Below are 72,089 nucleotides of genomic sequence, written 5' to 3' on the forward strand. Positions count from 1 at the left end.
CCTGTTTCAACCCAACTTTCAAAGAGAACAATTCACTTAGTTCACCATCCACACGCAGTGCTGCCTTCACACCATCGTACATGCTCTTCACAGCATTCAACAACTTCCCATCTACTCCACATATTCTTAACACTTTCCACAATCCTTGTCTATCCACCGTGTCATATGCTTTCTCCAAATCCATGAAAGCCGCATACAACTTCTTTCCCTTCTCTAGAAACTTTTCCATTAAAGATCTAAGAATGAATATCTGATCTACACAACCTCTTCCCTTCTTAAAGCCTCCCTGTTCTTCTCCAACTAATTTCTCTGTTCTTTCTCTAACTCTGTCAGTAAGTATCCTACCATACACTTTTCCTATTACACTAAGAAGACAAATGCCCCTATGATTACCACACACTTCTTTTTCCCCTTTTCCTTTGAACAAGGGAATAATTATACCTGACTTCCAATTCTCCGGGACTCTAACTTCCTCCCAGGCCAATCAGCACATCTTCTACATCCATTCTACTACTATCTCTTCCCCATGCTTAAGCATTTCACCACACACTCCATTAATTCCCGGGGCTTTCCCCGATTTAACTTGCTTCGTTGCTTCCACAACTTCTATCCTACTGATTTCTTCCTGTCTTCTCCCCTCACTCCTTCTCGCAGCCATTCCCCAGCCACTTATACTCGCATTACTTCCATCCCCTACGTTCAACAATTCCTTAAAGTGTTCTCTCCATCTGCTCACTTTTTCTCCCTTCTCCACTAGTAATCTACCATTTTTATCTTTCACTCCCCTGCTAACTTCACTTCCACCCTGTCTTACTCTTTTCACCTCTTTCCAGAACATTTTCTTACAGTCCCTCCACTTTACACTCAAATTCCTTCCAAATTCCTCATCCACTCTCTTCTTTCTGTCTCTTACTAATCTTTTCACCTCTCTCTTTCTTTCTACATATAACTCTCTATTCCGCTTCTCAACTTCTTCCACGCCCCTATTTCTCATCCATTCATTGTATGCTTTCTTCTTTTGTGCCACAGCCTGTTTCACCTCTTCAGTCCACCACGCTGTTCCTTGCACCCCCCTCCGTCTTCTCTTCCTTCCACATACCACATCACATGCTGTACATATTTCTTCTGTAAATATCCTATTCACACCTTCCACGTCTCCCATCTGCTCCAATTCATATTTGCCCAATCGTTCCTCCACTTCTCTCTTATACTCTGCCTTTTTCTCATCCTCTTGTAACCTTTCCACTCTCCTTGCAACTACTCCTTCCTCTCGTCTTTCCCTTCTGCTATTCCTCCATCTTACTTGAATTCTAATTCTGGCCACCACCAAGTAGTGGTCAGAAAGTCTACTCCCCCAACCTCTATAAACTCTTGCATCCATTACACATCTTCTCATCCTTTCATCCACACACACATAATCAATCATTGCCTTCCTTTCATTCAGTTCACCACCCACCCTTCTCATCACTCACCATGTATACCTGTGGATCATTTTATGCCTGAAGAGGGTATTGGCTATCACCAACCCCCTCCCAGCACAAATGTCCACTAACGCACTCCCATTCTCATCTATCTCAGCAGACACACCCCACTCACCAACTATTCCATCCACCTTCACATTCCCAACTTTACCATTCATATCACCAATCAAAAACACTCTCTCATTCCTTCCAAACTTTTCCATGCACACTTCTACATTTGTCCAAAACTCTTCTCTCACTCTTCTAGCACGATCTTCCGTTGGCGCATACACACACACAATCGCCCACATTTGTATTCCAACTTTCAACTTTACCCACACAGTCCTTGACCCAACTGATCCATACTGTCTCATTCTTCTCTTCCATCTTTTACTCACAACTATACATACTCCTTCCTTTGCCCTCTCATTCTCACCTACTCCTGCACATATACCCCATCCATACTCCCATTCTCTCACACTTTGTCCTCTCCATTTTGTTTGTTATTCCACATACATCCACTTTCGCACTCTCAAGCACCTGGACAATCTTTCTCTCTTTCACCTCATCATTCGCTCCCCTAACATTCCACGTTGCGATAACCATGTCTTTTGTGCGGTCCTTGGTCGTCATCGTTTGGTCAGTCCTTCTCCGAGGCTTATTGTTTGTTTTTTTAGTTAGCTGTTTCCGGGGAGGGGCACTAACCCTCCGCCAACCCTTTCAGTCAGCTTTTACGACAAGCAGGGATACTGGGGGAGTATTCTTGAAAAAAAATCCTACCCCCAGGGGTACGCCCTGATTATCCAAAGTTAAGCACAAATTAGGTATGTTATGATTAGTGAAGACTACAGCAGGACACTTACGGACGGAAAACTTAAATCCCCACTGCAAGGTCCATTGGTGGACGGAGTCAAGGGCTGCTTGAATCCGCCCAGCTGAAAATTGTGCATTACGGGAAGAGTCCCATATTGCACAATAGTCAGCGTAGACCGAGTATTTAAGATTCCTCGAGATGGAGGCTGATGACAGCATATCATTGATCATAATACTAAATAAAGTAGGACTAATCACACTTCCCTGCAGCACCCCGTTTTCCTGGATAAATATATCCGATGTTACGTTACTGGGCAATTTAACAGAGAAAGTCCTGTCCCTTAACCCTTTAACCGCGGGCATTGTTTTGCCCCGACTGTCCTCTCCCGCGGGGGTTTCGACCAAAATTTAAACAAACTTTAAACCTTTATAACTCTGCACAGAATAAATCTAGAGCGAAAAATAAGGTACCATTAGAAAGTACTAACCTTCGGCTTTGCAATGATATAGGTTTCATGATTTCGTTGACTATCACTGGATGGGCAGTGCCATTAGAAGTGAGCGATCTAAAATCACTATTTTTCGCTCCCACACCATTACCTTCGCTCATACACCATTACCAAATGCCAACCTCATTCTGATAATAATACTATAAACATATATGAACACTGCACATACGATAAACACCCACTCTGTGTTCACTGAGGCAGGTAAAAGGCACTGTAATTACCCACACTTCACTGCCACATCAGCGGTGTTGTAATCACTATTTTTCGCTCACACACCATTACCAAATGCCAACCTCATTCTGATAATAATACTATAAACATATATGAACACTGCACATATGATAAACACCCACTCTGTGTTCACTGAGGCAGGTAAAAGGCACTGTAATTGCCCGCACTTCACTGCCATATCAGCGGTGTTGTAATCACTATTTTTCGTTCACACACCATTACCAATTGCCAACCTCATTCTGATAATAATACTATAAACATATATGAACACTGCACATACGATAAACACCCACTCTGTGCTCACTGAGGCAGGTAAAAGGCACTGTAATTGCCTGCACTTCACTGCCACATCAGCAGTGTTGTCACTCACACAGCTGGACAGATACTGATGCGTGTTTGTTCGGGGTGGGGTGGGGGGCCCAGGGGGTGGGAGGTGGGGCCCCAGGGGGGGGAGGAGGGAGGGGGGGCCCCAGGGGGGGGAGGAGGGAGGTGGGGGTCGGCTGGAGTGAAAGAACTTAATAGCTACTCTCCCTTGAAACAATTGGCGCACGGAAAAAACGCGGGGTATTCAAAATATTCACAAACATTCGAGAATGACACCCGCGGTTTGGTCCAGTTTTTGCAATGTCATTCTGGAATGACACCCGCGGTTAAAGGGTTAAGAAATTTGAAATAAAAATCGGCAAATTTCCTCTTAAACCATAAGCATAGAGCTTCATTAGTATACCGTGTCGCCATGTCATGTCATAGGCTTTATGTATGTCCAAGAACACCCCTATCATGAATTCTTTATTGGCAAATGCCTCTGCAATACAATGCTCCAAATTCATTAAATGATCTAGTGAACTTCTGTATTTATGAAAGCCACATTGTTGATCATTTAACAAATTCTTCGACTCTAAAACAAAAAGAAGCCTATTGTTTACCATTCGTTCCATGACCTTACATAGACAAGAATTCAACACAATAGGACGAAATGAAGTGGGATTCATAAGATGACCAGACTCTTTGAGTATCAGTATGACGTGCGCGTAAGTGCCATGAGTTTGGGAACGTTCGAGATGCCCAAATCTCATTGTACAATGCTAACATATTAATCAGGTTGTCCTGATTAAGATGCTGGATTATACCGTACGTGATGGTGTCTGGTCCAGGGCTGGTGTCTTTACAGGATTTAAGGGCAAGGAGCAGTTCATCTAGCGTAAACTCTTGGTTGTACGGGGAGTCTACGTCTTCTGTGGCAAAGTCAATAATCTGTAGCTGAGCCATGCGTTTATGATGTTGGAAACGTGGGTCATAATTGGCTGAGCTACTTACATGAGAAAAACTCCTGGCGAGGATGTTAGCAACATCCACGGGCTCGTCATAAATGTTATTATTTACTTGCAAGGTGGTGGCTGGGAAATATGGGCCTTTATTATTTAATATTCCTATGGTGGACCAGACTTTACGCAATGGTGTTGTACGAGTCACCGTGGACAAAAAGGACCGCCAGGAGTCACGTTTGGCCCTTCTTATTATTCTCCTTGCCTCAGCCCGTGCCTGTTTGTATGCAATAAAATTTTCCTCAGTGGGCTGACTATCAAAAATCCTGTATCTCCTATTGCGTTTTTTTAATGCTTGTCAGCAATCCTGCGTCCACCAATGTGCTCTATGCTTCGCATGAAGTGTAGAAGTCTTGGGAATAGCAGCCTCAGCTGCGTGTAATATGGAAGTAGTTATATTTTCGACCTTAACATTTATGGTCTCCCCAGATATATCTAAATTGGCGATCCTTGAGATGGATCCCCAATCTCCTTTCTTATAGTTAAATTTTGGAGGTGGAGGGTCCGAAATGATGTCGCATGAATAAGAAAGACAGATGGGTAAATGGTCACTTCCCAAGGAGTCATCGTAAGGGTCCCATGAGAAATCTTGATGTATACCAGGGGAGGCCAAAGATAAGTCAATGGCCGAAAAGTTACCAGTATGATCATCTACACGAGTCGCTCTACCATCGTTCAGAAGACAGAAGTTGGACTGTAGTATTAGGTCTGCTACTTGCTCTGCACGACCATCAATCCTCAAACTACCCCACTGATAGTGATGGGTGTTAAAATCGCCCAGCACTAACTTATTCCCAGGCAGACGTTCAAATAGTGAATATAAAGCATCACCATCAATGGGGCCATGTGGAGGACAGTACAGAGAGCAAATAGACAGATACGTGTTATTAAATTTTACTCCGCACGCGACCACTTCCAGAGTAGAATTTAGAATCACTTCTATTTGTGGGTGTGATTTGTGTGTGTAAATGGCTACTCCGTGACCTTCATATCTTCTATATGAGTGGTAGTGTTTTAACTGTGGAGGATCAGGATGATCCTCCAGGCGCGTCTCCTGTAAACAATGTCTGGCTTGTGTATTGAGAGCAAGTGTGCTATATCTTGTAACTTATTCCCAATACCTCTACAATTCCACTGTAATACAGTGAAAGCGACGGTTTAAGATTTACATTGGGGGCCAGTGTGTTTAGGCTTTTTTTCCCGCCAGCCAGAAGGCGAGCGACTACCAGTGGACCTATCCCGGTGCTTGCTTACGGAAACCTCCATATTTTCATCAATTACGAGGTTCCCAGATTCCACCGAGGAAGAGCTACCCTTCCTCTCCCTCGCTGGGCCAGGAGCAGGAAGAACATGAAGTCGTGACTAAGTAAGGGTGGTCATATTACTCTTAGAAGAGTTGTCAGGCTTCGTTTTAGGCTTGACTGACTGAGAAGCAGCAGCAGCCTGAGAGTAAGTTGTAACAGGGGTATCAGGTTGAGAGGTGGATTGGACAGGAGGCTGAGATGGAGAGGTAGAATGTGTGGCAAGAGGAACCGATTCAAGTTCAGTCTGGGTCGCAGCAGAGCACATCACGGGACGGTACATCACCGCCGAAGCATAGGATCTATTTGGCGTAGGAGTTGCATGCAACTCCTTCACCTTTTTCCTTGCTTCATAGTAGCAGACACCCTTAGTCGCGTTCACTGTGCAGACCTCCTTCCACTTGGGACAATCCCTAGAGGAAGTGGAGTGAGCACAGTGAAAGCAACAGATAGTCTCTGATGTGCATTGCTCAGCATCGTGACCCTGTGTTGCACATTTGCCACACACTGACTGTGAAGGCCGACAATTCTTAGCAACGTGATCATATAATTGACACTTCATGCAACGGAGTGGGTTGGGGATATATGGTCTTACATTAACAATTTTGTAACCAACTTTGACGTGTGCCGGGAGTGAAACCTTGCCGAAAGTCAAAACAATAGTGGCCGTCTTCATCCTCATGCCTTCGGAAAATCTAGTTATAAACCGGGCATCAATGACATCTTGCTGAGCAAGTTCCTCTATGATGTCTTCCTCACTCATCACCATGAGATCCCTGCAAGTGATAACACCCTTGCAGGAATTCATGGATGCTGGGATCTCGGCCTCGACATCATAGCAGTGGAACTTGCACAGCTTTAACAAGTCCTTAACTTGGGAGGAATTACACGTCTTGACAAGGAGGTCTCCATTCACAAGTTTTTTCACTTGTTCCACCTCCCCAGCACAGCCATCAATAACCTTCTTGATCATGAAGGGATTGAGACTGCCCAAGGGAGTGGAACCTAGAGCATGAACAATTACAAACTCCGCATTTTTTACATTAATGCCCAGAGGCAAACGAGTCTGGGGCCGTTCTGTCTGCGGGCTGTCAGTCCGTTGATCGGTCGGGGGTCGGTCAGGACCACCTCCCCCCCTGGAGGGGGAGACAGAAGGGTGTCCTCCATAATACCACTCCCCCCTAATGGGGGAAGTGGGAAGAAGGAGAGAAAACGACCAAGGAACTATCACCCTGGGACCTAACACCTAAGTCTGAGGTTGCCCTCTCAAACCACTCCAGGGAGGCCCGACCGTGTCCGTTCACGCCCCAGAGAGATCAGTGGGGGGGACCCTCCGTGGGCGATAAACTCAGTAAATAGGAACAGACACCTACTGTTCCAAACTAATAGGGAGGGGAGGAAAGTTAGAAACTAACTAGCCTAACGTCACCAGAAGGGTGGAAAAAAAAGAGCTAATGCCGATGAGGCAGCCCTGAAAACTAGAGAGGAGCGCAACGAAAAACACGTCTACACTCCTCACGACCATGGATCAAAGTCTCCCCGATTTTTTTTTTTTTCCTGGCCTATCAACCATTGGGGCCGAAACCCCTGGTTATTGAGGCCGGATATATATATGTATATACATATAAACATATATACATATATATACAAACATATATATATAAATATATATAAACATATATATAGATATATATATATATATATATATATATATATATATATACATACACACACACACACACACACACACACACACACACACACACACACACACACTTCCATGCATACATACAGACACACTTTCATGCAAACGTACATATTTATATATAATAATTTTAATTTTATTTATTTTTTGTATTTTTATTTTTTAAAATTTTCCCTTGGTTTTATATTTTTTATACCTTATATTATAAAGAAAAACTAATCTAAAGACCCTAAAACTAATCACCTAACAGAAAAATCGCTAACCTATACTAAATCCTACAGAGACAAATAGCTTGACCTACACTAATGGTAAAAATACCTCGACTAACAGAACACAATCGACTGCAGATATGTAATGCCTTTCTACATGACATACCTGCACTCATCACCTGGTGACTGTCAGTCGAGGCACAACCTAATATAGGGGACATGAATATATGAAAGGGAACCAGACGAGTCAGGAACATTTCCATATACGTCAGCTGTCGGCCCTAATTAGAATAACTTAAGCAAGATGGTATACGGTATTTACATAATTTGTACAAAAAGTGAAGAACCTCGCCCAACAGACCACCATCGACTCCAAGTGCCCAATACCTTTCTATATTGAACACTTACACTCTTCAGCTGGTGACTGTCAGTCGAGGAACGGGGTTTAATGTAGGGGACATCAATATTAGAAATAGATCAGTGGGAAGGAGGAACTATTTCAAATATGTCAACTGTCAAACATAATTAATAGTACAATATATACATAATTACAGTCGATAAAAAACAAAAGCATAGAGTAAAAAAGTCACATCACTCTGATCAGTCCGGTCTCTCTCAGGAAAGCCATCAATTTATCAATCATAACAATGTCCCCATCATCCAAGATAGTGGAAAGGGTGCAGGGGACGTCTACTGCGCCGCAGTAATTTATAAGTGAATCACGTTCATGAATAAATCGCCGACAACGCAGGATGATATGACTGATAGATTACACCGCATTACAGAGGTCACAGTGAGGTGGGAAGCGTCTTTCCATACATGATTTCATGTGAGTTAAAAGGGTGGTATTGAGCCGTAACCGCGCCAATACTTTCTCTTCCAGGCGACTAGGTACGGCTTACAAGTTGGAATATTTAGTCTGGTTCACTGACCTTGCCATAGATGATTTATTGATTTCTTTCCAAGAGAGAGACTCGACCGTAGATCACGAGGAACGTCCCAAGTCTCCTCGAGCTCTACAGCCGACTTTGCAAGTAAGTCAGCCTGCTCATTGCCGTGGATACAATAATGACCAGGCACCCAGATAAGCCTGAATGACTTGTTGCATGAATGCAACTTATTAACGATGCGGCCCTGGATCTCGTGAGAGTACGTAGTACAAGATGCAATTGCCTGAAGGGCTGATTTTGAATCTGAAAATATGACAAATGAGTCATGCCTAGAATTGAGAGCATAGTCTATGGCTTTGTCAATAGCAAAAAGTTCGGAGGTAAACGCAGATGTATGAGTCGGCAACCGATACCTGAGGGCACATTCAGTCGACCACACACTTGTACCCACAGATTCACTCGACTTGGAGCTGTCGGGGTACAAGATGTGGGACCCCAAGCGACGAATGATGATGTTACGAAACAAGTGGTGGACCTCCGCCTCCTTCGTCTTGCCCTTTGGTGCTGGGAGCCATAAAACATCAACAGTAAAGCCAGGTGGCTCCCAAGGCGCTATATTTTTTAACACCAACTTGTCACAGTCAGCGGGGTCCACACCAAACTCCTGAGTCAGTAAGTGGCCGACGCACCCCCCGCAGAAGGGGGTGGTATTGACGCAGGGGGGTACAGGCCACATTGCCGATATTACTTTTCCTAAACGTCCTTACGCCGTAGGACAAGGCCAGGTGGTCACGGCGAATATGGAGGGGAGGCACATTCGCCTCCACTTCCATACAAGCCACACGGTTACACCGGACGGCTCCAAGACACATTCACAAACATTTATTCTGTAACACATCCAATCCTTTCAGCGTGGCATCGGATGTCGAGTCATACACCTGTGCGCCATAGTCTAGCTTCGATCGAATAAGGGACTTATACACCATTAATAAAGATTTTCTTTCGGCACCCCAGGTAGGTACTTCAGGACATTTAACGGTTTATCACAATGAGCAAGCAAAGTATTAACGTGAAGTTTAAAATTCATTCTGTGATCAAAATGTATTCCTAAAAATTTTACAGAATTTTGAAAAGGTCTATCTATCTATCTATTGCCAGATGCCTCAATACCGTTTGGAGTGGCCACAAACAAATCGCCTCCAAGTCGCCCTGTCCCCCGTCATTTAACTGACTTGCTCCCAACTCACACCCCCCTCTCTCATATACCTCTCCACCCCATCTCTCCATCTCATCCTCGGCCTCCCCCTCCCTCTTCCCCCCTCCACCTCACTCACATACACTCTCTTCGTCAGTCTTTCACCCTCCATCCTCTCCACATGGCCAAACCACCTCAGTGTGTTTCTCATAACGCTTCCTATCACATCCACATCAACACCACAACGCTCCTTTATATCCGCATTCGTCAGCCTGTCACTCCATGTGACTCCACAGGCTCCTCTTAAATAACTCATTTCCACTGCTCTCACTCTTGACTTGTGTCCTTCCAACAACGTCCAAGCTTCACTTCCGTACTTTAGAGTTGGTATCACAATACTGTCATGTAGTAACTTTATCACTTCCATGCTCACTTCCCTGTTTCTTATCACTGCTTTCAAAGAACCAGCAACCTTTCTTCCCTGCTGTACCCTTTCAAGCACTTCACCCTCCAAACCTCCATCCTTACTCATCACACTACCCAAGTACTTAAACGTACTCACATTTTCCAATTCCTCACCATCCAACCTCGCTGTACATTCACCGACTTCACCTCACTCAAAGACCATCACATTACTCTTCCTTACATTCACCTTTAGATTCCGTTTCTTACACACTCTCCCAAACTCATCGACCAAGCCTTGCAGCTCCCCTTCGTCTTCACTCAACAACACAGTATCATCTGCAAACAACAGTACAGGGATTTTCCAAACACTATCCTCTCTCACCAGGGCCACTCCAACATCCACTACCCTACCTTGTACCTCTTTTATTACCCCATCCATGTACAGATTGAACAACCATGGAGACATGATGCATGCTTGTTTCACCCCACTTTAGAGAGAAAAATTCACTTAGTTCACCATCCACACGCACTGCAGCCTTCGCACCATCGTACATACTCTTCACAGCATTCAACAACTTCCCATCTACTCCACATATTCTTAACACTTTCCACAATCCTTGTCCACCCACCCTGTCATATGCTTTCTCCAAATCCATGAAAGCCGCATACAACTTCTTCCCCTTCTCTAGAAACTTTTCCACTAAAGACCTAAGAATGAATATCTGATCTACACAACCTCTTCCCTTCTTAAAGCCTCCCTGTTCTTCTCCAACTAATTTCTCTGTTCTTTCTCTAACTCTGTCAATAAGTATCCTACCATACACTTTTCCTATTATACTAAGAAGACAAATGCCCCTATGATTACCACACACTTCTTTTTCCCCTTTTCCTTTGAACAAGGGAATAATTATACCTGACTTCCAATCCTCCGGGACCCTACCTTCCTCTCAGGCCAATCAGCACATCTTCTACATCCATTCTACTACTATCTTTCCCCCATGCTTCAGCATTTCACCACACACTCCATTAATTCCTGGGGATTTCCCCGATTTAACTTTCTTCTTTGCTTCCAAAACTTCTATCCTACTGATTTCTTCCTGTCTTCTCACCTCCCTCCTTCTCCCAGCCATTTCAAAGCCACTTATACTCGCATTACTTCCATCCCCTACGTTCAACAATTCCTTAAAGTGTTCTCTCCATCTGCTCACTTTTTCTCCCTTCTCCACTAGTAATCTACCATTTTTATCTTTCACTCTCCTGCTAACTTCACTTCCACCCTGTCTTACTCTTTTCACCTATTTTCCAGAACATTTTCTTACAGTCCCTCCACTTCACACTCAAATTCCTTCCAAATTCCTCATCCACTCTCCTCTTTCTGTCTCTTACTAATCTTTTCACCTCTCTCTTTCTTTCTACATATAACTCTCTCTTCCGCTTCTCATCTTCTTCCACGTCCCTATTTCTCATCCATTCATTGTATGCTTTCTTCTTTTGTGCCACAGCCTGTTTCACCTCTTCAGTCCACCACGCTGTTCCTTGCACCCCCCTCCGTCTTCTCTTTCTTCCACACAACACATCACATGCTGCACATATTTCTTCTGTAAATATCCTATTCACACCTTCCACGTCTCCCATCTGCTCCAATTCATATTTGCCCAATCGTTCCTCCACTTCTCTCTTATACTCTGCCTTTTTCTCATCCTCTTGTAACCTTTCCACTCTCCTTGCAACTACTCCTTCCTCTCGTCTTTCCCTTCTGCTATTCCTCCATCTTACTTGAATTCTAATTCTGGCCACCACCAAGTAGTGGTCAGAAAGTCTACTCCCTCAACCTCTATAAACTCTTGCATCCATTACACATCTTCGCATCCTTTCATCCACACACACATAATCAATCATTGCCTTCCTTTCATTCAGTTCACCACCCACCCTTCTCATCACTCGCCATGTATACCTGTGGATCATTTTATGCCTGAAGAGGGTATTGGCTATCACCAATCCCCTCCCAGCACAAATGTCCACTAACGCACTCCCATTCTCATCTATCTCAGCAGACACACCCCACTCACCAACTATTCCATCCACCTTCACATTCCCAACTTTACCATTCATATCACCAATCAAAGACACTCTCTCATTCATTCCAAACTTTTCCATGCACACTTCTACATTTGTCCAGAACTCTTCTCTCACTCTTCTAGCACGATCTTCCGTTGGCGCATACACACACACAGTCGCCCACATTTGTATTCCAACTTTCAACTTTACCCACACAGTCCTTGACCCAACTGTTCCATACTGTCTCATGCTCCTCTTCCATCTTTTACTCTCAACTATACATACTCCTTCCTTTGCCCTCTCATTCTCACCTACTCCTGCACATATACCCCATCCATACTCCCATTCTCTTACACTTTCTCCTCTCCATTTTGTTTGTTATTCCACATACATCCACTTTCGCACCCTCAAGCACCTGGACAATCTTTCTCTCTTTCACCTCATCATTCGCTCCCCTTACATTCCACGTTCCGATAACCATGTCCTTTGTCCGGTCGTTGGTCGTCATCGTTTGGTCAGTCCTTGTCCGAGGCTTATTGTTTGTTTTTTTAGTTAGTTTTTTTCCGGGGAAGGGCACTAACCCTCCGCCAACCCTTTTAGTCAGCTTTTACGACAAGCAGGGATACTGGGGGAGTATTCTTGAAAAAAAAAACCTACCCCCAGGGGTACCACCTGATTATCCAAAGTTAAGCACAAATTAGGTATGTTACGATTAGTGAAGACTACAGCAGGACACTTACGGACGGAAAACTTAAATCCCCACTGCAAGGCCCATTGGTGGACGGAGTCAAGGGCTGCTTGAATCCGCCCAACTGAAAATTGTGCATTATGGGAAGAGTCCCATATTGCACAATCGTCAGAGTAGAGCGAGTATTTAAGATTCCTCGAGATGGAGGCTGATGACAGAATATCATTGATCATAACACTAAATAAAGTAGGACTAAGCACACTTCCCTGCAGCACCCCGTTTTCCTGGATAAATATATCCGATGTTACGTTACGGGGCAAATTAACAGAAAAAGTCCTGTCCCTTTAGAAATTTGAAATAAAAATCGGCAAATTTCCTCTTAAACCATAAGCATAGTGCTTCATTAGTATACCGTGTCGCCATGGCATGTCATAGGCTTTATGTATGTCCAAGAACACCCCTATCGTGAATTCTTTATTGGCAAATGCCTCTGCAATACAATGCTCCAAATTCATTAAATGATCTAGTGAACTTCTGTATTTATGAAAGCCACATTGTGGCTTTCATAAATACAGAAGTTCTTCTTCTTCGACTCTAAAACAAAAAGAAGCCTATTGTTTACCATTCGTTCCATGACCTTACATAGACTAGAAGTCAACACAATAGGACGAAATGAAGTGGGATTCATAAGACGACCAGACTCTTTGAGTATCGGTATGACGTGCGCGTAAGTGCCATGAGTTTGGGAACGTTCGAGATGCCCAAATCTCATTGTACAATGCTAACATCTTAATCAGGTTGTCCTGATTAAGATGCTGGATCATACCGTATGTGATGGTGTCTGGTCCAGGGCTGGTGTCTTTACAGGATTTAAGGGCAAGGAGCAGTTCATCTAGTGTAAACTCTTGGTTGTACGGGGAGTCTACGTCTTCTGTGGCAAAGTCAATAATCTGTAGCTGAGCCATGCATTTATGATGCTGGAAACGTGGGTCATAATTGGCTGAGCTACTTACATGAGAAAAACTCCTGGCGAGGATGTTAGCAACATCCACGGGCTCGTCATAAATGTTATTATTTACTTGCAAGGTGGTGGCTGGGAAATATGGGCCTTTATTATTTAATATTCTTATGGTGGACCAGACTTTACGCAATGGTGTTGTACGAGTCACCGTGGACACAAAGGACCGCCAGGAGTCACGTTTGGCCCTTCTTATTATTCTCCTTGCCTCAGCCCGTGCCTGTTTGTATGCAATAAAATTTTCCTCAGTGGGCTGACTATCAATAATCCTGTATCTCCTATTGCGTTTTCTTAATGCTTGTCGGCAATCCTGCGTCCACCAAAGTGCTCTATGCTTCGCATGAAGTGTAGAAGTCTTGGGAATAGCAGCCTCAGCTGCGTGTAATATGGAAGTAGTTATATTTTCGACCTTAACATTTATGGTCTCCCCAGATATATCTAAATTGGCGATCCTTGAGATGGATCCCCAATCTGCTTTCTTATAGGTAAATTTTGGAGGTGGAGGGTCCGAAATGATGTCGCGTGTATAAGAAAGACAGATGGGTAAATGATCACTTCCCAAGGAGTCATCGTAAGGGTCCCATGAGAAATCTTGATGTATACCAGGGGAGGCTAAAGATAAGTCAATGGCCGAAAAGTTACCAGTATGATCATCTACACGAGTCGCTCTACCATCGTTCAGAAGACAGAAGTTGGACTGTAGTATTAGGTTGGCTACTTGCTCCCCACGACCATCAATCCTCAAGCTACCCCACTGATAGTGATGGGCGTTAAAATCGCCCAGCACTAACTTATTTCCAGGCAGACGTTCAAATAGTGAATATAAAGCATCACCATCAATGGGGCCATGTGGAGGACAGTACAGAGAGCAAATAGACAGATACGTGTTATTAAATTTTACTCTGCACGCGACCTCTTCCAGAGTAGAATTTAGAATCACTTCCGTTTGTGCGTGTAATTTGTGTGTGTAAATGGCTACTCTGTGACCTTCATATCTTCTATACGAGTGGTAGTGTTTTAACTGTGGAGGATCAGGATGATCCTCCAGGCGCGTCTCCTGTAAACAAACAATGTCTGGCTTGTGTATTGAGAGCAAGTGTGCTATATCTTGTAACTTATTCCCAATACCTCTACAATTCCACTGTAATACAGTGAAAGCGACGGTTTAAGATTTACATTGGGGGCCAGTGTGTTTAGGCTATTTTTGCCACCAGCCAGAAGGCGAGCGACTACCGGTGGACCTATCCCGGTGCTTGCTTACGGAAACCTCCATATTTTCATCAATTACGAGGTTCCCAGATTCCTCCGAGGAAGAGCTACCCTTCCTCTCCCTCGCTGGGCCAGGAGCAGGAAGAACATAAAGTCGTGACTTAGTAAGGGTGGTCATATTACTCTTAGAAGAGTTGTCAGGCTTCGTTTTAGGCTTGACTGACTGAGAAGTAGCAGCAGCCTGAGAGTAAGTTGTAACAGGGGTATCAGGTTGAGAGGTGGATTGGACATGAGGCTGAGATGGAGAGGTAGAATGTGTGGCAAGAGGAACCGATTCAAGGTCAGTCTGTGTCGCAGCAGAGCACATCACGGGACGGTACATCACCGCCGAAGCATAGGATCTATTCGGCGTTGGAGTTGCATGCAACTCCTTCACCTTTTTCCTTGCTTCATAGTAGCAGACACCCTCAGTCGCGTTCACTGTGCAGACCTCCTTCTCCTCCTTCCACTTGGGACAATCCCTAGAGGAAGTGGAGTGAGCACCCTTACAGTGAAAGCAACAGATAATCTCTGATGTGCATTGCTCAGCATCGTGACCCTGTGTTGCACATTTGCCACACACTGACTGTGAAGGCCGACAATTCTTAGCAACGTGTCCATATAATTGACACTTCATGCAACGGAGTGGGTTGGGGATATATGGTCTTACATAAACAATTTTGTAACCAACTTTGACATGTGCCGGGACTGAAACCTTGCCGAAAGTCAAAACAATAGTGGCCGTGTTCATCCTTATGCCTTCGGATAATCTAGTTATAAACCGGGCATCAAAGACATCTTGCTGAGCAAATTCCTCTATGATGTCTTCCTCACTCATCACCATGAGATCCCTGCAAGTGATAACACCCTTGCAGGAATTCATGGATGTTAGGATCTCGGCCTCGACATCATAGCAGTGGAAATTGCACAGCTTTAACAAGTCCTTAACTTGGGAGGAATTACAGTACACGTCTTGACAAGGAGGTCTCCATTCACAAGTTTTTTCACTTGTTCCACCTCCGCAGCACAGCCATCAATAACCTTCTCGATCATGAAGGGATTGAGACTGCTCAAGGGAGTGGAACCTAGGGCATGAACAATTACAAACTCCGCATTTTTTACATTAATGTCCAGAGGCAAACGAGTCTGGGGCCGTTCTGTCTGGTGCCTGTCAGTCCGTTGATCGGTCGGGGGTCGGTCAGGACCACCTCCCCCCCTGAGGGGGGGAGGCAGTAGGGGTGTCCTCCATAATACCACTCCCCCCTAATGGGGGAAGTGGGAAGAAGGAGAGAAAACGACCAAGGGACTATCACCCTGGGACCTAACACCTAAGTCTGAGGTTGCCCTCTCAAACCACTCCAGGGAAGCCCGACCGTGTCCGTTCACGCCCCAGAGAGATCAGTGGGGGGGACCCTCCGTGGGCGATAAGCAAACGTAAACTCAGTAAATAGGAACAGACACCTAATGTTCCAAACTAATAGGGAGGGGAGGAAAGTTAGAAACTAACTAGCCTAACGTCACCAGAAGGGTGAAAAAAAAGAGCTAATGCCGGTGAGGCAGCCCTGAAAACTAGAGAAGAGCGCAACGAAAAACACGTCTACACTCCTCACGACCATGCATCAAAGTCTCCCCGATTTTTTTTTTTTTTTCCTGGCCTATCAACCATTGGGGCCGAAACCCCTGGTTATTGAGGCCGGATATATATATGTATATACATTTAAACATATATACATATATATACAAACATATATATATATATATATATATATATACATACACACACACACACACACACACACACACACACACACACACACACACTTCCATGCATACATACAGACACGCTTTCATGCAAACGTACATATATATATAACAATTTTAATTTTATTTATTTTTTGTATTTTTATTTTTTAAAATTTTTCCTTGGTTTTACATTTTTTATACCTTATATTATAAAGAAAAATTAATCTAAAGACCCTAAAACTAATCACCTAACAGCCAAATCGCTAACCTATACTAAATCCTACAGAGACAAATAGCTATACCTACACTAATGGTAAAAATACCTCGACTAACAGAACACAATCGACTGCAGATATGTAATGCCTTTCTACATGACATACCTGCACTCAACACCTTTTGACTGTCAGTCGAGGCACAACCTAATATAGGGGACATGAATATATGAAAGGGAACCAGACGAGTCAGGAACATTTCCATATACGTCAGCTGTCGACCCTAATTAGAATAACTTAAGCAAGATGGTATACTGTATTTACATAATTTGTACAAAAAGTGAAGAACCTCGCCCAACAGACCACCATCGACTCCGAGTGCCCAATACCTTTCTATACTGAACACTTACACTCATCAGCTGGTGACTGTCAGTCGAGGAACGGGGTTTAATGTAGGGGACATCAATATTAGAAATATGTCAGTGGGAAGGAGGAACTATTTCAAATATGTCAACTGTCAAACATAATTAATAGTACAATATATACATAATTACAGTCGATAAAAAACAAAAGCATAGAGTAAAAAAGTCACATCACTCTGATCAGTCCAGTCTCTCTCAGGAAAGCCATCAATTTATCAATCATAACAATGTCCCCATCATCCAGGATAGTGGAAAGGGTGCAGGGGACGTCTACTGCACCGCAGTAATTTATAAGTGAAGCACGTTCATGAATAAATCGCCGACAACGCAGGATGATATGACCGATAGATAACACCGCATTACAGATGTCACAGTGCGGTGGGAAGCGTCTTTCCATACATGATTTCATGTGTTAAAACGGTGGCATTGAGCCGTAACCGCGCCAATACTTTCTCTTCCAGGCGACTAGGTGCGGCTTACAAGTTGGAATATTTAGTCTGGTCCACTGACCTTGCCATAGAAGATTTATTGATTTCTTTCCGAGAGAGAGACTCGACCGTAGATCACGAGGAACGTCCCAAGTCTCCTCGAGCTATACAGCCGACTTTGCAAGTAAGTCAGCCTGCTCATTGCCGTGGATACAATAATGACCAGGCACCCAGATAAGCGTGAATGACTTGTTGCATGAATGCAACTTATTAACGATGCGGCCCTGGAACTCGTGAGAGTACGTAGTACAAGATGCAATTGCCTGAAGGGCTGATTTTGTATCTGAAAATATGACAAATGAGTCATGCCTAGAATTGAGAGCATAGTCTATGGCTTTGTCAATAGCAAAAAGTTCGGAGGTAAACGCAGATGTATGAGTCGGCAACCGATACCTGAGGTCACATTCAGTCGACCACACACTTGTACCCACACAATCACTCGACTTGGAGCTGTCAGGGTACAAGTGGTGGGACCCCAAGTGACGAATGATGATGTTACGAAACAAGTGGTGGACCTCCGCCTCCTTCGCCTTGGCCTTTGGTGCTGGGAGCCATAAAACATCAACAGTAAAGCCAGGTGGCTCCCAAGGCACTATAGTTTTTAACACCAACTTGTCACAGTCAGCGGGGTCCACACCAAGCTCCTGAGTCAGTAAGTGGAGGCAAACGGCAAGTGGCCGACGCACCCTCCGCAGAAAGGGGTGGTATTGACGCAGGGGGGTACAGGCCACATTGCCGATATTACTTTTCCTAAACGTCCTTACGCCGTAGGACAAGGCCAGGTGGTCATGGCGAATACGGAGGGGAGGCACATTCGCCTCCACTTCCATACAAGCCACACGGTTACACCGGACGGCTCCAAGACACATTCGCAAACATTTATTCTGTAACACATCCAATCCTTTCAGCGTGGCATCGGATGTCGAGTCATACACCTGTGCGCCATAGTCTAGCTTCGATCGAATAAGGGACTTATACACCAATAATAAAGATTTTCTGTCGGCACCCCAGGTAGTACCTGCTAGGTACTTCAGAACATTTAACGGTTTATCACAATGAGAAAGCAAAGTATTAACGTGAAGTTTAAAATTCATTCTGTGATCAAAATGTATTCCTAAAAATTTTACAGAATTTTGAAAAGGTCTATCTATCTATCTATTGCCAGATGCCTCAATCCCGTTTGGGGTGGCCACAAACAAATCGCCTCCAAGTCGCCCTGTCCCCCGTCATTTAACTGACTTGCTCCCAACTCACACCCCCCTCTCTCATATACCTCTCCACCCCATCCCTCCATCTCATCCTCGGCCTCCCCCTCCCTCTTCCCCCCTCCACCTCACTCAGATACACTCTCTTCGTCAGTCTTTCACCTTCCATCCTCTCCACATGGCCAAACCACCTCAGTGTGTTCCTCATAACGCTTCCTATCACATCCACATCAACACCACAATCCTCCTTTATATCCTCATTCGGCAGCCTGTCTCTCCATATGACTCCACAGGCTCCTCTTAAATAACTCATTTCCACTGCTCTCACTCTTGACTTGTGACCTACCAACAACGTCCAAGCTTCACTTCCGTACGTTAGAGTTGGTATCACAATACTGTCATGTAGCAACTTTTTCACTTCCATGCTCACTTCCCTGTTTCTTATCACTGCTTTCAAAGAACCAGCAACCTTTCTTCCCTGCTGTACCCTTTCAAGCACTTCACCCTCCAAACCTCCATCCTTACTCATCACACTACCCAAGTACTTAAACGTACTCACATTTTCCAATTCCTCACCATCCAACCTCGCAGTACATTCACGGACTTCACCTCTCTCAAAGACCATCACTTTACTCTTCCTTACATTTACCTTTAGGTTCCGTTTCTTACACACTCTTCCAAACTCATCCACCAAGCCTTGCAGCTCCCCTTCGTCTTCACTCAACAACACAGTATCATCTGCAAACAACAGTACAGGGAGTTTCCAAACACTATCCTCTCTCACCAGGGCCACTCCAACATCCACTACCCTACCTTGTACCTCTTTTATTACCCCATCCATGTGCAGATTGAACAACCATGGAGACATGACGCATCCCTGTTTCAACTCAACTTTCAAAGAGAAAAATTCACTTAGTTCACCATCCACACGCACTGCAGCCTTCGCACCATCGTACATGCTCTTCACAGCATTCAACAACTTCCCATCTACTCCACATATTCTTAACACTTTCCACAATCCTTGTCTATCCACCCTGTCCTATGCTTTCTCCAAATCCATGAAAGCCGCATACAACTTCTTCCCCTTCTCTAGAAACTTTTCCACTAAAGATCTAAGAATGAATATCTGATCTACACATCCTCTTCCCTTCTTAAAGCCTCCCTGTTCTTCTCCAACTAATTTCTCTGTTCTTTCTCTAACTCTGTCAATAAGTATCCCACCATACACTTTTCCTATTATACTAAGAAGACAAATGCCCCTATGATTACCACACACTTCTTTTTCCCCTTTTCCTTTGAACAAGGGAATACTTATACCTGACTTCTAATCCTCCGGGACTCTACCTTCCTCCCAGGCCAATCTGCACATCTTCTACATCCATTCTACTACTATCTTTCCCCCATGCTTCAGCATTTCACCACACACTCCATTAATTCCTGGGGATTTCCCCGATTTAACTTTCTTCGTTGCTTCCACAACTTCTATCCTACTGATTTCTTCCTGTCTTCTCCCCTCCCTCCTTCTCCCAGCCATTCCCCAGCCACTTATACTCGCATTACTTCCATCCCCTACGTTCAACAATTCCTTAAAGTGCTCTCTCCATCTGCTCACTTTTTCTCCTTTCTCCACTAGTAACCTACCATTTTTATCTTTCACTCCCCTGCTAACTTCACTTCCACCCTGTCTTACTCTTTTCACCTCTTTCCAGAACATTTTCTTACAGTCCCTCCACTTTACACTCAAATTCCTTCCAAATTCCTCATCCACTCTCTTCTTTCTGTGTCTTACTAATCTTTTCACCTCTCTCTTTCTTTCTACATATAACTCTTCCGCTTCTCAACTTCTTCCACGCCCCTATTTTTCATCCATTCATTGTATGCTTTCTTCTTTTGTGCCACAGCCTGTTTCACCTCTTCAGTCCACCAAGCTGTTCCTTGCACCCCCCTCCGTCTTCTCTTCCTTCCACACACCACATCACATGCTGCACATATTTCTTCTGTAAATATCCTACTCACACCTTCCACGTCTCCCATCTGCTCCAATTCATATTTGCCCAATCGTTCCTCCACTTCTCTCTTATACTCTGCCTTTTTCTCATCCTCTTGTAACCTTTCCACTCTCCTTGCAACTACTCCTTCCTCTCGTCTTTCCCTTCTGCTATTCCTCCATCTTACTTGAATTCAAATTCTTGCCACCACCAAGTAGTGGTCAGAAAGTCTACTCCCTCAACCTCTATAAACTCTTGCATCCATTACACATCTTCGCATCCTTTCATCCACAAACACATAATCAATCATTGCCTTCCATTCATTCAGTTCACCACCCACCCTGCTCATCACTCGCCATGTATACCTGTGGATCATTTCATGCCTGAAGAGGGTATTGGCTATCACCAATCCCCTCCCAGCACAAATATCCACTAACACACTCCCATTCTCATCTATCTCAGCAGACACACCCCACTCACCAACTATTCCATCCACCTTCACATTCCCAACTTTACCATTCATATCACCAGTCAAAAACACTCTCTCATTCCTTCCAAACTTTTCCATGCACACTTAACAATTGTCCAGAACTCTTCTCTCACTCTTCTCGCATGTTCTTCCGTTGGTGCATACACACACACAATCGCCCACATTTGTATTCCATCTTTCAACTTTACCCACACAATCCTTGACCCAACTGATCCATACTGTCTCATGCTTCTCTTCCATCTTTTACTGACAACTATACATACTCCTTCCTTTGCCCTCTCATTCTCACCTACTCCTGCACATATACCCCATCCATACTCCCATTCTCTCACACATTCTCCTCTCCATTTTGTTTGTTATTCCACATACATCCACTTTCGCACCCTCAAGCACCTGGACAATCTTTCTCTCTTTCACCTCATCATTCGCTCCTCTTACATTCCACGTTCCGATAACCATGTCCTTTGTCCAGTCCTTGGTCGTCATCGTTTGGTCCGTCCTTGTCCGAGGCTTATCGTTTGTTTTTTTAGTTAGTTGTTTTCCGGGGAGGGGCACTAACCCTCCGCCAACCCTTTTAGTCGGCTTTTTCGACAAGCAGGGATACTGGGGGAGTATTCTTGAAAAAAAACCCTACCCCCAGGGGTACCGCCTGATTATCAGAAGTTAAGCACAAATTAGGTATGTTACGATTAGTGAAGACTACAGCGGGACACTTACGGACGGAAAACTTAAATCCTCACTGCAAGGCCCATTGGTGGACGGAGTCAAGGGCTGCTTGAATTCGCCCAGCTGAAAATTGTGCATTATGGGAAGAGTCCCATACTGCACAATCGTCAGCGTAGACCGAGTATTTAAGATTCCTCGAGATGGAGGCTGATGACAGAATATCATTGATCATAACACTAAATAAAGTAGGACTAAGCACACTTCCCTGCAGCACCCCGTTTTCCTGGATAAATATATCCGATGTTACGTTACGGGGCAATTTAACAGAGAAAGTCCTGTCCCTTAAGAAATTTGAAATAAAAATAGGCAAATTTCCTATTAAAAAATAAGCATAGAGCTTCATTAGTATACCGTGTCGCCATGTCATGTCATAGGCTTTATGTATGTCCAAGAACACCCCTATCATGAATTCTTTATTGGCAAATGCCTCTGCAATACAATGCTCCAAATTCATTAAATGATCCAGTGAACTTCTGCATTTATGGAAGCCACAGTGTTGATCATTTAACAAATTCTTCGACTCTAAAACAAAAAGAAGCCTATTGTTTACCATTCGTTCCATGACCTTACATAGACAAGAATGCAACACAATAGGAAGAAATGAAGTGGGATTCATAAGACGACCAGCCTCTTTGAGTATCGGTATGACGTGCGCGTAAGTGCCATGAGTTTCGGAACGTTCGAGATGCCCAAATCTCATTGTACAATGCTAACATCTTAATCAGGTTGTCCTGATTAAGATGCTGGATCATACCGTATGTGATGGTGTCTGGTCCGGGGCTGGTGTCTTTATAGGATTTAAGGGCAAGGAGCAGTTCATCTAGTGTAAACTCTTGGTTGTACGGGGAGTCTACGTCTTCTGTGGCAAAGTCAATAATCTGTAGCTGAGCCATGCGTTTATGATGTTGGAAACGTGGGTCATAATTGGCTGAGCTACTTACATGAGAAAAACTCCTGGCGAGGATGTTAGCAACATCCACGGGCTCGTCATAAATGTTATTATTTACTTGCAAGGTGGTGGCTGGGAAATATGGGCCTTTATTATTTAATATTCTTATGGTGGACCAGACTTTACGTAATGGTGTTGTACGAGTCACCGTGGACACAAAGGACCGCGAGGAGTCACGTTTGGCCCTTCTTATTATTCTCCTTGCCTCAGCCCGTCCCTGTTTGTATGCAATGAAATTTTTCTCAGAGGGCTGACTATCAAAAATCCTGTATCTCCTATTGCGTTTTCTTAGTGCTTTTCGGCAATCCGGCGTCTACCAATGTGCTCTATGCTTCGCATGAAGTGTAGAAGTCTTGGGAATAGCAGCCTCAGTTGCGTGTAATATGGAAGTAGTTATATTATCGACCTTAATATCTATGGTCTCCCCAGATATATCTAAATTGGCGATCCTTGAGAAGGATCCCCAATCTTCTTTCTTATAGTTAAATTTTGGAGGTGGAGGGTCCGAAATGTTGTCGCGTGTATAAGAAAGACAGATGGGTAAATGATCACTTCCCAAGGAGTCATCGTAAGGGTCCCATGAGAAATCTTGATGTATACCAGGGGAGGCCAAAGATAAGTCAATGGCCGAAAAGTTACCAGTATGATCATCTACACGAGTCGCTCTACCATCGTTCAGGAGACAGAAGTTGGACTGTAGTATTAGGTCGGCTACTTGCTCCCCACGACCATCAATCCTCAAGCTACCCCACTGATAGTGATGGGCGTTAAAATCGCCCAGCACTAACTTATTCGCAGGCAGACGTTCAAATAGTGAATATAAAGCATCACCATCAATAGGGCCATGTGGAGGACAGTACAGAGAGCAAATAGACAGATACATGTTATTACATTTTTCTCTGCACGCGACCACTTCCAGAGTAGAATTTAGAATCACTTCCGTTTGTGGGTGTCATTTGTCTGTGTAAATGGCTACTCCGTGACCTTCATATCTTCTATACGAGTGGTAGTGTTTTAACTGTGGAGGATCAGGATGATCCTCCAGGCACGTCTCCTATAAACAAACAACATCTGGCTTGAGTATTGAAAGCAAGTTTGCTATATCTTGTAACTTATTCCCAATACCTCTACAATTCCACTGTAATACAGTGAAAGCGATGGTTTAAGATTTACATTGGGGGCCACTGTGTTTAGGGTTTTTTTGCCGCCTGCCAGAAGGCGAGCGACTACCGGTGGACCTTTCCCGGTGCTTGCTTACGGAAACCTCCATATTTTCATCAATTACGAGGTTCCCAAATTCCACCGAGGAAGAGCTACCCTTCCTCTCCCTCGCTGGGACAGGAGCAGGAAGAACATGAAGTCGTGACTTAGTAAGGGTGGTCATATTACTCTCAGAAGAGTTGTCAGGCTTCGTTTTAGGCTTGACTGACTGAGAAGCAGCAGCAGCCTGAGAGTAAGTTATAACAGGGGTATCAGGTTGAGAGGTGGATTGGACAGGAGGCTGAGATGGAGAGGTAGAATGTGTGGCAAGAGGAACCGGTTCAGGGTCAGTCTGTGTCGCAGCAGAGCACATCACGGGACGGTACATCACCGCCGAAGCATAGGATCTATTCGGCGTAGGAGTTGCATGCAACTCCTTCACCTTTTTCCTTGCTTCATAGTAGCAGACACCCTCAGTCGCCTTCACTGTGCAGACCTCTTTCTCCTCCTTTCACTTGGGACAATCCCTAGAGGAAGTGGAGTGAGCAACCTTACAGTGAAAGCAACAGATAGTCTCTGATGTGCATTCCTCAGCATCGTGACCCTGTGTTGCACATTTGCCACACACTGACTGTGAAGGCCGACAATTCTTAGCAACGTGTCCATATAATTGACACTTCATGCAACGGAGTGGGTTGGGGATATATGGTCTTACATTAACAATTTTGTAACCAACTTTGACATGTGCCGGGAGTGAAACCTTGCCGAAAGTCAAAACATTAGTGGCCGTGTTCATCCTCATGCCTTCGGAAAATCTAGTTATAAACCGGGCATCAAAGACATCTTGCTGAGCAAGTTCCTCTATGATGTCTTCCTCACTCATCACCATGAGATCCCTGCAAGTGATAACACCCTTGCAGGAATTCATGGATGTTGGGATCTCGGCCTCGACATCATAGCAGTGGAACTTGCATAGCTTTAACAAGTCCTTAACTTGGGAGGAATTACACGTCTTGACAAGGAGGTCTCCATTCACAAGTTTTTTCACTTGTTCCACCTCCCTAGCACAGCCATCAATAACCTACTTGATCATGAAGGGATTGAGACTGCTCAAGGGAGTGGAACCTAGAGCACGAACAATTACAAACTCCGCATTTTTTACATTAATGTCCAGAGGCAAACGAGTCTGGGGCCGTTCTGTCTGGGGGCTGTCAGTCCGTTGATCGGTCGGGGGTCGTTCAGGACCACCTCCCCTCCTGAGGGGGGGGGAGGCAGTAGGGGTGTCCTCCATAATACCACTCCCCCCTAATGGGGGAAGTGGGAAGAAAGAGAGAAAACGACCAAGGGACTATCACCCTGGGACCTAACACCTAAGTCTGAGGTTGCCCTCTCAAACCACTCCAGGGAGGCCCGACCGCGTCCGTTCACGCCCCAGAGAGATCAGTGGCGGGTCCCTCCGTGGGCGATAAGCAAACGTAAACTCAGTAAATAGGAACAGACACCTACTGTTCCAAACTAATAGGGAGGGGAGGAAAGTTAGAAACTAACTAGCCTAACGTCACCAAAAGGGTGAAAAAAAAGAGCTAATGCCGGTGAGGCAGCCCTGAAAACTAGAGAAGAGCGCAACGAAAAACACGTCTACAGTCCTCACGACCATGCATCAAAGTCTCCCCGATTTTTTTTTTTTTTTTCCCTAGCCTATCAACCATTGGGGCCGAAACCCCTGGTTATAGAGGCCGGATATATATATGTATATATATTTAAACATATATACATATATTTACAAACATATATATATATACATACAGACACACACACACACACACACACACACACACACACACACACACACACACACACACACACTTCCATGCATACATACAGACACACTTTCATGCAAACGTACATATATATATATGTATATATATATATATATATATATATATATATATATATATATATATATATATATATATAATAATTTTATTTTTATTTTTTGTATTTTTAATTTTTAAAATTTTTGCTTGTTTTATATTTTTTATACCTTATATTATAAAGAAAAACTAATCTAAAGACCCTAAAACTATTCACCTAACAGCCAAATCGCTAACCTATACTAAATCCTACAGAGACAAATAGCTAGACCTACACTAATGGTAAAAATACCTCGACTAACAGAACAGAATCGACTGTAGATATGTAATGCCTTTCTATATGACATACCTGCACTCATCACCTGGTGACTATCAGTCGAGACACAACCTAATATAGGGGACATGAATATATGAAAGGGAACCAGACGAGTCAGGAACATTTCCATATACGTCAGCTGTCGGCCCTAATTAGAATAACTTAAGCAAGATGGTATACTGTATTTACATAATTTGTACAAAAAGTGAAGAACCTCGCCCAACAGACCACCATCGACTCCAAGTGCCCAATACCTATCTATACTGAACACTTACACTCATCAGCTGGTGACTGTCAGTCGAGGAACGGGTTTTAATGTAGGGGACATCAATATTAGAAATAGATAAGTGGGAAGGAGGAACTATTTCAAATATGTCAACTGTCAAACATAATTAATAGTACAATATATATATAATTACAGTCGATAAAAAACAAAAGCATAGAGTAAAAAAGTCACATCACTCTGATCAGTCCGGTCTCTCTCAGGAAAGCCATCAATTTATCAATCATAACAATGTCCCCATCATCCAGGATAGTGGAAAGGGTGCAGGGGACGTCTACTGCGCCGCAGAAATTTATAAGTGAAGCACGTTCATGAATAAATCGCCGACAACGCAGGATGATATGACCGGTAGATAACACCGCATTACAGATGTCACATTGCGGTGGGAAGCGTCTTTCCATACATGATTTCATGTGAGTTAAAACGGTGGCATTGAGCCATAACCGCGCCAATACTTTCTCTTCCAGGCGACTAGGTGCGGCTTACAAGTTGGAATATTTAGTCTGGTCCACTGACCTTGCCATAGAAGATTTATTGATTTCTTTCCGAGAGAGAGACTCGACCGTAGATCACGAGGAACGTCCCAAGTCTCCTCGAGCTCTACAGCCGACTTTGCAAGTAAGTCAGCCTGCTCATTGCCGTAGATACGATAATGACCATTGACCAGGCACCCAGATCAGCGTGAATGACTTGTTCCATGAATGCAACTTATTAAAGATGCGGCCCTGGATCTCGTGAGAGTACGTAGTACAAGATGCAATTGCCTGAAGGGCTGATTTTGAATCTGAAAATATGACAAATGAGTCATGCCTAGAATTGAGAGCATAGTCTATGGCTTTGTCAATAGCAAAAAGTTCGGAGGTAAACACAGATGTATGAGTCGGCAACCGATACCTGAGGTCACATTCAGTCGACCACACACTTGTACCCACACATTCACTCGACTTGGAGCTGTCGGGGTACAAGTGGTGGGACCCCAAGCGACGAATGATGATGTTATGAAACAAGTGGTGGACCTCCGCCTCCGGCGCCTTGGCCTTTAGTGCTGGGAGCCATAAAACATCAACAGTAAAGCCAGGTGGCTCCCAAGGCGCTATTTTTTTTATCACCAACTTGTCACAGTCAGCGGGGTCCTCACCAAGCTCCTGAGTCAGTAAGTGGAGGCAAACGGCAAGTGGCCGACGCACCCCCCACAGAAGGGGGTGGTATTGACGCAGGGGGGTACAGGCCACATTGCCAATATTACTTTTCCTAAACGTCCTTACGACGTAGGACAAGGCCAGGTGGTCATGGCGAATACGGAGGGGAGGCACATTCGCCTCCACTTCCATATAAGCCACACGGTTACACCACACGGCTACCAGACACATTTGCAAACATTTATTCTGTAACACATCCAATCCTTTCAGCATGGCATCGGATGTCGAGTCATACACCTGTGCGCCATAGTCTAGCTTCGATCGAATAAGGAACTTATACACCATTAATAAAGATTTTCTGTCGGCACCCCAGGTAGTACCTGCTAGGTACTTCAGGACATTTAACGGTTTATCACAATGAGCAAGCAAAGTATTAATGTGAAGTTTAAAATTCATTCTGCGATCAAAATGTATTCCTAAAAATTTTACAGAATTTTGAAAAGGTCTATCTATCTATCTATTGCCAGATGCCTCAATCCCGTTTGGGGTGGCCACAAACAAATCGCCTCCAAGTCGCCTTGTCCCCCGCCATTTAACTGACTTGCTCCCAACTCACACCCCCCTCTCTCATATACCTCTCCACCCCATCCCTCCATCTCATCCTCGGCCTCCCCCTCCCTCTTCCCCCCTCCACCTCACTCACATACACTCTCTTCGTCAGTCTTTCACCTTCCATCCTCTCCACATGGCCAAACCACCTCAGTGTGTTCCTCATAACGCTTCCTATCACATCCACATCAACACCAAGGCTCCTTTATATCCTCATTCGTCAGCCTGTCTCTCCATGTGACTCCACAGGCTCCTCTTAAATAACTCATTTCCACTGCTCTCACTCTTGACTTGTGTCCTTCCAACAACGTCCAAGCTTCACTTCTGTACGTTAGAGTTGGTATCACAATACTGTCATGTAGTAACATTTTCACTTCAATGCTCATTTCCCTGTTTCTTATCACTGCTTTCAAAGAACCAGCAACCTTTCTTCCCTGCTGTACCCTTTCAAGCACTTCACCCTCCAAACCTCCATCCTTACTCATCACACTACCCAAGTACTTAAACGTACTCACATTTTCCAATTCCTCACCATCCAACCTCGCTGTACATTCACCGACTTCACCTCACTCAAAGACCATCACTTTACTCTTTCTTACATTCACCTTTAGACTCCGTTTCTTACACACTCTCCCAAACTCATCCACCAAGCCTTGCAGCTCCCCTTCGTCTTCACTCAACAACACAGTATCATCTGCAAACAACAGTACAGGGAGTTTCGAAACACTATCCTCTCTCACCAGGGCCACTCCAACATCCACTACCCTACCTTGTACCTCTTTTATTACCCCATCCATGTACAGATTGAACAACCATGGAGACATGATGCATGCTTGTTTCACCCCACTTTAAAGAGAAAAATTCACTTAGTTCACCATCCACACGCACTGCAGCCTTCGCACCATCGTACATGCTCTTCACAGCATTCAACAACTTCCCACCTACTCCACATATTCTTAACACTTTCCACAATCCTTGTCTATCCACTCTGTCATATGCTTTCTCCAAATCCATGAAAGCTGCATACAACTTCTTTCCCTTCTCTAGAAACTTTTCCACTAAAGATCTAAGAATGAATATCTGATCTACACAACCTCTTCCCTTCTTAAAGCCTCCCTGTTCTTCTCCAACTAATTTCTCTGTTCTTTCTCTAACTCTGTCAATAAGTATCCTACCATACACTTTTCCTATTATACTAAGAAGACAAATGCCCCTATGATTACCACACACTTCTTTTTCCCCTTTTCCTTTGAACAGGGGAGTAATTATATATAACTTCCAATCCTCCGGGACTCTACCTTCCTCTCAGGCCAATCTGCACATCGTCTACATCCATTCTACTACTATCTCTCCCCCATGCTTCAGTATTTCGCCACACACTCCATTAATTCCCGGGGCTTTCCCCGAGTTAACTTACTTCGTTGCTTCCACAACTTCTATCCTACTGATTTCTTCCTGTCTTCTCCCCTCCCTCCTTCTCCCAGCCATTCCCCAGCCACTTATACTCGCATTACTTCCATCCCCTACGTTCAACAATTCCTTAAAGTGTTCTCTCCATCTGCTCACTTTTTCTCCCTTCTCCACTAGTAATCTACCATTTTCATCTTTCACTCCCCTGCTAACTTCACTTCCACCCTGTCTTACTCTTTTCATCTCTTTCCAGAACATTTTCTTACAGTCCCTCCACTTTACACTCAAATTCCTTCCAAATTCCTCATCCACTCTCTTCTTACTCTCTCTTACTAATCTTTTCACCTCTCTCTTTCTTTCTACATATAACTCTCTCTTCCGCCTCTCAACTTCTTCCACGCCCCTATTTCTCATCCATTCATTGTATGCTTTCTTTTTTTGTGCCACAGCCTGTTTCACCTCTTCAGTCCACCACGCTGTTCCTTGCACCCCCCTCCGTCTTCTCTTCCTTCCACACACCACATCACATGCTGCAAATATTTTTTCTGTAAATATCCTACTCACACCTTCCAAGTCTCCCATCTGCTCCAATTCATATTTGCCCAATCGTTCCTCCACTTCTCTCTTATACTCTACCTTTTTCTCATCCTCTTGTAAGCTTTGCACTCTCCTTGCAACTACTCCTTCCTCTCGTCTTTCCCTTCTGCTATTCCTCCATCTTACTTGAATTCTAATTCTTGCCACCACCAAGTAGTGGTCAGAAAGTCTACTCCCTCAGCCTCTATAAACTCTTGCATCCATTACACATCTTCGCATCCTTTCATCCACACACACGTAATCAATCATTGCCTTCCTTTCATTCAGTTCACCACTGCCTATGATCTCCAGTCTTTCAAGCGCAGTGTGTCCAGGCATCTCCAAATGATCGGATCTTGAATTTGGCTCTCTGTTGTGTTTTGTTTTTCTCTTGGAGGGAACTGTTACTGCGGGCTCATGGCCTTTGGTTCCTTCTTCCTCGCATAAAAAAAAAAAAAAAAAAATCACTTGCCATGTATACCTGTGGATCATTTTATACCTGAAGACGGTATTGGCTATCACCAACCCCCTCCCAGCACAAATGTCCAGTAACGCACTCCCATTCTCATCTATCTCAGCAGACACACCCCACTCACCAATTATTCCATCCACCTTCACATTCCCAACTTTACCATTCATATCACCAATCAAAAATACTCTCTCATTCCTTCCAAACTTTTCCATGCACACTTCTACATTTGTCCAGAACTCTTCTCACACTCTTCTAGCACGATCTTCCGTTGGCGCATACACACACACAATCGCCCACATTTGTATTTCAACTTTCAACTTTACCCACACAATCCTTGACCCAACTGATCCATACTGTCTCATGCTCCTCTTCCATCTTTTACTCACAACTATACATAATCCTTCCTTTGCCCTCTCATTCTCACCTACTCCTGCACGTATACCCCATCCATACTCCCATTCTCTCACACATGCTCCTCTCCATTTTGTTTGTTATTCCACATACATCCACTTTCGCACCCTCAAGCACCTTGACAATCTTTCTCTCTTTCACCTCATCATTCGCTCCCCTTACATTCCACGTTCCGATAACCATGTCCTTTGTCCGGTCGTTGGTCGTCATCGTTTCGTCAGTCCTTGTCTGAGGCTTATTGTTTGTTTTTTTAGTTAGTTGTTTTCCGGGGAGGGGCACTAACCCTCCGCCAACCCTTTTAGTCAGCTTTTATGACAAGCAGGGATACTGGGGGAGTATTCTTGAAAAAAAAAACCTACCCCCAGGGGTACCGCCTGATTATCCAAAGTTAAGCACAAATTAGGTATGTTACGAATAGTGAAGACTACAGCGGGACACTTACGGACGGAAAACTTAAATCCTCACTGCAAGGCCCATTGGTGGACGGAGTCAAGGGCTGCTTGAATCCGCCCAGCTGAAAATTGTGCATTATGGGAAGAGTCCCATATTGCACAATCGTCAGCGTAGAGCGAGTATTTAAGATTCCTCGAGATGGAGGCTGATGACAGAATATCATTGATCATAACACTAAATAAAGTAGGACTAAGCACACTTCCCTGCAGCACCCCGTTTTCCTGGATAAATATATCCGATGTTACGTTACGGGGCAATTTAATAGAGAAAGTCCTGTCCCTGAAGAAATTTGAAATAAAAATAGGCAAATTTCCTCTTAAACCATAAGCATAGAGCTTCATTAGTATACCGTGTCGCCATGTCATGTCATAGGCTTTATGTATGTCCAAGAACACCCCTATCATGAATTCTTTATTGGCAAATGCCTCTGCAATACAATGCTCCAAATTCATTAAATGATCCAGTGAACTTCTGTATTTATGGAAGCCACAGTGTTGATCATTTAACAAATTCTTCGACTCTAAAACAAAAAGAAGCCTATTGTTTACCATTCGTTCCATGACCTTACATAGACAAGAATTCAACACAATAGGACGAAATGAAGTGGGATTCATAAGACGACCAGCCTCTTTGAGTATCGGTATGACGTGCGCGTAAGTGCTATGAGTTTGGGAATGTTCGAGATGCCCAAATCTCATTGTACAATGCTAACATCTTAATCAGGTTGTCCTGATTAAGATGCTGGATCATACCGTATGTGATGGTGTCTGGTCCGGGGCTGGTGTCTTTACAGGATTTAAGGGCAAGGAGCAGTTCATCTAGTGTAAACTCTTGGTTGTACAGGGAGTCTACGTCTACTGTGGCAAAGTCAATAATCTGTAGCTGAGCCATGCGTTTATGATGTTGGAAACGTGGGTCATAATTGGCTGAGCCACTTACATGAGAAAAACTCCTGGCGAGGATGTTAGCAACGTCCACGGGCTCGTCATAAATGTTATTATTTACTTGCAAGGTGGTGGCTGGGAAATATGGGCCTTTATTATTTAATATTCTTATGGTGGACCAAACTTTACGTAATGGTGTTGTACGAGTCACCGTCGACACAAAGGACCGCCAAGAGTCACGTTTGGCCCTTCTTATTATTCTCCTTGCCTCAGCCCGTCCCTGTTTGTATGCAATAAAATTTTTCTCAGTGGGCTGACTATCAAAAATCCTGTATCTCCTATTGCGTTTTCTTAATGCTTGTCGGCAATCCTGCGTCTACCAATGTGCTCTATGCTTCGCATGAAGTGTAGAAGTCTTGGGAATAGCAGCCTCAGCTGCGTGTAATATGGAAGTAGTTATATTTTCGACCTTAACATTTATGGTCTCCCCAGATATATCTAAATTGGCGATCCTTGAGAAGGATCCCCAATCTGCTTTCTTATAGTTAAATTTTGGAGGTGGAGGGTCCGAAATGATGTCGCGTGTGTAAGAAAGACAGATGGGTAAATGATCACTTCCCAAGGAGTCATCGTAAGGGTCCCATGAGAAATCTTGATGTATACCAGGGGAGGCCAAAGATAAGTCAATGGCCGAAAAGTTACCAGTATGATCATCTACACGAGTCGCTCTACCATCGTTCAGAAGACAGAAGTTGGACTGTAGTATTAGGTCAGCTACTTGCTCCCCACGACCATCAATCATCAAGCTACCCCACTGATAGTGATGGGCATTAAAATCGCCCAGCACTAACTTATTCCCAGGCAGACGTTCAAATAGTGAATATAAAGCATCACCATCAATGAGGCCATGTGGAGGACAGTACAGAGACCAAGTAGACATATACGTGTTATTAAATTTTACTCTGCACGCGACCACTTCCAGAGTAGAATTTAAAATCACTTCCGTTTGTGGGTGTGATTTGTGTGTGTAAATGGCTACTCCGTGACCTTCATATCTTCTATACGAGTGGTAGTGTTTTAACTGTGGAGGATCAGGATGATCCTCCAGGCGCATCTCCTGTAAACAAACAATGTCTGGCTTGTGTATTGAGAGCAAGTGTGCTATATCTTGTAACTTATTCCCAATACCTCTACAATTCCACTGTAATACAGTGAAAGCGACGGTTTAAGATTTACATTGGGGGCCAGTGTGTTTAGGCTATTTTTGCCACCAGCCAGAAGGCGAGCGACTACCGGTGGACCTATCCCGGTGCTTGCTTACGGAAACCTCCATATTTTGATCAATTACGAGGTTCCCAGATACCACCGAGGAAGAGCTACCCTTCCTCTCCCTCGCTGGGACAGGAGCAGGAAGAACATGAAGTCGTGACTTAGTAAGGGTGGTCATATTACTCTTAGAAGAGTTGTCAGGCTTCGTTTTAGGCTTGAGTGACTGAGAAGCAGCAGCAGCCTGAGAGTAAGTTGTAACAGGGGTATCAGGTTGAGAGGTGGATTGGACAGGAGGCTGAAATGGAGAGGTAGAATGTGTGGCAAGAGGAACTGGTTCAGGGTCAGTCTGTGTCGCAGCAGAGCACATCACGGGACGGTACATCACCGCCGAAGCATAGGATCTATTCGGCGTAGGAGTTGCATGCAACTCCTTCACCTATTTCCTTGCTTCATAGTAGCAGACACCCTCAGTCGCCTTCACTGTGTAGACCTCTTTCTCCTCCTTTCACTTGGGACAATCCCTAGAGGAAGTGGAGTGAGCACCCTTACAGTGAAAGCAACAGATAGTCTCTGATGTGCATTGCTCAGCATCGTGACCCTGTGTTGCACATTTGCCACACACTGACTGTGAAGGCCGACAATTCTTAGCAACGTGTCCATATAATTGACACTTCATGCAACGGAGTGGGTTGGGGATATATGGTCTTACATTAACAATTTTGTAACCAACTTTGACATGTGCCGGGAGTGAAACCTTGCCGAAAGTCAAAACAATAGTGGCCGTCTTCATCCTCATGCCTTCGGAAAATCTAGTTATAAACCGGGCATCAAAGACATCTTGCTGAGCAAGTTTCTCTATGATGTCTTCCTCACACATCACCATGAGATCCCTGCAAGTGATAACACCCTTGCAGGAATTCATGGATGTTGGGATCTCGGCCTCGACATCATAGCAGTGGAACTTGCACAGCTTTAACAAGTCCTTAACTTGGGAGGAATTACACGTCTTGACAAGGAGGTCTCCATTCACAAGTTTTTTCACTTGTTCCACCTCCCTAGCACAGCCATCAATAACCTTCTTGATCATGAAGGGATTGAGACTGCTCAAGGGAGTGGAACCTAGAGCATGAACAATTACAAACTCCGCATTTTTTACATTAATGTCCAGAGGCAAACGAGTCTGGGGCCGTTCTGTCTGGGGCTGTCAGTCCGTTGATCGATCGGGGGTCGGTCAGGACCACCTCCCCCCCTGAGGGGGGGAGGCAGTAGGGGTGTCCTCCATAATACCACTCCCCACTAATGGGGGAAGTGGGAAGAAAGAGAGAAAACGACCAAGGGACTATCACCCTGGGACCTAACACCTAAGTCTGAGGTTGCCCTCTCAAACCACTCCAGGGAGGCCCGACCGCGTCCGTTCACGCCCCAGAGAGATCAGTGGGGGGGACTCTCCGTGGGCGATAAGCAAACGTAAACTCAATAAATAGGAACAGACACCTACTGTTCCAAACTAACAGGGAGGGGAGGAAAGTTAGAAACTAACTAGCCTAACGACACCAGAAGGGTGAAAAAAAAAGAGCTAATGCCGGTGAGGCAGCCCTGAAAACTAGAGAAGAGCGAAACGAAAAACACGTCTACACTCCTCACGACCATGCACCAAAGTCTCCCCGATTTTTCTTTTTTTTTCCCTGGCCTATCAACCATTGGGGCCGAAACCCCTGGTTATTGAGGCCGGATATATATATGTATATACATTTAAACATATATACATATATATACAAACATATATATATATATATATATATATACACACACACACACACACACACACACACACACACTTCCATGCATACATACAGACACACTTTCATGCAAACGTACATATAATATATATATATATATATATATATATATATATATATTGAAATGCGTGGCTTTAACAGACACACATACGGTACTCCAGAATATCCCGGACAATATCATAGTATCCCCGACAAGAGGGCGAACCAGAAACAACGGAGTTCGCCCACGAGAATGCCGACACCCCCACTCGGACCCCACGGGGTAGCCGGCACTAGCCACCACCACTCCGGGCAACAACGACGCATGTCAGCCCGGGCCATGCGCCCCTGTGACATTCAACCACCACGCTGCCGCCACCGTAGGTGAAAGACACTACCTTCGCATGGCGGAATCACTGAGTTAGCTAGGGGTGGAGTCAGAAATAATACTCCAGGCAGCGCCCCTCAGGTAGAGGCGATCTATGGTCGCTCCCACAGTGAACAGGTAGAGACGATCTATGGTCGCTCCCATAAAACCCCGGTAGAGACGATCTATGGTCGCTCCCATAAAACCCCGGTAGAGACGATCTATGGTCGCTCCCATAACACCCAGGTAGAGACGATCAATGGTCGCTCCCTTGGCCCTCCGGTTGAGACGATCAACGGTCGCTCCCACAATGCTCGGGTAGAGACGATCAATGGTCGCTCCCCCAAAATCCAGGTAGAGACGATCAATGGTCGCTCCCCCAAAGCTCAGGTAGAGACGATCAATGGTCGCTCCCTTAGCCCTCCGGTCGAGACGATCAATGGTCGCTCCCCCAAAGCTCAGGTAGAGACAATCAACGGTCGCTCCCCCAAAGCCCAGGTAGAGACGATCAACGGTCGCTCCCCCAAAATCCAGGTAGAGACGATCAATGGTCGCTCCCCCAAAATCCAGGTAGAGACGATCAATGGTCGCTCCCCCAAAATCCAGGTAGAGACGATCAATGGTCGCTCCCCCAAAATCCAGGTAGAGACGATCAATGGTCGCTCTCCCAAAGCTCAGGTAGAGACGATCAACGGTCGCTCCCTCAGCACTCCAGTAGAGACGATCGATGGTCGCTCCCAGGGTATAGTGAGGAGAGAGACGTCTCCACAACCGGAGGTTGAACTCCATGGGTCTCGCTCCAGAATATCTCGGAGAGACCTCCCTGTTTCCCCCGGCCTCTGTTCCCTACGCGTGGCCTTCGAGCAGACACACCTGTCGGGCCCCCGTGACAGCCGCTGCCGCAGCCCTCCCTTGACGGCGCCCCTGGTCGTGGGAGACCGCAGTCTGTCGCCTCTTCCGGCCCGCCCTAGGACACCCGGGCGAGACCTCACCACGCCCCCGCGACGCCGGGACCTGACCCAGAGGTTCCTGGACCTCTTCGGCCCCAGTCCCACGGGCCGCACGTCGAGCCCGTGAAGTAGGTTAAGTGTGACTCCCTGTCTCTTAGAATAAGTATTGTGCAGTAACTTTATGTAATCTCCATTGGGGTAAATCAGAACACAATATCCAGTTGAAGGACGAGAATGTGGGTTGAGACCTAAAGTGAAAATACGTGCGAGTGCCACCCTGAATCCTTCTAAAGACATATCTCTAGAACCCGGAGAAAGACTAAAATATTACTGGAGTTCTATTGGCTAGTCTCTAAGTAATATGGTGAAATAGTATTTACGAGTATTCCGACTTTGTTACGCGTTGTGAAGCGGGAGTCTACATATCATACCGAGGAGATGTGTGACGAATAAGTGGTGCCTACGGAAAACCATATTTCCACCAAAATATCAAGGAAGGCGAGTATTAACGATATTCTCCCCCTCCGCCCGCTACTCCTAAAAACTCTCTATTCCTCGCTCCCGCCCTTAAAGTCAAAGTAAGAATCAGAGTTATTTGTCAAAGAATCTTCGCCAACAGAAAACACCTAAACTCCCTTGCTAACATCGGGCATTCTTCAATATTACCATAACTACCTCCTCGCCGTTTTAAGTCACTCTCCGTGTCTCCCCTACCTCTTCCTAGAGGATCACAAACCCCCCCCTCCCCCCAAACGCGCTCCAAGCGCACTTGTATTTACTGCACTCCTAGTACTAAGATTTGTTGTATTGTCAGTAGTATCTAGAAAGCTAGTATCCTGCGAGATACACAATATTTTAGATAAGGTTTTTGTATTGCTCTATATTGTGATGTAATGTCTGCTGAAGTGTCCTGTGTCTGACTGTGTTAATATACGTGTATGGTGTTGCCGAAGGTTTTTATGTCCAACCTCTATTGCGCTAGCTCCGGTCTCGAAAGAGGACCCCGCTCCACGTTCGGTGAAATAGGTACGAGAAGTCGAGCCTAATTCTACCCAGCATTACATATATATATATATATATATATATATATATATATATATATATATATATATATATATATATATATAATAATTTTAATTTTATTTATTTTTTGTATTTTTATTTTTTAAAATTTTTCCTTGGTTTTATATTTTTTATATCTTATATTATAAAGAAAAACTAAAGACCCTAAAACTAATCACCTAACAGCCAAATCGCTAACCTATACTAAATCCTACAGAGACAAATAGCTAGACCTACACTAATGGTAAAAATACCTCGACTAACAGAACACAATCGACTGCAGATATGTAATGCCTTTCTACGTGACATACCTGCACTCATCACCTGGTGACTGTCAGTCGAGGCACAACCTAATATAGGGGACATGAATATATGAAGGGGAACCAGACGAGTCAGGAACATTTCCATATACGTCAGCTGTCGGCCCTAATTAAATAACTTAAGCAAGATGGTATACTGTATTTACATAATTTGTACAAAAAGTGAAGAACCTCGCCCAACAGACCACCATCGACCCCAAGTGCCCAATACCTTTCTATATTGAACACTTACACTCATCAGCTGGTGACTGTCAGTCGAGGAACGGGGTTTAATGTAGGGGACATCAATATTAGAAATAGATCAGTGGGAAGGAGGAACTATTTCAAATATGTCAACTGTCAAACATAATTAATAGTACAATATATACATAATTACAGTCGATAAAAAACAAAAGCATAGAGTAAAAAAGTCACATCACTCTGATCAGTCCGGTCTCTCTCAGGAAAGCCATCAATTTATCAATCATAACAATGTCCCCATCATCCAGGATAGTGGAAAGGGTGCAGGGGACGTCTACTGCGCCGCAGAAATTTATAAGTGAAGCACGTTCATGAATAAATCGCCGACAACGCAGGATGATATGACCGATAGATAACACCGCATTACAGATGTCACATTGCGGTGGGAAGCGTCTTTCCATACATGATTTCATGTGAGTTAAAACGGTGGCATTGAGCCATAACCGCGCCAATACTTTCTCTTCCAGGCGACTAGGTGCGGCTTACAAGTTGGAATATTTAGTCTGGTCCACTGACCTTGCCATAGAAGATTTATTGATTTCTTTCCGAGAGAGAGACTCGACCGTAGATCACGAGGAACGTCCCAAGTCTCCTCGAGCTCTACAGCCGACTTTGCAAGTAAGTCAGCCTGCTCATTGCCGTAGATACGATAATGACCATTGACCAGGCACCCAGATCAGCGTGAATGACTTGTTGTATGAATGCAACTTATTAACGATGCGGCCCTGGATCTCGTGAGAGTACGTAGTACAAGATGCAATTGCCTGAAGGGCTGATTTTGAATCTGAAAATATGACAAATGAGTCATGCCTAGAATTGAGAGCATAGTCTATGGCTTTGTCAATAGCAAAAAGTTTGGAGGTAAACACAGATGTATGAGTCGGCAACCGATACCTGAGGGCCCATTCAGTCGACCACACACTTGTACCCACACATTCACTCGACTTGGAGCTGTCGGGGTACAGGTAGTGGGACCCCAAGCGACGAATGATGATGTTACGAAACAAGTGGTGGACCTCCGCCTCCGGCGCCTTGGCCTTTGATGCTGGGAGCCATAAAACATCAACAGTAAAGCCAGGTGGCTCCCGAGGCGCTATATTTTTTAACACCAACTTGTCACAGTCAGCGGGGTCCTCACCAAGCTCCTGAGTCAGTAAGTGGAGGCAAACGGCAAGTGGCCGACGCACCCCCCACAGAAGGGGGTGGTATTGACGCAGGGGTGTACAGGCCACATTGCCAATATTACTTTTCCTAAACGTCCTTACGCCGTAGGACAAGGCCAGGTGGTCACGGCGAATACGGAGGGAAGGCACATTCGCCTCCACTTCCATACAAGCCACACGGTTACACCACACGGCTACCAGACACATTCGCAAACATTTGTTCTGTAACACATCCAATCCTTTCAGCATGGCATTGGATGTCGAGTCATACACCTGTGCGCCATAGTCTAGCTTCGATCGAATAAGGGACTTACACACCATTAATAAAGATTTTCTGTCGGCACCCCAGGTAGTACCCGCTAGGTACTTCAGGACATTTATCGGTTTATCACAATGAGCAAGCAAAGTATTAACGTGAAGTTTAAAATTCATTCTGCGATCAAAATGTATTCCTAAAAATTTTACAGAATTTTGAAAAGGTCTATCTATCTATCTATTGCCAGATGCCTCAATCCCGTTTGGGGTGGCCACAAACAAATCGCCTCCAAGTCGCCCTGTCCCCCGCCATTTAACTGACTTGCTCCCAACTCACACCCCCCTCTCTCATATACCTCTCCACCCCATCCCTCCATCTCATCCTCGGCCTCCCCCTCCCTCTTCCCCCCTCCACCTCACTCACATACACTCTCTTCATCAGTCTTTCACCCTCCATCCTCTTCACATGGCCAAACCACCTCAGTGTGTTCCTCATAACGCTTCCTATCACATCCACATCAACACCACAAGGCTCCTTTATATCCTCATTCGTCAGCCTGTCTCTTCATGTGACTCCACAGGTTCCTTTTAAATAACTCATTTCCACTGCTCTCACTCTTGACTTCTGTCCTTCCAACAACGTCCAAGCTTCACTTCTGTACGTTAGAGTTGGTATCACAATATTGTCATGTAGTAACTTTTTCACTTCCATGCTCACTTCCCTGTTTCTTATCACTGCTTCCAAGGAACCAGCAACCTTTCTTCCCTGCTGTACCCTTTCAAGCACTTCACCCTCCAAACCTCCATCCTTACTCATCACACTACCCAAGTACTTAAACGTACTCACATTTTCCAATCCCTCACCATCCAACCTCGCTGTACATTCACCGACTTCACCTCACTCAAAGACCATCACTTTACTCTTCCTTACATTCACCATTAGACTCCGTTTCTTACACACTCTCCCAAACTCATCCACCAAGCCTTGCAGCTCCACTTCGTCTTCACTCAACAACACAGTATCATCTGCAAACGACAGTACAGGGAGTTTCGAAACACTATCCTCTCTCACCAGGGCCACTCCAACATCCACTACCCTACCTTGTACCTCTTTTATTACCCCATCCATGTACAGATTGAACAACCATGGAGACATGATGCATGCTTGTTTCACACCACTTTAAAGAGAAAAATTCACTTAGTTCACCATTCACACGCACTGCAGCCTTCGCACCATCGTACATGCTCTTCACAGCATTCAACAACTTCCCATCTACTCCACATATTATTAACACTTTCCACAATCCTTGTCTATCCACTCTGTCATATGCTTTCTCCAAATCCATGAAAGCAGCATACAACTTCTTTCCCTTCTCTAGAAACTTTTCCACTAAAGATCTAAGAATGAATATCTGATCTACACAACCTCTTATCTTCTTAAAGCCTCCCTGTTCTTCTCCAACTAATTTTTCTGTTTTTTCTCTAACTCTGTCAATAAGTATCCTACCATACACTTTTCCTATTATACTAAGAAGACAAATGCCCCTATGATTACCACACACTTCTTTTTCCCCTTTTCCTTTGAACAAGGGAATAATTATATATAACTTCCAATCCTCCGGGACTCTACCTTCCTCCCAGGCCAATCTGCACATCTTCTACATCCATTCTACTACTATCTCTCCCCCATGCTTCAGTATTTCACCACACACTCCATTAATTCCCGGGGCTTTCCCCGATTTAACTTACTTCGTTGCTTCCACAACTTCTATCCTACTGATTTCTTCCTGTCTTCTCCCCTCCCTCCTTCTCCCAGCCATTCCCCAGCCACTTATACTCGCATTACTTCCATCCCCTACGTTCAACAATTCCTTAAAGTGTTCTCTCCATCTGCTCACTTTTTCTCCCTTCTCCACTAGTAATCTACCATTTTTATCTTTCACTCCCCTGCTAACTTCACTTCCACCCTGTCTTACTCTTTTCACCTCTTTCCAGAACATTTTCTTACAGTCCCTCCACTTTACACTCAGATTCCTTCCAAATTCCTCATCCACTCTCTTCTTACTCTCTCTTACTAATCTTTTCACCTCTCTCTTTCTTTATACATATAACTCTCTCTTCCGCCTCTCAACTTCTTCCACGCCCCTATTTCTCATCCATTCATTGTATGCTTTCTTCTTTTGTGCCACAGCCTGTTTCACGTCTTCAGTCCACCACGCTGTTCCTTGCACCCCCCTCCGTCTTCTCTTCCTTCCACACACCACATCACATGCTGCACATATTTCTTCTGTAAATATCCTACTCACACCTTCCAAGTCTCCCATCTGCTCCAATTCATATTTGCCCAATCGTTCCTCCACTTCTCTCTTATACTCTACCTTTTTCTCATCCTCTTGTAACCTTTCCACTCTCCTTGCAACTACTCCTTCCTCTCGTCTTTCCCTTCTGCTATTCCTCCATCTTACTTGAATTCTAATTCTGGCCACCACCAAGTAGTGGTCAGAAAGTCTACTCCCTCAGCCTCTATAAACTCTTGCATCCATTACACATCTTCGCATCCTTTCATCCACACACACGTAATCAATCATTGCCTTCCTTTCATTCAGTTCACCACCAACCCTTCTCATCACTTGCCATGTATACCTGTGGATCATTTTATGCCTGAAGAGGGTATTGGCTATCACCAACCCCCTCCCAGCACAAATATCCACTAACGCACTCCCATTCTCATCTATCTCAGCAGACACACCCCACTCACCAACTATTCCATCCACCTTCACATTCCCAACTTTACCATTCATATCACCAATCAAAAATACTCTCTCATTCCTTCCAAACTTTTCCATGCATACTTCTACATTTGTCGAGAACTCTTCTCACACTCTTCTAGCACGATCTTCCGTTGGCGCATACACACACACAATCGCCCACATTTGTATTTCAACTTTCAACTTTACCCACACAATCCTTGACCCAACTGATCCATACTGTCTCATGCTCCTCTTCCATCTTTTACTCACAACTATACATACTCCTTCCTTTGCCCTCTCATTCTCACCTACTCCTGCACATATACCCCATCCATACTCCCATTCTCTCACACATGCTCCTCTCCATTTTGTTTGTTATTCCACATACATCCACTTTCGCACCCTCAAGCACCTTGACAATCTTTCTCTCTTTCACCTCATCATTCGCTCCCCTTACATTCCACGTTCCGATAACCATGTCCTTTGTCCGGTCGTTGGTCGTCATCGTTTGGTCAGTCCTTGTCCGAGGCTTATTGTTTGTTTTTTTAGTTAGTTGTTTTCCGGGGAGGGGCACTAACCCTTCGCCAACCCTTTTAGTCAGCTTTTACGACAAGCAGGGATACTGGGGGAGTATTCTTGAAAAAAAACCCTACCCTCAGGGGTACCGCCTGATTATCCAAAGTTAAGCACAAATTAGGTATGTTACGATTAGTGAAGACTACAGCGGGACACTTACGGACGGAAAACTTAAATCCTCACTGCAAGGCCCATTGGTGGACGGAGTCAAGGGCTGCTTGAATCCGCCCAGCTGAAAATTGTGCATTATGGGAAGAGTCCCATATTGCACAATCGTCAGCGTAGAGCGAGTATTTAAGATTCCTCGAGATGGAGGCTGATGACAGAATATCATTGATCATAACACTAAATAAAGTAGGACTAAGCACACTTCCCTGCAGCACCCCGTTTTCCTGGATAAATATATCCGATGTTACGTTACGGGGCAATTTAACAGAGAAAGTCCTGTCCCTTAAAAAATTTGAAATAAAAATAGGCAAATTTCCTCTTAAACCATAAGCATAGAGCTTCATTAGTATACCGAGTCGCCATGACATGTCATAGGCTTTATGTATGTCCAAGAGCACCCCTATCATGAATTCTTTATTGGCAAATGCCTCTGCAATACAATGCTCCAAATTCATTAAATGATCCAGTGAACTTCTGTATTTATGGAAGCCACAGTGTTGATCATTTAACAAATTCTTCGACTCTAAAACAAAAAGAAGCCTATTGTTTACCATTCGTTCCATGACCTTACATAGACAAGAATTCAACACAATAGGACGAAATGAAGTGGGATTCATAAGACGACCAGCCTCTTTGAGTATCGGTATGACGTGCGCGTAAGTGCCATGAGTTTGGGAATGTTCGAGATGCCCAAATCTCATTGTACAATGCTAACATCTTAATCAGGTTGTCCTGATTAAGATGCTGGATCATACCGTATGTGATGGTGTCTGGTCCGGGGCTGGTGTCTTTACAGGATTTAAGGGCAAGGAGCAGTTCATCTAGCGTAAACTCTTGGTTGTACGGGGAGTCTACGTCTTCTGTGGCAAAGTCAATAATCTGTAGCTGAGCCATGCGTTTATGATGTTGGAAACGTGGGTCATAATTGGCTGAGCTACTTACATGAGAAAAACTCCTGGCGAGGATGTTAGCAACGTCCACGGGCTCGTCATAAATGTTATTATTTACTTGCAAGGTGGTGGCTGGGAAATATGGGCCTTTATTATTTAATATTCTTATGGTGGACCAGACTTTACGTAATGGTCTTGTACGAGTCACCGTGGACACAAAGGACCGCGAGGAGTCACGTTTGGCCCTTCTTATTATTCTCCTTGCCTCAGCCCGTGGCTGTTTGTATGCAATAAAATTTTTCTCAGTGGGCTGACTATCAAAAATCCTGTATCTCCTATTGCGTTTTCTTAATGCTTGTCGGCAATCCTGCATCCACCAATGTGCTCTATGCTTCGCATGAAGTGTAGAAGTCTTGGGAATAGCAGCCTCAGCTGCGTGTAATATGGAAGTAGTTATATTTTCGACCTTAACATCTATGGTCTCCCCAGATATATCTAAATTGGCGATCCTTCAGAAGAATCCCCAATCTGCTTTCTTATAGTTAAATTTTGGAAGTGGAGGGTCCGAAATGATGTCGCGTGTATAAGAAAGACAGATGGGTAAATGATCACTTCCGAAGGAGTCATCGTAAGGGTCCCATGAGAAATCTTGATGTATACCAGGGGAGGCCAAAGATAAGTCAATGGCCGAAAAGTTACCAGTATGATCATCTACACGAGTCGCTCTACCATCGTTCAGAAGACAGAAGTTGGACTGTAGTATTAGGTCGGCTACTTGCTCCCCACGACCATAAATCATCAAGCTACCCCACTGATAGTGATGGGCATTAAAATCGCCCAGCACTAACTTATTCCCAGGCAGACGTTCAAATAGTGAATATAAAGCATCACCATCAATGAGGCCATGTGGAGGACAGTACAGAGACCAAATAGACATATACGTGTTATTAAATTTTACTCTGCACGCGACCACTTCCAGAGTAGAATTTAGAATCACTTCCGTTTATGGGTGTGATTTGTGTGTGTAAATGGCTACTCCGTGACCTTCATATCTTCTATACGACTGATAGTGTTTTAACTGTGGAGGATCAGGATGATCCTCCAGGCGCGTCTCCTGTAAACAAACAACATCTGGCTTGTGTATTGAGAGCAAGTTTGCTATATCTTGTAACTTATCCCCAATACCTCTACAATTCCACTGTAATACAGTGAAAGCGACGGTTTAAGATTTACATTGGGGGCCAGTGTCTTTAGGCTTTTTTTGCCGCCTGCCAGAAGGCGAGCGACTACCGGTGGACCTATCCCGGTGCTTGCTTACGGAAACCTCCATATTTTCATCAATTACGAGGTCCCCAGATTCCACCGAGGAAGAGCTACCCTTCCTCTCCCTCGCTGGGACAGGAGCAGGAAGAACATGAAGTCGTGACTTAGTAAGGGTGGTCATATTACTCTTAGAAGAGTTGTCAGGCTTCGTTTTAGGCTTGACTGACTGAGAAGCAGCAGCAGCCTGAGAGTAAGTTGTAACAGGGGTATCATGTTGAGAGGTGGATTGGACAGGAGGCTGAAATGGAGAGGTAGAATGTGTGGCAAGAGGAACCGGTTCAGGGTCAGTCTGTGTCGCAGCAGAGCACATCATGGGACGGTACATCACCGCCGAAGCATAGGATCTATTCGGCGTAGGAGTTGCATGCAACTCCTTCACCTTTTTCCTTGCTTCATAGTAGCAGACACCCTCAGTCGCCTTCACTGTGCAGACCTCTTTCTCCTCCTTTCACTTGGGACAATCCCTAGAGGAAGTGGAGTGAGCACCCTTACAGTGAAAGCAACAGATAGTCTCTGATGTGCATTGCTCAGCATCGTGACCCTGTGTTGCACATTTGCCACACACTGACTGTGAATGCCGACAATTCTTAGCAACGTGTCCATATAATTGACACTTCATGCAACGGAGTGGGTTGGGGATATATGGTCTTACATTAACAATTTTGTAACCAACTTTGACATGTGCCGGGAGTGAAACCTTGCCTAAACACAAAACAATAGTGGCCGTGTTCATCCTCATGCCTTCGGAAAATCTAGTTATAAACCGGGCATCAAAAACATCTTGCTGAGCAAGTTCCTCTATGATGTCTTCCTCACTCATCACCATGAGATCCCTGCAAGTGATAACACCCTTGCAGGAATTCATGGATGTTGGGATCTCGGCCTCGACATCATAGCAGTGGAACTTGGACAGCTTTAACAAGTCCTTAACTTGGGAGGAATTACACGTCTTGACAAGGTCTCCATTCACAAGTTTTTTCACTTGTTCCACCTCCCTAGCACAGCCATCAATAACCTTCTTGATCATGAAGGGATTGAGACTGCTCAAGGGAGTGGAACCTAGAGCATGAACAATTACAAACTCCGCATTTTTTACATTAATGTCCAGAGGCAAACGAGTCTGGGGCCATTCTGTCTGGGGGCTGTCAGTCCGTTGATCGGTCGGGGGTCGGTCAGGACCACCTCCCCCCCTGAAGGGGGGGGGAGGCAGTAGGGGTGTCCTCCATAATACCACTCCCCCCTAATGGGGGAAGTGGGAAGAAAGAGAGAAAACGACCAAGGGACTATCACCCTGGGACCTAACAGCTAAGTCTGAGGTTGCCCTCTCAAACCACTCCAGGGAGGCCCGACCGTGTCCGTTCACGCCCCAGAGAGATCAGTGGGGGGGATCCTCCGTGGGCGATAAGCAAACGTAAACTCAGTAAATAGGAACAGACACCTACTGTTCCAAACTAATTGGGAGGGGAGGAAAGTTAGAAACTAACTAGCCTAACGTCACCAGAAGGGTGAAAAAAAAAGAGCTAATGCCGGTGAGGCAGCCCTGAAAACTAGAGAAGAGCGCAACGAAAAACACGTCTACACTCCTCACGATCATGCATCAAAGTCTCCCCGATTTTTTTTTTTTTTCCTCTGGACTATCAACCATTGGGGCCAAAACCCCTGGTTATTAAGGCCGGATATATATATTGTTACGGAACAGAGAAAGATGATGTACACTTTAAGTGAGAATACTAAAATCACTACTGTCCCGTAAAGTTCCAGGTTCAAAACAAAAGATTTAGGTAAAATTACAAGTTAAAGTTTAATGCTCAAACTAACAACAAAACATTCATGACTCATAAGGATAATATAATGGCAAAAAGCTGGTTAAATATATGGTTAACTGCAATAGCCTCTATAAACACGAAATTAGCAAGAGTAAATTTATCTAAGTCAGCCCTGATAATGAAAATACACTGGATAATGCTCAGTTAATGCAAGATAAATTATTACAGATACAAACTGTTATCAATAATATGACTGACAAAAAACTTCACATTAATTACAAAACCTCACTAGGCCTACAAATCAACACCTTATGCTATACAGTACAAGAACAAAATGCAATAACACTCATATTCAAATTACACAGCAGTTAGATGGCTGGAGACTTCCTGAGCACTCAAAATAATAATAACTGTACAGGGGAGGACAGAGATGTGAACAAAATGAGGAGCAGATCTAAGTGGCAATTAATGTAGAGACTGAGCTCATTATATAGGGGCCGGCAGAGCTTGATACAACTTGTAAGAAGGACGCGCAAATGAAGCCATGGGGACAAAGAGTTGACAATCCCGCTCTGAACAACAGAAAGGACGACTTACTCTGCTATAACGGTAGAAGAGTATACTGAGGTAGAACACGCTCGTGATCAAACATGCAGCATGCTGTACGCTAGAATTACACAAAGGATGATGAAATCATGGGCTATGTAACACCTCCCCACAAAGAAAAAGATATTTACAAAGGAAATTTCTTATTACTCTAAAACAATCTGTCTAAAGTCTAGATAAGCAATCTGCAATAACATTTTCTTTCCCCTTGACATGTTGTATGTCTAATGAATACTCCTGAAGAAGTAGACTCCATCTTCTCAATCTCTGATTTTTATCTTTAAACTTACTGAGGAATTTCAGTGGGTTATGATCGGTATAAATGACTATGGGGTCAAAACCAGAACACAAATAAAATGAAAAATGCTGTAAACCCAAAATCAAGGCCAAAAGCTCTTTCTCAATAGTTCAGTAGTTCTTTTGAGGTGGAGTGAACTTCTTACTGTAATAAGATACAGGGTGTTCAACACCCTGATCATCCTCTTGCAGCAAAACAGCTCCAGCTCCTGTATCACTTGCGTCAACAGCCATCTTAAATGGCTTAGCAAAATTTGGAGTAGCGAGCACTGGCTGACTTAATAGGATAGCTTTAAGTTTGTTGAAAAAGGATTCACAGTTATCGGTCCAGACAAATTTAACTCCCTTTTTCAGTAGGTCTGTAAGTGGTGATACAAGAATTGAAAAGTTAAGAACAAATCTCCTGTAATAACCTACCATTCCCAAAAATCTTTGTAGCTCTTTCCTACTTTTAGGTCTGGGAAGATCACTTATAACCTGAACCTTAGCTCCTGGTGGTGCAACATGTCCATCACCAATTACATACCCAAGGTACTGAACTTTAGCTTGACCAAACTCACACTTTGAAATATTAGCTACAAGATTAGCATGAACCAAACGCTCAAGAAATTTACTGACATGGCATAGGTAATCTTTCCAGTTGTCACTGAAGATTAATACATCATCAATATAAACAACACACCCTCCCAAACCCTCTGTTACAACATTCATGAGCTTCTGAGATGTGGCTGGTGCATTCTTCATACCATATGGCATTAAAGAACATGCAAAAGTCTTTCCTAGTGTTACAAAACATGAGATCTCCCTAGCACGTTCAGTCATAGGTACTTGCCAGTATCCCTCTACCAAATCAAACTTACTTATGTACCAAGCCTTTCCGATCTTGTGTATACAATCTTCCACGCGAGGGAGAGGGTAAGTGTCTGTGTTGGTTATCTGATTAACACGTCTGTAGTCAATGCAAAGCCGCTGTGACCCACCTGGCTTAGGGACTAGAGTGACAGGAGAACTCCACTCGCTCTGACAGGGCTCAATCATCTTGTGGTCCAACAGGTAGCCAAGCTCTTTTTGGATGAGAGGAACTTTCACTCAGTTCACACGGTAAGGAGGCAGTTTAATTGGCTTTGTGTCTCCAACATCGACATCATGCATCAACACAGTAGTTCTTCCTGGAGTGGCACGGAACACTTGAGGTACTCCTGCAGTAATGCCGAAAACTCCTGCCTTTCCTCGGGAGGTAGATGAGAAAGCTTAGTCTGGAGATCATTCATGACATCAGGATTCTTCCCCAAACTATCACTCAGGCTCATACTGCATGGGAGAGCTTCACTTGCAGACTCGGGTGGAACAGCTACAGTGCAGACTGGATTATTTTCGTCCCGCCTGTGATATAACTTTAGCATGTTGATGTGATATAGTTGCTTGTTCTTTCTACGGTCTGGTGTGGCAATGACATAGTTGACATCACTGAGTTTCTTCTCCACGAAATAAGGACCACTAAACTTGGCTTGAAGAGGTTGCCCATGAACCGGTAGCAGAATCAAAACCTGATCTCCTGGCTGAAAGTGGCGTAACCTGGACTTCTTATCATACCAAGTCTTCATCTTCTTCTGAGCAGCTCCTAAATTCTCTCTCGCCAGCTGTATAGCAGTGGACAGCTGTTCTTTGAACTTCATCACATACTCCAGCAGGTTGACGTCATCTTCCTCGGACAGCCAGCATTCCTTGAGTAGCTTAAGGGGTCCTCTTACTTCATGGCCAAACAGTAGTTCAAAAGGTGAGAAGCCCAGTGATTCATTTGGAGATTCTCTTGCGGCAAATACAACAAATGGAAGACCTTTATCCCAGTCTTTCTGATGTTCCAAACAGTATTTCTTGAGCATCGATTTGAGTGTTTGATGATATCTCTCCAACTCTCCTTGGGTCTGGGGATGGTAAGCTGAAGACGTGATCTGGGTGATGCCCAACTCTTTCAGAGACTGCTTGAAAACGTTTGACATGAAATTACTTCCCCGGTCTGACTGTACCTCCTTGGGCAGACCAAACTTTGTGAAGAACCCTAGCATTTCCCCAACCACGTTCTTTGCTGAGATATTTCTAAGTGGAATGGCTTCAGGATAACAAGTAGCCATATCAATCAGGGTCAACACATAAGAAAATCCTGAAGAAGTCTTAGGAAGAGGGCCCACAATATCCACCAACACACGGGTGAAAGGCGCCTCAAAAGGAGGAATGGGAACTAGAGGTGCAACCTTTTCGGTCTGATTACACTTCCCCACAACTTGACAGGTGTGACAAGACTTACAATACCAGGAAACATCCCTGAAGATACCTGGCCAGTAGAAGTGTTTCAAAATGCGTGCCACAGTCTTCCTCACTCCAAGGTGTCCTGCCAAACTGGAATCATGAGCCACTCTAATGATATCCTGCCTACAAACACGAGGGATGACAACTTGATGTACAACCTCCCATTCACAGTCGGCTGATGCTGTTGGGGGTCTCCACTTCCTTATAAGTACTCCTGACTTTATATAATAACAAGCAGAAGCACCAGCTGACTCTTCCTCACTGCAAACAGAGTTAGCTAGACCTTTCAACTCAGGGTCAGCAACCTGCAACTCAACCAACTCTTGACGAGACAAATTATCAACACTACGCCGTACTGCCTCATCTGGTGAGTGGTCCAAATTAGCAAGAAAAGTGTCAGCTAGGATAACATCATCATCATCATTATCCTCTAAATCAACAGTAACTTTAGACTTAGCCCTAGTGACAGCACATGCAGGGAACACATCAGGGACATCACAATCCTGGGCCGCAGCCACTGGCTCACTAGACAACTGAGGAGCTGGACACACTTGACTTCCACCAAGATCATTTCCAAGTAAGAAAGTTACACCTGACATTGGGAGTATCTCAACCAACCCAACCATAACGGAACCATTAACAAAACCAGACTCTAAATTCACTCTGCACAGAGGGACAGAGAAGTAATTATTCCCTACACCTTGTAAGATTACAGTTTCATCAGAGGAATTAACATTAGAGCCTAGAACACTGGTCAGTATAAGGGATTGGCAAGCACCTGTATCACGATATATTTTAACTGATTTCCTGTCATTACTGTCCAGAGGACTGACAAAACCATCAGACAGGAAATTAGCACATGAACTCTTGAGAGTGTCACCCACGTTACTGCTCAAAAGAGGAGCTCCATCATGAGAATTTAAGTTACCCCTCAAAGCAGGTTCAGTTAACTCAGTTAAAGAATTCTGGGAACTCTCAAGAGTGGACACTAGACCAATTGACTGAATATTTAAAGACTCCTTTTTGTTCACATCACACTGTCTCCTGAAACATTTCTCCGTAGTATGACCAAGCTTACCACAATAAGTACATTTACTTTTCAGAAATCTAGAGGTGAAGCTGGTATTTACTTCCTGAGAAACATCATCTTTATTCTCTTTCCTGTTACCTGTACTCTGAGTAGAGGCAACTTACTTACTCTCAGCTTTCCCTTTTTCTTTAGAATATCTCTTGTGAGTGAGAACATATTCATCAGCTAAAACTGCAGCATCAGACAAATTATCTATTCTTCTCTCATCAAGATATAGGCTTACATCTTTATTAACACACCTTTTGAAGTCTTCCAGCAAAATCATCTGCTTTAATTTACCAAAATCAGAATCCACATTCTTAGAATTTAACCACTGCTCTAACAGATCTTCTTTGATTTTTGCATACTCAACATGGGATTGCTTATCTTGCTTGTAAGTTGTCCTAAATTTTACTCTATAAACTTCAGGAACAAGCTCAAAGGCCTTATGAATCAAGCTCTTAACTACATCATAATTATCAGATTGATCCTGAGGCAAAGATGCATAAGTTACTTGAGCTTTACCGGTGAGAACAGTTTGAAGGAGTACTGGCCAATACTCCTTGGACCAATTAAAACCTGTAGCTACCCTCTCAAACAACTGAAAATACTTTGTTAAATCAGATTCATTAAAAGGAGGGACAAGTTTAACATTTTTAGCCACATCAAAGTCATCAGCGCTAGATGATCCAGTTCCACCTTGTTTCATGCGATACTCATAGTCTGCCTGAATCCTAGCAGTTTCAACTCTTGCCTCAGCCTCCTTAGCACGAGCCTGAAACTTCGCCTCCTTAGCCTGAGACTCCACCTCCTTAGCACGAGTCTCCTGCAGGGCTAGCTGTAACTTAGCTAATTCAATCTGCGTTTGCTCATTTGGAGGAGTTACATTAAACAAGCTTTCATTAATCATGTCAACAATTTGATCTTTAGAATGATGAGAGCGAACAGCAATTCCCAATTGTTGAGCATCAAGCTTAAGTTCATTCTTTGTTCTGTTTTCTACATCACACACTGTTTGCACATTTGACAAAAAATCTTTGGTTTCATCAAGTGTAGTAATAGTAGACATCATGAATAAGTAACAGTCACAAAATATCAAGCAATATCTTTATCATAATATCCTGAATATCCTGATGAGAGGTCGCCAAATTTATGTTACGGAACAGACACAGATAATGTACACTTTAAGTGAGAATACTAAAATCACTACTGTCCCGTAAAGTTCCAGGTTCAAAACAAAAGAGTTAGGTAAAATTACATGTTAAAGTTTAATGCTCAAACTAACAACAAAACATTCATGACTCATAAGGATAACGTAATGGCAAAAAACAGGTTGAATATATAGTTAACTGCAATAGCCTCTATTAACACGAAATTAGCAAGAGTAAATTTATCTAAGTCAGCCCTGATAAAATGAAAATACACTGGATAATGCTCAGTTAATGCAAGATAAATTATTACAGATACAAACTGTTATCAATAATATGACTGACAAAAAACTTCACATTAATTACAAAACCTCACTAGGCCTACAAATCAACACCTTATGCTATACAGTACAAGAACAAAATGCAATAACACTCATACTCAAATTACACAGCAGTTAGATGGCTGGAGACTTCCTGAGCACTCACAATAATAATAACTGTACAGGGGAGGACAGAGATGTGAACAAAATGAGGAGCAGATCTATGTGGCAATTAATGTAGAGACTGAGCTCATTATATAGGGGCCGGCAGAGCTTGATACAACTTGTAAGAAGGACGCGCAAATGAAGCCATGGGGACAAAGAGTTGACAATCCCGCTCTGAACAATAGAATGGACGACTTACTCTACTATAACGGTAGAAGGGTGGACTGAGGTAGAACACGCTCGTGATCAAACATGCAGCATGCTGTACGTTAGAATTACACAAAGGATGATGAAATTATAGGCTATGTAACAATATGTATATACATTTAAACATATATACATATATATACGAACATATATATATACATACACAACACACACACACACACACACACACACACACACACACACACTTCCATGCATACATACAGACACACTTTCATGCAAACGTACATATATATATAATAATTTTAATTTTATTTATTTTTTGTATTTTTATTTTTTAAAATTTTTCCTTGGTTTTATATTTTTTATATCTTATATTATAAAGAAAAACTAATCTAAAGACCCTAAAACTAATCACCTAACAGAAAAATCGCTAACCTATACTAAATCCTACAGAGACAAATAGCTAGACCTACACTAATGGTAAAAATACCTCGACTAACAGAACACAATCGACTGCAGGTATGTAATGCCTTTCTACATGACATACCTGCACTCATCACCTGGTGACTGTCAGTCGAGGCACAACCTAATATAGGGGACATGAATATATGAAAGGGAACCAGACGAGTCAGGAACATTTCCATATACGTCAGCTGTCGGCCCTAATTAGAATAACTTAAGCAAGATGGTATACTATATTTACATAATTTGTACAAAAAGTGAAGAACCTCGCCCACCAGACCACCATCGACTCCAAGTGCCCAATATCTTTCTATATTGAACACTTACACTCATCAGCTGGTGACTGTCAGTCGAGGAACGGGGTTTAATGTAGGGGACATCAATATTAGAAATAGATCAGTGGGAAGGAGGAACTATTTCAAATATGTCAACTGTCAAACATAATTAATAGTACAATATATACATAATTACAGTCGATAAAAAACAAAAGCATAGAGTAGAAAAGTCACATCACTCTGATCAGTCCGGTCTCTCTCAGGAAAGCCATCAATTTATCAATCATAACAATGGCCCCATCATCCAGGATAGTGGAAAGGGTTAAGGGGACGTCTACTGCACCTCAGTAATTTATAAGTGAAGCACTTTCATGAATAAATCGCCGACAACGCAGGATGATATGACCGATAGATAACACCGCATTACAGATGTCACAGTGCGGCGGGAAGCGTCTTTCCATACATGATTTCATGTGAGTTAAAACAGTGGCATTGAGCCGTAACCGTGCCAATACTTTCTCTTCCAGGCGACTAGGTGCGGCTTACAAGTTGGAATATTTAGTCTGGTTCACTGACCTTGCCATAGAAGATTTATTGATTTCTTTCCGAGAGAGAGACTCGACTGTAGATCAAGAGGAACGTCCCAAGTCTCCTCGAGCTCTACAGCCGACTTTGCAAGTAAGTCAGCCTGCTCATTGCCGTAGATACGATAATGACCAGGCACCCAGATCAGCTTGAATGACTTGTTGCATGAATGCAACTTATTAATGCTGCGGCCCTGGATCTCGTGAGAGTACTTAGTACAAGATGCAATTGCCTGAAGGGCTGATTTTGAATCTGAAAATATGACAAATGAGTCATGCCAAGAATTGAGAGCATAGTTTATGGCTTTGTCAATAGCAAAAAGTTCTCAGGTAAACACAGATGTATGAGTCGGCAACCGATACCTGAGGGCACATTCAGTCAACCACACACTTGTACCCACACATTCACTCGACTTGGAGCCGTCGGGGTACAAGTGGTGGGACCCCAAGTGACGAATGATGATGTTACGAAACAAGTGGTGGACCTCCGCCTCCGGCGCCTTGGCCTTTTGTGCTGGGAGCCATAAAACATCAACAGTAAAGCCAGGTGGCTCCCAAGGGGCTATATTTTTTAACACCAACTTGTCACAGTCAGCGGGGTCCACACCAAGCTCCTGAGTCAGTAAGTGGAGGCAAACGACAAGTGGCCGACGCACCCCCCGCAGAAGGGGATGGTATTGACGCAGGGGGGTACAGGCCACATTGCCGATATTACTTTTCCTAAACGTCCTTATGCCGTAGGACAAGGCCAGGTGGTCATGGCGAATACGGAGCGGAAGCACATTCACCTCCACTTCCATACAAGCCACACGGGTACACCGGACGGCTCCAAGACACATTCGCAAACATTTATTCTGTAGCACATCCAATCCTTTCAGTGTGGCATCGGATCCCGAGCCATACACCTGTGCGCCATAGTCTAGCTTCGATCGAATAAGGGACTTATACACCATTATTAAAGATTTTCTGTTGACACCCCAGGTAGTACCCAGTAGGTACTTGAGGACATTTTACGGTTTATCACAATGAGCAAGCAAAGTATTAACGTGAAGTTTAAAATTCATTTTTCAATCAAAATGTATTCCTAAAATTTTTTCAGAGTTTTGAAAAGCTACCGCCTGATTATCCAAAGTTAAGCACAAATTAGGTACGTTACGATTAGTGAAGACTACAGCGGCACACTTACGGACGGAAAACTTAAATCCCCACTGCAAGGCCCATATGTGGACGGAGTCAAGGACTGCTTGAATCCGCCCAGCCGAAAATTGTGCATTACGGGAGGAGTGCCATATTGCACAATCGTCAGCATAGAGCGAGTATTTATGATTCCTGGGGATGGGAGCTGATGACAGAATATCATTGATCATAATACTAAATAAAGTAGGACTAAGCACACTTCCCTGCGGCACCCTGTTTTCCTTGATAAATATATCCGATGTTACGTTACAGGGCAATTTGACAGAGAAAGTCCTGTCCCTTAAGAAATTTGAAATAAAAATTGGCAGATTTCCTCTTAAGCCATAAGCATAGAGTTTCATTAGTATACTGTGTCGCCATGTCATGTCATAGGCTTAATGGATGTCCAAGAACACCCGTATCATGAATCCTTTATTAGCAAATACCTTTGCAATACAATGCTCCAAATTCATTAAATGATCTAGTGAACTTCTGTATTCACGGAAGCCACATTGTTGATCATTTAACAAATTCTTCGACTCTAAAACAAAAAGAAGCCTATTGTTTACCATTCGTTCCATGACCTTACGTAGGCAAGAATTCAACACAATAGGACAAAATGAAGTGGGATTCATAAGACGACCAGACTCATTGGGCATCGGTATGACGTGCGCAAAGTGTCATGAGTTTGGGAATGTTCGAGATGCCCAAATCTCATTGTACAATGCTAACATCTTAATCAGGTTGTCCTAATTAAGATGCTGGATCATACCATACGTGATGGTGTCTGGTCCAGGGCTGGTGTCTTTACAGGATTTAAGGGCAAGGAGCAGTTCACCTAGCGTAAACTCTTGGTTGTACGGGGAGTCTACGTCTTCTGTGGCAAAGTCTTATATCTGTAGCTCAACCATGAGTTTATGATGTTGAATATGCTGATCATAATTGGCTGAGCTACTTACATGAGAAAAACTCCTGGCGAGGATGTTAGCAACGTCCACGGGCTCGTCATAGATGTTATTAATAACCAGCAGGGTGGTGATAATTATGTAAGGGCCTTTATTATTTAATATTATTATAGTGGACCAGACTTTACGTAATAATGTAGTACGAGTCACTGTGGACACAAAGGACCGCCAGGAGTCATGTTTGGCCCTTCTTATTATTCTCCTTACCTCAGCCCGTGCCTGTTTGTATGCAATAAAATTTTTCTCAGTGGGCTGACTATCAAAAATCCTGTATCTCCTATTGAGTTTTCTTAATGCTTGTCGGCAATCCGGCGTCCACCAATGTGCTCTATGCTTTGCATGAACTGTAGAAGTCTTGGGAATAGCAGCCTCAGCTGCGTGTAATATGGAAGTAGTTATATTTTCGACCTTAACATCTATGGTCTCCTCAGATATATCTAAATTGGCGATCCTTGAGAAGGATCCCCAATCTGCTTTCTTATACTTAAATTTTGGAGGTGGAGGGCAATGATGTCGCATGTATAAGAAAGACAGATGGGTAAATGATCACTTCCCAAGGAGTCGTCGTAAGGGTCCCATGAGAATTCTTGATGTATACCAGGGGAGGCCAAAGATAAGTCAATGGCAGAAAAGTTACCAGTATGATCATCTACACGAGTCGCCCTACCATCGTTCAGAAGACAGAGGTTGGACTGTTGTATTAGGTCGGCTACTTGCTCCGCACGACCATCGATCCTCAAGCTACCCCATTGATAGTGATGGGCGTTAAAGTCGCCCAACACTAACTTATTCCCAGGCAGATGTTCAAATAGTGAATTTAAAGCATCACCATCAATGGGGCCATGTGGAGGACAGTACAGAGTGCAAATAGACAGATACATGTTATTAAATTTTACTCTGCACGCGACAGCTTCCAGAGTAGAATTTAGAATCACTTCCATTTCTGGGTGTGATTTGTGTGTGTATATGGCAACTCCGTGACCTTCATATCTTCTATACGAGTGATAGTGTTTGAACTGTGGAGGATCAGGATGATCCTCCAGGCGCGTCTCCTGTAAACAAACAACGTCTGGCCTGTGTATTGACAGCAAGATTGCTATATAGTGTAACTTATTCCCGACACCGCTACAAATCCACTGTAATAGAGTGAATGCGGCGGTTTAAGATTTTCGAGGGTGGCCAGTGTGCTTAGTTTTTTTATGCTCCCCGCGACCAGGCGAGTGGCTACTGGGGGACCTTTCCCGATTCTTACTCATGGAAACCTCCATATTCTCATCAATTACAAGGCTCCCAGACTTCACCGAGGAAGTGCTATTCTTTCTCTCTCTCGCTGGACCAGGAGCGGGAAGGACATGACGACGTGACTGTTTAGTGAGGGTGGTCAAATTAATATTATCAGACTTGTCTGGCTTCGATATTGGCCGCACTTACTGCGAAGGAGCAGCGGCAGCCTGGGAGTAGGAAGTAGCAACAGGGATGTCTGTCAGAGACTTGGAGCATACAGGAGGTTTAGATTGAGAGGTAGGGCGTGGGGCATGAGGAGCTAATGTTAGGTCAGTCTGTGTCTCAACGGTGCACATCACAGGTTGGGACACAACCTCCGATGCATAGGAGATATTAGGCTTGGGAGTTGCATGCAACTCCTTCACCTTCTTCCTAGCATCGTAGAAGGAAATGCCCTGTGTCGCTTTTACTGTGCAGACCTCCTTCTCCTCCTTCCACTTGGGACAAGCCCTCAAGGAAGTGGAGTGAGCATCCTTGCAGTGAAAGCAGCACTCGGTCTCGGATGTACAGTTGTCAGCAGAGTGACCCACAGCCGCGCACTTGCCACACATGATGTTTGAAGCCCGACAAGCCTTTTCGTGGTGTCCATAGAGCTGACATTTTGAACAATGAAGGGGGTTCGGGATGTATGGTCTAACATTTACAATTTCGTATCGAACCTTCACATTGGCTGGAAGAGATACTTTGCCAAAAGTGAGAACAACTGTTGCGGTCTTCGTCCTTATGCCTTCCGAGAATCTGGTGATGAACCTCGCCTCTATGACATCTTGCTGAGAAAGTTCCTGTACGATTTCTTCTTGCTCCATAACCACAAGATCCCTGCAGGTGATAACACCCTTGCAGGAATTCTTGTAGTGGGAGATCGTTGTTTGAACATCGTGACAATGGAACTTCCTCAGTTTAAGCAAATCCTTGACCTGGGCTGAATTCATGGTTTTTACGAGGAGGTCTCCACTCGCAAGTTTTTTCACTTGTTCCACCTCTCCTGCACACCCATCAATCACCTTGATGATGAAGGGATTGAGGCTGGACAGGGGAGTGGAACCAACCGCATGAATCAATATAAACTCGGCATTGTTTACACAAATGTCAAGGCGGGTACGTGTCTGGGGCCGTTCAGTCTGGGGGCAGTCCGTCCGTGCAGCAGTCGGGGGTCGGTCAGGACTACCTCCCCCCTGAAGGGGGGGGAGGCAGTAGTGGCATCCGCCATAGTTACCACTTCCCCCTCATGGGGGAAGTGGGAAGAAAGAGAAAAACGACCAAAGGAGAAATTGCCCGGGGAAAACACACCTAGTCTGAGATTACCCTCTCAGACCACTCTTGGGAGGACGCGCCTGTGTGTGACTCACACCCCAGAGCGATCAGTGGGGGGTACACTCCAGAGGTGAGTAAGCAAATGCAATCTCAGGAAACAGATATAGACACTTACTATATCTCTAAAGGGCTGGGAAGAAAATTAGTACTAGCTAACCTAACTTTTAATCGCTTTATTTACAAAACTAATGCCAGTGAGGCAGCCCTGAAAGCTAGAGGAGAGCCAGAAAAACACGTCCGAACTCCCTACGACGAGGTAGATGATGATTGATTTTTTTATTTAATGGCTATCGGCCATAACGTTGGCCATTAAGCCAAAATGTCATACACTGTACACGGTAGAAGCCAAAATGTCATACACTGTACATGGTAGAAGCCAAAATGTCATACACTACATATATACATATACACACGTGTACATATATGGAAACACAATATCCAGACAGTCCATAGCACGGAAGACAGTCAGGAGCAGGAAGGCATGGGCAGCAAAAGTGATGGCTGGGACTAAACCGTGGAGGCAGCAGAGTCTGAGTCCGAGTCGGAACCTGCGGCAAGGTGAGACTTCACGACCCCGAGGGTGTAGGAAAGTATACGACACTCCTCAGGGTCGGTAACAGTCTTGAGGGACCCCCGGCGCAGCTCGGTGAAGGATAGCAACACCTGCCGGTAGTCCCCCTTGGAAAACTCTCGCTTGCCAGACTCCACTGGTGCCGTGTCTTCATAATGGAGCAGCTGGTTCTCCAGTATCTCGAGGCCAAGAGGGGGGAGGGAGGAAAAGTCTCCCCAAAAGAGTTGCTGGACTGAACTAGAGGACCTGGCACTCTTCGCTCCCTGGTCCGTTGATGTTGAAGGACGCACAGCAGGAGTCACCTCTTCAGATACAGGTGCATCAGAAGCAGCCTCAGGTGGAGATGATGGATTCAGCATCCCCAACCTCCATGGGAACATCAGGTATGGGCTGAGAGGCAGACTGGCAGAAGACAGCATGCCCCGACAGTTGAATCCTTGTCGGTGGAGGGGAAGGCTGCAGCTGCAGCACCCGCGGTACCAAGGAGGTGGGGGTCGAAGAGGGCTGACGGTGATGACGAAGAGGACGAGGACAAGGAGCTCCCCTCCCAGGCCTCCTCTGTGCCATAGGTGTGGAAGAAAAAGACTCTGGGATGCATATGGCAGGGAGCCCGTTGGGCTGGAAAATGACGGGCAGGCGCCGAGCAAAAAACCGCCATATCTCCCCCCGAAAAGGCCTTAGAAAACCTCCACACACATGGTGATGATGGTAGAGGCAGAGGAGGCAGGGAAGGAGGCAGAAACATCAGATGGTGGCCGCCTCCGCTGACGACGACGACGGGGGAGGGCATGGGGCGAGCCCCGAACTGCCTGGCCTGCAGGGCCGGTGACAAAGGCAGCTGTGGGGCCCTTAGCATCCTCCTGTATAACAAATTCTTCCTCCTCGCCAGCAGCAACAGACGGCACAGGGTGGGCAGGGTTTGGGGCCACGATGGAGGAGCGGTGGAGGAACACATCCCCCCCCCGCATCCCGGCGTGTGATGAAGCCGTAGCCCTTCCGGACGTGGAACCACTTGACCTGCCCCACAACCTTGGCCGTTATGGTCCTCCTAGTGGATTCTTCAGCTACTGGATCCTATCCTGCTGGATTGAGAATCACTCCCTCACATATGGACTCTGGTCTAGCGCAGTGCAAGGTTATTCACGTCCCATTGCTCCTCGTTTGTGTCTCGTTCCCCGAGGGATTCTTATTGTTGTTGAAAGATTCCCTGCACATATAGTGCAGGCCGGGCCATTCATTAGCCTGGTCAGTGGTGTATGGGCTGATTAAAAAAAACAGTAAGTGGGGAGGACAGGACCTGGGGATTGCCCAGCATTCACGTCCTGCCTCCTGACTGGCTTTGTGGTGTGTGTGTGCCCCCCCGAGGGTTTTTTTTTTTTTTTCCGGCCTATCAACCATTGGGGCCGAAGCCCCTGGTTCTTAAGGCCATATATATACACATATATGTATATACATTTAAACATATATACATATATATACAAACATATATATATATACATACATACACACACACACACACACACACACTTCCATGCATATATACAGACACACTTTCATGCAAACGTACATATACATATATATATATATATATATATATATATATATATATATATATATATATATATATATATATATATATATATATATATACATATATATATATAATAATTTTAATCTTATTTTTTTTTTGTATTTTTTTTTTAATATTTTTTCTTGGTTTTATATTTTTTATACCTTATATTATAAAGAAAAACTAATCTAAAGACCCTAAAACTAATCACCTAACAGAAAAATCGCTAACCTATACTAAATCCTACAGAGACAAATAGCTAGACCTACACTAATGGTAAAAATACCTCGACTAACAGAACACAATCGACTGCAGATATGTAATGCCTTTCTACATGACATACCTGCACTCATCACCTGGTGACTGTCAGTCGAGGCACAACCTAATATAGGGGACATGAACATATGAAAGGGAACCAGACGAGTCAGGAAAATTTCCATATACGTCAGCTGTCGGCCCTAATTAGAATAACTTAAGCAAGATAATATAATGTATTTACATAATTTGTACAAAAAGTGAAGAACCTCGCCCAGCAGACCACCATCGACTGCAAGTGCCCAATACCTTCCTATATTGCACACTTGCACTCATCAGCTGGTGACTGTCAGGCGAGGAACTTGGCTTAATGCAGGGGACATCTATATTAAAATAGATCGGTGGGAGGAGGAACTATTTCAAATATGTCAACTGTCAACCCTAATTAATATTACAATATATACATATTTACTGTTCATAAAAACCATAACCACACAGTAAAAAAGTCACATCACTCTGATCAGTCCGGTCTCTCTCAAGAAAGCCATCAATTTATCAGTCATAACAATGTCCCCATCACCCAGGATGGTGGAAAGGGTGAAGGGGACGTCTACTGCGCCGCAGTAATTTATAAGTGAAGCGCATTCACTAATAAATCGCCGACAGCGCAGGATAATATGACTGATAGATAACACCGCATTACAGACATCACAGTGCGGTGGGAAGCGTTTTTCCATATATGGTTTTATGTGGGTTAAAATGGTGGCATTAAGCCGCAACCGTGCCAACACTTTTTCTTCTAGGCGACTGGGACGATTGGCAGTGCTCCAGTCGCGCAGGTACGGCTTACAAGTTGGAATATTTAGTCTGGTCCACTGACCTTGCCACAGATGATTTATTGATTTCCTTCCGAGAGATAGACTCGACCGTAGATCATGAGGAACGTCCCAAGTCTCCTCGAGCTCTACAGCCGACTTTGCAAGTAAGTCAGCCTGCTCATTACCGTAGATACGACATGACCAGCCACCCAGATCAGCGTGAATGACTTGTTGCATGAATGCAACTTATTAACGATGCGGCCCTGGATCTCGTGAGAGTCCGTAGTGCAAGATGCAATTGCCTGATGGGCTGATTTTGAATCTGAAAATATGACAAATGAGTCATGCTTAGAATTGAGAGCATAGTCTATGGCTTTGTCAATAGCAAAAAGTTCTGAGGTAAACACAGATGTATGAGTCGGCAACCGATACCTGAGGGCACATTCAGTCGACCACACACTTGCACCCACACATTCACTCGACTTGGAGCCGTCGGTGTACAAGTGGTGGGACCCCAAGTGACGAATGATGATGTTACGAAACAAGTGGTGGACCTCCGCCTCCAGCGCCTTGGCCTTTGGTGCTGCGAGCCATGTAACATCAACAGTAAAGGCAGGTGGCTCCCAAGGGGCTATATTTTTTAACACCAACTTGTCACAGTCACTGGGGTCCACACCAAGCTCCTGAGTCAGTAAGTGGAGGCGAACGGCAAGTGGCCGACGCACCCCCCACAGAAGGTGGTGGTATTCACGCAGAAGGTACAGGCCACATTGCCGATATTACTTTTCCTAAATGTCCTTACACTATAGGACAAGGCCAGGTGGTCACGGCGAATACGGAGCGGAAGCACATTCACCTCCACTTCCATATGAGCCACATGGGTAAACCGGACGGCTCTAAGACACATTCACAAACATTTATTCTGTAGCACATCCAATCCTTACAGTGTGGCATCGCATGCCAAGCCATACACCTGTGCGCCATAGTCTAGCTTTGATCGAATAAGGGACTTATACACCATTAATAAAGATTTTCTGTCGGCACCCCAGGTAGTACCCGCTAGGTATTTGAGGACATTTAACGGTTTATCACAACGAGCAAGCAAAGTATTAACGTGATGTTTAAAATTCATTCTTCGATCAAAATGTATTCCTAAAAATTTTACACAATTTTGAAAAGATACCGCCTGATTATCCAAAGTTAAGCACAAATTAGGTACGTTACAATTAGTGAAGACTATAGCGGCACACTTACGGACGAAAAACTTAAATCCCCACTGCACGGCCCATTGGTGGACGGAGTCAAGGGCTGCTTGAATCCGCCCAGCCGAAAATTGTGCATTACAGGAAGAGTGCCATATTGCACAATCGTCAGCATAGAGTGAGTATTTAAGATTCCTCGGGATGGGAGCTGATGACAGAATATCATTGATCATAATACTAAATAAAGTAGGACTAAGCACACTTCCCTGCGGCACCCCGTTTTCCTGGATAAATATATCCGATGTTACGTTACGGGGCAATTTGACAGAGAAAGTTCTGTCCCTTAAGAAATTTGAAATAAAAACAGGCAAATTTCCTCTTAAACCATAAGCATAGAGCTTCATTAGTATACCGTGTCGCCAGGTCATGTCATAGGCTTTATGGATGTCCAAGAACACCCCTATCATGAATTCTTTATTGGCAAATGCCTCTGCAATACAATGCTCCAAATTCATTAAATGAGCTAGTGAACTTCTGTACTTACAGAAGCCACATTGTTGATCATTTAACAAATTCTTCGACTCTAAAACAAAAAGAAGCCCATTGTTAACCATACTTTCCATGACCTTACATAGACAAGAAATCAACACAATAGGACGAAATGAAGTGGGATTCATAAGACGACAAGCCTCTTTGGGTATCGGTATGACGTGCGCAAAGTGCCATGAGTTTGGGAACGTTCGAGACGCCCAAATCTCATTGTACAATGCTAACATCTTAATCAGGTTGTCCTGATTAAGATGCTGGATCATACCGTACGTGATGGTATCTGGTCCAGGGCTGGTGTCTTTACAGGATTTAAGGGCAAGGAGCAGTTCATCTAGCTTAAACTCTTGGTTGTACGGGGAGTTTACGTCTTCTGTGGCAAAGTCTAATATCTGTAGCTCAGCCGTGCGTTTATGATGTTGGAAACGCAGGTCATAATTGGCTGAGCTACTTACATGAGAAAAACTCCAGGCGAGGATGTTAGCAACGTCCACAGGCTCGTCATAGGTGGTATTATTCACCTGCAAGGTGGTGACAGGGAAGTATGGGCGTTTATTATTTAATAATCTTATAGTGGACCAGATTTTATGTAATGGTGTTGTACGAGTCACCGTGGACACAAAGGACCGCCAGGAGTCAGGTTTAGCCCTTCTTATTATTCTCCTTGTCTCAGCCCGTGCCTGTTTGTATGCAATAAAATTTTCCTCTGTGGGCTGACTATCAAAAATCCTGTATCTCCTATTGCGTTTTCTTAATGCTTGTCGGCAATCCGGCGTCCACCAATGTGCTCTATGCTTCGCATGAAGTGTAGAAGTCTTGGGAATAGCAGCCTCAGCTGCGTGTAATATGGAAGTAGTTATATTTTCGACCTTAACATCTATGGTCTCCCCAGATATATTTAAATTGGCGATCCTTGAGAAGGATCCCCAATCTGTTTTCTTATAGTTAAATTTTGGAGGTGGAGGTCCGAAATGATGTCTCGTGTATAAGAAAGACAGATGGGTAAATGATCACTTCCCAAGGAGTCGTCGTAAGGGTCCCATGAGAGATCTTGATGTATACCAGGGGAGGCCGAAAAGTTACCAGTACGATCATCTACACGAGTCGCTCTACCATCGTTCAGAAGACAGAGGTTGGACTGTAGTATTAGGTCGGCTACTTGCTCCCCACGACCATCAATCCTCAAGCTACCCCATTGATAGTGATGGGCATTAAAATCGCCCAACACTAACTTATTCCCAGGGAGATGTTCCACTAGTGAATTTAAAGCATCACTATCAATGGGGCCATGTGGAGGACAGTACAGAGAGCAAATAGACAGATACGTGTTATTAAATTTTACTCTGCACGCGACCGCTTCCAGAGTAGAATTTAGAATCACTTCCGTTTGTGGGTGTGATTTGTGGGTGTATATGGCAACTCCGTGACCTTCATATCTTCTATACGAGTGGTAGTGTCTGAACTGTGGAGGATCAGGATGATCCTCCAGGCGCGTCTCCTGTAAACAAACAACGTCTGGCCTGTGTAGTGAAAGCAAGATTGCTATATTATGTAACTTATTCCCAATACCTCTACAATTCCACTGTAATACAGTGAAAGCAACGGTTTAAGATTTACGAGGGTGGCCCGTGCTCTTAGTTTTTTTATGCTGCCCGCCACCAGGCGAGTGGCTACCGGGGGACCTTTCCCGGTGCTTGCTTGTGGAGATCTCCATATTCTCGTCAATAACAAGGCTCCCAGAATCCACCGAGGAAGAGCTATTCTTTCTCTCCCTCGCTGTAATAGGAGCAGGAAGGACATGAGGACGTGACTGTTTGGTGAGGGTGGTCAAGTTAATTTTATCTGACTTGTCAGGCTTCTGTTTTGGCCGCACTGACTGCGAAGGAGCAGCGGCAGCCTGAGAGTATGAAGTGGCAACAGGGATTTCTGTCAGAGAGTTGGAACGTACAGGAGGCTTAGACTGAGAGGTAGGGTGTGGGGCATGAGGAGCGAATGTAAGGTCAGTCTGTGTCTCCACAGTGCACATCACAGGACAGGACACAACCGCCGATGCATAGGAGATATTAGGTTTGGGAGTTGCATGCAACTCCTTCACCTTCTTCCTAGCATCGTAAAAGGATATGCCCTCAGTTGCCTTCACTGTGCAGACCTCTTTCTCCTCCTTCCACTCGGGACAAACCCGAGAGGAAGTGGGTGAGCGCCCTGGCAGTGAAAGCAACGTTCATTCTCTGATGTACAGTGGTCAGCAGAATGGCCTACAGCCGCGCACTTGCCACATACTAAGTTTGAAGACCGACAAGCCTTTTCATGGTGTCCATATATCTGACATTTTGCACAACGAAGGGGGTTCGGGATGTATGGTCTGACATGGAAAATTTCGTATCCAACTTTCACATTGGATGGAAGAGATACTTTTGCAAAAGTCAAAACAACTGTTGCGGTCTTCGTCCTTATGCCTTCTGAAAATTTTGTAATAAATCTGGCCTCTATTACATCTTGCTGAGCAAGTTCCTATACGATTTCTTTCTCTTCCATAAGCACCAGATCCCTACAGGTGATAACACCCTTGCAGGAATTCATGGAGTGGGGGATCGTTGTCTGGACATCTTAACTATGGAACTTCCTCAGTTTAAGCAAATCCTTGACCTAAGCTGAATTCATGGTTTTTACGAGGAGGTCTCCACTCGCAAGTTTTTTCACTTGTTCCACCTCTCCTGCACACCCATCAATCACCTTCTTGATGATGAAGGGATTGAGGCTGGACAGGGGAGTGGAACCAACCGCATGAATCAATACAAACTCGGCGTTATGTACATTAATGTCAAGGCGGGTACGTGTCTGGGGCCGTTCAGTCTGGGGGCAGTCCGTCCGTGCAGCAGTCGAGAGTCGGTCAGGACTACCTCCCCCCCTAAAGGGGGGGGGAGGCAGTAGGGTTGTCCGCCATAGGGACCACTTCCCCCTAACGGGGGAAGTGGGAAGGAGGAGGAAAAACGAACAAGGGACAAACAACCTGGGACCACACACCTATGGCTAAGATTGCCCTCTCAGACCACTCCAGGGAGGCCCGACCGTGTTACTTCACACCCCAGAGCGATCAGTGGGGGGGACCCCTCTGTGGGCGAGTAAGCAAAGGTAATCTTAGTAAATAGACATAGACACTTACTATATCTCTAGCAAGGGTAGGGAGGAAAATTAGTACTAGCTAATCCTAAGAGTCACCAGAAGGGTGAAAAAAAAAAAGCTAATGAAGGTGAGGCAGCCCTGAAAACTAGAGGAGAGCCAGAAACACATGTCCGTCCTCTCCGCAACCATCCATCAAAGTCCATCCCCCCCCCCCGAGGGATTTTTTTTTTTTTCCGGTCTATCAACCATTTGGGCCGAAGCCCCTGGTTATTATGGCCATATATATATATATATATATATATATATATATATATATATATATATATATATATACATATATATACAATATATATATATATATATATATATATATATATATATATATATATATATATATATATATATATACATATATATACAATATATATATATATATATATATATATATATATATATATATATATATACATATATATATATATTTAAAAATATATACATATATATACAAACATATATATATATATACATACATACACACACACACACACACACACACACACTTCCATGCATACATACAGACACACTTTCATGCAAACGTACATATATATATATATATATATATAATAATTTTAATCTTATTTATTTTTTTATTTATTTTTTTTCTTGGTTTTATATTTTTTATACCTTATATTATAAAGAAATATTAATCTAAAGACCCTAAAACTAATCACCTAACAGAAAAATCGCTAACCTATACTAAATCCTACAGAGACAAATAGCTAGATCTACACTAATGGTAAAAATACCTCAACTAACAGAACACCATCGACTGCAGATATGTAATGCCTTTCTACATGACATACCTGCACTCATCACCTGGTGACTGTCAGTCGAGGCACAACCTAATATAGGGGACATGAATATATGAAAGGGAACCAGACGAGTCAGGAACATTTCCATATGCGTCAGCTGTCGTCCCTAATTAGAATAACTTAAGCAAGATAATATAATGTATTTATATAATTTGTACAAAAAGTGAAGAACCACGCCCAGCAGACCACCATCGACTGCAAGTGCCCAATACCTTCCTATATTACACACTTGCACTCATCAGCTGGTGACTGTCAGGCGAGGAACTTGGCTTAATGTAGGGGACATCAATATCAGAAATAGATCGGTGGGAGGAGGAACTATTTAAAATATGTCAACTGTCAACCCTAATTAATATTACATTATATACATATTTACTGTTCATAAAAACCATAACCACACAGTAAAAAAGTCACATCACTCTGATCAGTCTGGTCTCTCTCAAGAAATCCATCAATTTATCAGTCATAACGATGTCCCCATCACCCAGGATGGTGGAAAGGGTGAAGGGGACGTCTACTGCGCCGCAGTAATTTATAAGTGAAGCACGTTCACGAATACATCGCCGACAGCGCAGGATATGACTGATAGATAACACCGCATTACAGATGTCACAGTGCGGTGGGAAGCGTCTTTCCATATATGGTTTTATCTGTGTTAAAATGGTGGCATTAAGCCGTAACCGCGCCAACACTTTTTCTTCTAGGCGACTGGGACGGTTGGCGGTATCCCAGTCGCCCAGGTACGGCTTACAAGTTGGAATATTTAGTCTGGTCCACTGACCTTGCCACAAGATTTATTGATTTCTTTCCGAGAGAGAGACTCGACCGTAGATCACGAGGAACGTCCCAAGTCTCCTCGAGCTCTACAGCCAACTTTGCAAGTAAGTCAGCCTGCTCATTGCCGTAGATACGACAATGACCAGGCACCCAGATGAGCGTGAATGACTTCTTGCATGAATGCAACTTATTAACGATGCGGCCCTGGATCTCGTGAGAGTCCGTAGTGCAAGATGCAATTGCCTGACGGGCTGATTTTGAATCTGAAAATATGACAAATGAGTCATGCCTAGAATTGAGAGCATAGTCTATGGCTTTGTCAATAGCAAAAAGTTCTGAAGTAAACACAGATGTATGAGTCGGCAACCGATACCTGAGGGCACATTCAGTCGACCACACACTTGCACCCACACATTCACTCGACTTGGAGCCGTCGGTGTACAATTGATGGGACCCCAAGTGACGAACAATGATGTTACGAAACAAGTGGTGGACCTCCGCCTCCAGCGCCTTGGCCTTTGGTGCTGGGAGCCATGTAACATCGACTGTAAAGCCGGGTGGCTCCCAAGGCGCTATATTTTTAAGCACCAACTTGTCACAGTCACTGGGGTCCACATCAAGCTCCTGAGTCAGTAAGTGGAGGCGAGCGGCAAGTGGCCGACGCACCTTCCGCAGAAGGTGGTGGTATTGATGCAGGGGGGTACAGGCCACATTGCCGATATTACTTTTCCTTAATGTCCTTACGCCGTAGGACAAGGTCAGGTGGTCACGGCGAATAATGAGGGGAGGCAAATTCGCCTCCACTTCCATACGAGCCACACGGGTACACCGGACAGCTCCAAGACACATTCGCAAGCATTTATTCTGCAACACATCCAATCCTTTCAGCGTGGCATCAGATGCCGAGCCATACACCTGTGCGCCATAGTCTAGCTTCGATCGAATAAGGGATTTATACACCATTAATTAATGTAGTACCCGCTAGGTACTTGAGGACATTTAACGGTTTATCACAACGAGCAAGCAAAGTATTAACGTGAAGTTTAAAATTCATTCTACGATCAAAATGTATTCCTAAAAATTTTACAGAATTTTGAAAAGGTACCGCCTGATTATCCAAAGTTAAGCACAAATTAGGTACGTTACGATTAGTGAAGACTATAGCGGCACACTTATGGACGGAAAACTTAAATCCCCACTGCAAGGCCCATTGGTGGACGGAGTCAAGGGCTGCTTGAATCCGCCCAGCCGAAAATTGTGCATTACAGGAAGAGTGCCATATTGCACAATCGTCAGCATAGAGTGAGTATTTAAGATTCCTCGGGATGGGAGCTGATGACAGAATATCATTGATCATAATACTAAATAAAGTAGGACTAAGCACACTTCCCTGCGGCACCCCGATTTCCTGGAGAAATATATCCGATGTTACGTTATGGGGCAATTTGACAGAGAAAGTTCTGTCCCTTAAGAAATTTGAAATAAAAATAGGCAAATTTCCTCTTAAACCATAAGCATAGAGCTTCATTAGTATACCGTGTCGCCATGTAATGTCATAGGCTTTATGGATGTCCAAGAACACCCCTATCATGAATTCTTTATTGGCAAATGCCTCTGCAATACAATGCTCCAAATGCATTAAATGATCTAGTGAACTTCTGTATTTACGGAAGCCACATTGTTGATCATTTAACAAATTCTTCAACTCTAAAAGAAAAAGAAGCCTATTGTTAACCATACGTTCCATGACCTTACATAGACAAGAAGTCAACACAATAGGACGAAATGAAGTGGGATTCATAAGACGACAAGCCTCTTTGGGTATCGGTATGACGTGCGCAAAGTGCCATGAGTTTGGGAACGTTCGAGACGCCCAAATCTCATTGTACAATGCTAACATCTTAATCAGGTTGTCCTGATTAAGATGCTGGATCATACCGTACGTGATGATGTCTGGTCCAGGGCTGGTGTCTTTACAGGATTTAAGGGCAAGGAGCAGTTCATGTAGCGTAAACTCTTGGTTGTACGGGGAGTCTACGTCTTCTATGGCAAAATCTAATATCTGTAGCTCAGCCATGCGTTTATGATGTTGAAAACGCGGATCATAATTAGCTGACCTACTTACATGAGAAAAACTCCTGGCGAGGATGTTAGCAACGTCCATGGGCTCGTCATAGATGTTATTATTAACCTGAAGGGTGGTGATTGGAAATATGGGCCTTTATTATTTAATTATTTGTTTGTGGCCACCCCAAACGGGATTGAGGCGTCTGGCAGTAGATAGATAGATTATTTAATATTCTTATAGTAGGCCAGACTTTACGTAATGGAGTTGTACGAGTCACCGTGGACACAAAGGACCGCCAGGATTCACGTTTGGCCCTTCTTATTATTCTCCTTGCCTCAGCCCGTGCCTGTTTGTATGAAATAAAG

The sequence above is a fragment of the Coenobita brevimanus genome, chromosome 84, assembly GCF_032717465.1.
Source record: "Coenobita brevimanus isolate Jiangsu-jjx chromosome 84, ASM3271746v2, whole genome shotgun sequence".
Lineage (NCBI taxonomy): Eukaryota > Metazoa > Arthropoda > Malacostraca > Decapoda > Coenobitidae > Coenobita > Coenobita brevimanus.